At 46.2% G+C, this 72,089-nt stretch overlaps 2 protein-coding genes across 2 annotated transcripts in view; one reads left to right on the top strand and one right to left on the bottom strand.

Moving 5' to 3' along the window:
* Nucleotides 1-13,319, top strand: part of GAMT (guanidinoacetate N-methyltransferase) — a 16,764-nt gene extending 3,445 nt beyond the window's left edge. The window contains exons 2-6 of the mRNA XM_040323405.1: nt 893-1,038; nt 8,926-8,989; nt 11,053-11,120; nt 11,927-12,037; nt 12,900-13,319. Of these exons, the coding sequence (XP_040179339.1) occupies nt 893-1,038; nt 8,926-8,989; nt 11,053-11,120; nt 11,927-12,037; nt 12,900-13,040 (530 nt within the window). The 3' untranslated portion in view covers nt 13,041-13,319. The remainder of the gene's footprint in view (nt 1-892; nt 1,039-8,925; nt 8,990-11,052; nt 11,121-11,926; nt 12,038-12,899) is intronic.
* A 19,251-nt stretch (nt 13,320-32,570) lies between these two features.
* On the bottom strand, nt 32,571-44,090 carry NDUFS7 (NADH:ubiquinone oxidoreductase core subunit S7). The gene is made up of 8 exons (XM_040323392.1): nt 43,993-44,090; nt 43,793-43,829; nt 43,639-43,707; nt 41,717-41,834; nt 39,103-39,282; nt 37,184-37,230; nt 35,319-35,407; nt 32,571-32,841 (listed from the first exon to the last, which is right to left on the bottom strand). The coding sequence occupies exons 1-8, from the start codon at nt 44,006-44,008 to the stop codon at nt 32,744-32,746; spliced, it is 654 nt and encodes a 217-aa protein (XP_040179326.1). The 5' UTR covers nt 44,009-44,090; the 3' UTR covers nt 32,571-32,743.
* Nucleotides 44,091-72,089: the final 27,999 nt, after the last annotated feature.

Raw genomic sequence — 72,089 nt, 5'->3', positions numbered from 1 at the left:
CTGCCCCGCCCCCGACGCATTGCGTCACTGGATGGGATTGACGGCAGCGCAAGCCTAAGGCTGCGCTGTTTTCAATCCATCCAGTGTAGCCAATCGATGGCCAGGCTCAGAAACAAGGAGGATGACGGGGCGAGCGCGGGACTTTCGACGGGTCAAGTAAGTAAAACGGGGGGGGGGGGGGTGCGGGTGCGGTTATTGTCGGATGTTTTTTCACCTTAATACAAAGGATGCATTGAGGTGAAAAAACATTTACCTTTATAACCCCTTTAATTGCCAAAAGGGCGTTCATGTACGTCCTCCTGTGCATGCACTGCCTGAGTGCCCTGTGATCACCGAGTCAATGACAGCTGATCACATGATGCAAACCGAAGATTGGTAATCTTCTTCTTTTTTTTTTTTTTGCTAAAAATAAAAACCCAGCAGTGATTAAATGCCACAAAAAAAGGCTCTTATTTGTGTGAGAAAAAAAAAATGATAAAAATGTAATTTGGGTACAGTGTTGCATGACAATGCAATTTTCATTCAATTGAGTGACGGCGCTGAAAATTGGCCTGGGCAGGAAGGGGGTTTAAGTGGCCAGTAAAAAAGTTTGTTAAAGCAGCTGTGCCAAGTAAAGGAAAACATGGTCTGTTGGGGGTGGGTACTTGAGGTCGAGAACCACTGATGTAACAAGCCTGAGCGCTGAAGGGTGAAATGCCTCTCTTGCTCACAATGGCTTGTTTGTTGATTTCTCAAAGCTATTTTTTATTTTTTCCGTCTTCTTCTTTCAAATTCTTTATTTAGACAAAAGTATCCAACAAGATGTTTCCTCTGAAATAGATTACCTGCTTTGTAGTAAGTATTGTATTACTTTTGGTTGTAAATTGATTGCTTTATCCTGTCTCCAATTTAGGAGGACGAGTGCTAGAGATTGGCTTTGGCATGGCAATAGCAGCCACTAAGGTGGAAGAGTATAATATAGAAGAACACTGGATTATAGAATGCAATGATGGGGTATTTGAGCGGTTACAGGAATGGGCCAAACGCCAAAAACATAAGGTAAAGTCAAAGAAATATGACTTCTATGAGCAAGTAGGAATTGTGGCCACCTAATTCATATATAAGGTCCCATCTTTGTTCATCTAGTTAACATTTCTGTGCTTGGATAATGCTAAATTATTATAAAAATAAATTAATTGCGTACATTGGAAAATCCATTAATGGGATCTGCGTTCCAAAAGGCACACAGGCTCTTTGTAGTGTTGCTGTGCCATTCATTGTGAATAGAACCGCAACACATTGTATGCTAGAGTCCATCACGTTGCGTGTGTGTGTGTGTGTATGTGTGTGTGTGTGTATATATATATATATATATATATATATATATATATATATATATATATATATAAAAAATCCCCCAGTGTCCCATCCAGTTCTGGCGTCCCTGAATGTCCTCCCAAGAACATGCTTCCCGCATGCCCCCTGTGTTTGTAATCACCGTGGGACACAGCATATAACAGATCGGGGCAAATCACAGTGGCCCTTTACAATGTGATAAGCGGTGTCCAATCGCAGCTGGTCAAATGTAAACAGTGTTGTTGGCTCTTCTTTCCCCACATAGACAGCATGTAAGGAAAGGACAGTCATTTTACACAAAGGAAGCAATACAAAGAGAACAGGATACGTTCTCGTACAAGTACATAGTACAGCAGGCACATACCAGTAATATGAAGTGTTGGAGTAACAAACGCTTTAAGGAGACTGTCACTAGGGGAAAAGAGGGAAGTGTGTGTATAGTAACTCCCGAAACTTGTCACAGCTAAATGCCAGTGTTCTGACTAGGGGTGTAACGGATCGTCACCGATCCGTGATCCGAACGGGCCACCCCGTTCGGATCGGCACACCCCGCGATCCGCGGAGCGCTCCGGAGCCTAGGCCTAGGAAAGTCCCCGGCTTCGGCCTAGCTCCAGAGCGGCGGCCAGTCTGCTTGCCAGAGCCCAGCGTGACACGCCTCCCCGCCTCCCCGGGGAGGCGTGTCACGCTGTGCACTGGGCTCTAGCAAGCTGAATGGGAATGTTAGCAGTGAAGCACTGGTGTGAGAGGAGGGGGGGGAAAGGGGGGAAAAAAGAGCACAATAGCAATTCACAGGGGTGGATTAAAGAGGAAGCAGATGAGGCTGTTTGGGACTTAAAGTACAATCTTGATGTTTTTACAGCAAAAAAAAAATATATATATATTTATATATTTTTTTTTTGCTGTAAAAACATCAAAATTGTACTTTAAGTCCCAAACAGCCTCATCTGCTTCCTCTTTAATCCACCCCTGTGAATTGCTATTGTGCTCTTTTTTCGGATCTGCAAAAAAAAAAAAGTTCCTTTTTTTAATTGGTTATATATATATATATATTTTTTTTTTTTTTTTTTTTTTTTTTTTTTTTTTTTTTTTTTTTGCTGATCCGAAAATGATCCGATCCGTGACTCCTGATCCGAGGATCGATCCGTGAGTTTTTTGATCCGTTGCACCCCTAGTTCTGACCCTTCTGGGCAGTGACAGAGCTTGCCACTAAGTCCCGCTCCCACACATTCCTATAGGCTCATTGCTATGGCAGGTAGCCATACTGATTGGTAGAAATACACATGGGACTGTACAACCCCACAAACAACCACCCTGATTCCACCCCCTAACCATCTGACCAATAATGATGGCAAATAAAACCAGGAAACTGGAAACTTCTGTTCCAGGACCTGAAAAATAAACAAAGCCAGCAGAAGAAAAAAAATTCTGAATCAACTTTATTGATAAACGCCATCCCTTGTGATAGCATGGGTCATGATGGGCCCTGTTTATGAAGAGATCTAGGGTCTGAGACCCCAGATCTCTCCTGGCTTCCTAAGCATCTGATCAAACTGAGATCGGTTTGATCTGATGCTTTCACAAGCTGGTAACGGCTTGGGATTACCTTTAGTCCGAAACCAGAATTGACTAAATCCTCATCGCTTCTGGTTTCTGACATCCCACAGTAAATGGTGTAAAGTGCTAGGGTATATCAATATTACAAAGTGATGCCTGTGTCCCATTGAGTTATTGTAGAGAAAAGGGAGGCTTATGGTGGACTATAATGGCATCATATGTGCAACTGATGGACAGTCAATATTTATAATATAAAATCTATTTATTACAAAAATAGAAAAATGTCAACATTTACAGTGTATATAGACTCTACATGTCTCATGTTTTGCGGTTACTTGATGTCCGCTTCCTCAGGAGTCATACATAGGCATATAGGGCCAGATCCACAAAAGGGATATGCTGGCGTATCTACTGATACGCCGTCGTATCCCTGTTTCTATCTATGGAACTGATCCACAGAATCAGTTTCACATAGATAGGGAGAAGATCCGACATGTGTAAGGGACTTACACTGCCGGATCTTAGGATGCAGTACCTCGGCCGCCGCTGGAGGCATTTCTCGTCGTAATGTCGCTTCGGGTATGCAAATTAGCACTTACGGAGATCCACAAAGCTTTTACGCTTCGTTTTTTCTCCGTAAGTATTAGTTGGCAAACGCAAAATTAGGGCTGCTTTTACAAGGCCTAAACTGTTTAGGCCTTGTAAAAGTAGACCCTTCTATCCCGCGTCGCCGTGTTTTTATTTTTTTTTTTTTTTTTTTTTTTTTTTTTTTTTTTTTTTTCAAATGGTTTTTTTTTTTGGCCGCAACTCGTATTTTTTTTTTTTTTCGCCCGTCGCGATTCTCAAAACCCGGCGCAACGTAAAACTGCGCAAAGCACGTCGGGGAAAATGACGTCGTGAGTATGCGCAGTACGTCCGGCGCGGGAGCGCGCCTAATTTAAATGGGACTCGCCCCATTTGAATAGGAACGCCTTGCGCCGGCCGGATTTAAGTTGCACAGCCGAAAATTTCTAGGTAAGTGCTTTGTGGATCGGGCACTTGGGTAGAAATTTTGCGGCGGTGTAATTAAATGGGAATATTTTAAGTTACGGCGGCTGGCTGTGGATCTGGCACATAGTTTGTTGAAAGGTATGTACATGGAATATGTCACGAAACTAAAAATAAACAATGTTTTTGTATATACATTGTGAAAAATATATTATTGCAGTTCTGTAAATAAAAGTACATCCACTGTGGATGCTGTATCAAGTAGGTGGCCAGGAACCCGAACCAGAGAGGCAACCCACCCCGGAGGACACAGAAAATCCCAGGATAGCCCACATATATTGGTACAACCTAGGTAGAATATTTTAATTAGACATGTCAGTATATTCACATTCTCCTCTGGTCCACAGACGTGGCCATGTGGTAGTTCATATTAGAATATAAACATTATTACTCGTGTATATGTATACAAACCTATACCTGTTGTTATAAAGAGACGTCTGTTCTATCCCAATCAATGTCACTTTGGTATATTATATACGAGTAGCCCCTCTGGGTACAGGGAGGTCTGAAAATAACAATTAATTGTAATTATTTATACTGTTACTGATAAAACATTTTAATCAGTTAATCGACTAATTTCGATTAATTATAACGCACATACAGATCCAACGACTTTTAGCTGATCTCCTTGCATTGCTGCAACTCTGCATTAGTCAATGGTAAATGTGGTATACACTATATACAATCACCCGACACTAGTTAGTTTCCACAATCCATGACTTAACTTCACAGTTCACACAAATACATTTTAAATTCAAACTGTAGCACTGACGCAAGTCATTTTTTTCTTATTAAACTTTAAGAAAAACGTAGAAAGTCAGTTCAACTTTAATTATAAAAACGTATCTAGTATATTGACTGTCAGTCACTTTAGGCCGGAATCACACTAGTGCGTTGCTTTTTTGAGCTGCGTTGTCGTTGCAGATTTCTCTAGAGGGTGTTCTGCAGATCAACTGCGGTTTAGCTGCAGATCAGGTGCGAATTTGGAGACCTGGGAGAACTTCCGGGTGAGAGGAGAGTGGGGGAGAATTGTATTGAGCTGAATGAGAGAAACTCCTGCAGAGAACTGAACACATGTGCGAATTAGATGCGTACCCATAGAAGATAATGGGACTGAATTCGCACCGCAAGACATAAAAACCGCATGCGGTTTGGAGGCAATACGCAGTGCGAATGCATCGCACATATGTGAACCAGCCTCATTGAAAACAATGTATTTTGAAATGTCCTGCTAATTAGATGCGGTTTAAACCGCACTCAATTCGCATAGGTGTGAACCTAGCCTGATAGTAGGCAAGTAGGCATCACTTTAGCCAGTCATGCAGACATACCAGAGTGTTTACATTTTCTGTAAGCAGACATGATCGCATTTTATTGACAATATACCCTGAAGAACTGAACAGTCTTTCGCACGGAACAGATGTTGCCGATGCACAAAGAATTGTCTGCACAAAACTGCTTAGGACAGGAAAACGATGATTATTTTTGCCCCCTTCCCCTGATGGAGCCTGATGCATCCTCCTGCTCCACAGATGCAAATGTACCTCAATCCAATGGTTGCAGTTTGCTCTCATCCAGCAGGGTAAGTCTCACTGTCCAGGCTATCTGGTGACTTCAAGAATTTTGATTGATCAATAGAATTTTGATCGATCAAAAAAATTAATCGAGGAATTTAATCTTTACTTTCCCCAGCCCTAATTTTATATATATATATATATATATATATATATATATATATATATATATATATATATATATATATATATATATATATATATATATATATATATATATATATATATATATATATATATATATATATATATATATATATCTCTATCTATCTATCTATCTCTATCTCATTGGTAGTCTAACATCAATGATAAGTTGATTCATGGTTGATGGTTGTCATAACTAATATTTTACTGTAAATGTTATGACATTTTTCTATTTTTGTAATAAATAGATTTTATTATAAATATCGACTGTCCATCAGTTGCACATATGATGCCATTATAGTCCACCATAAACCTCCCTTTTCTCTACAATGACATCCCACAGTAGGAGGAACAAAATCTGTTCCTCTGGCTGCATCTGGTTCCTGGGATACAGTGATTCGCATCCTTACTGGGCTCCCTGACAGAGCCCGGTAAAGGCGCCTGTAGCAGTTATCCAGCAGCAATATAGTCCCTCGGATTACTTTTACTTTGTGGGGAATGGTCTCCTTAGAAAAACGATACAGGATGTGATTAAAGAAATGTAGGCAGAGACCGACTGGGCAGAATGGAGCCTTAGGCAAGGTAGCCGATTTGTGCCCCCACCCGTCAACCTATATTGCTGAGGCTTGCAGTAGGCCCCACTTGTCTGTACTCGCATGCTCCCTAAAAGTACCGGTACATTCTCCCTTGTGAAAGGACAGACAGCTTTGACTAATTGCCCTATCCCCTGATATACTGAAAAATGCAAAAGAACTGAAATAATTTTGCCATTGCTGTTTAACCATTTATGTCAGTTGAATTTTAATGTTGTACGAAGGCTACAAGTGGATATAAAAGAAGATATGACATCCATTGGCAGATGACTGTTCATTATTGCTGGGTATCTTATTAGAGCCAGAGAGAGAAAAAAAATGGAGGGTGTCTGGGGATAGTGGCTTCTGGTCTGTAGGTCCAGGCAACCCGCAGACATTAGCCAGAGGGTATCAGTTCATGTGAATAGTGGAATCGGGTAGAAGCCAGAGTCTACCATTGCAGTTTATCCACAGGGAACTATAGCGCGTGTGTGTGTGTGTGTGTGTGTGACTGGCCATCTGATCTGACACTTGAGGCTGTCAAATGGTATCCCCAATGAAGTGCATTAAAATGTATGCTCTGACTTCTGTGAGGCAAGTCATGTGATTAACCTTGGCAGGTATTGGTTCTACCAAAATGGGGGGAATATCTGCATGTCTGTGACTCTCCCCCATGAACACTGGGAGTTTAGCCCTGATGCACGAAGGTCCAGAATTTAGGTGCAGGTGTGAGGCATAGGCGAACCATCCATCAAGTTCTACCAACCTTTAGGGCAGTATGTGCCCAAGGATGAATGCCTGGAATTTAGACCTCTTGCATTGTGGCCATTTGTCTCACGTGGTGTGCCATTCAGCCTTGTCCTGCTGCAGCAGTTGTCAGCTAAACTCCACAATCTCGTGAGGTGCAAGCTAGCTATACATGCTTTGAATTTCCCTCAATCAGACTTGTGGGCATTTTATTCAATGCTGCAGAATACTTGAACAGTGTTATCTATCTGAAGTGGCTCCTTTGCTAAGTCATTTGAAAAATTTGACTTTTGTTGAGCAAGGGGGGGGGGGGGGGGGGGTGAATGACAGGGTCACCCACAGCTTGAATTCCTGCTGAATCAGCCAAAAATTTGAGCAGTCTATCGCAAGCTTTAAGCGCAGTGTGATTGTTAAAAGGACTGAAGATAAGCTTGGCAAGCTAGCGTGCACGTGGTAGGCTTACATGTTTATGGAGTGAGACTGTAGAAGGCCACAGTGTAGAAATAAGTAGAAACCTGGGTTCATGGATGCAGGTATAAATAGGAAATGCTAACAGGATCATGTTTGTATCTAGAGTCAACAGAATACGACCAAAGGGCAATAACAGTAGGTGTAAGGGAAGAGCAAGCTAAGCTGCTGAGTAGGAAATGCACTATCAGCAAAGAAAAAAATCTTGCATGCAGTAGAAAAGTAGAGCATTATTACAGGCTTAAAGTTGTTGGAAAGGTGTGTGTGTTTGTTTTTTTTTTTTGTTTTTTTATATATATGGCTCGGTTCTAATGGCTCCGTGAGCAAGAGCTGCTGTCAGGGGCTCCCAGCTCTGCTCCCCCACGCTATCTAAAGCGCTGGGCTGTGGAGGGGGCAGGAGCCACTGGCTCTGCGCCTCAGCGGCTTGCTAAGAGACTGTGCCGGTCCAGGGATCTTGGCGGATCCCGACTCTATGGTTGTGATGAATGTCAATTGCAGCCAGTGAGGGAGTGTGGTGTGGGGCTGAACTGCATCCTGTGTCAATGGACAAAAAGATGGCTTGGGAGCAAGCGTGCACGAATGCCACTATAACATGGTGGCTACTTGACAGGGAGGGGGGCAGTAGCATCGGCAGGGGACCCGAACGAATCGGGGGTACTCTGTTCAAAACCATTGCACAGAGCAGGTAAGTATGACATGTTTGTTACATTTTGGTTTAAAAAAAAAAATTATATATATATATATATATATATATATATATATATATATATATATATATATATATAATTTTATTTATTTTCAGAGAATAAGGAATGGTTAAAATGCATCAGTGTGGTGGTGGCTTTTTTTTGCCATGTGTATCATTGGAAAGGTTTCCCTATAGACACAACAGGGAGTGAGAGCCTCTAAAGTGAGATAAATCATAGATATTTGTCACCAGAACAAGTAATCTCCTCCCTTATTCCTGTTATGGTGAAAATTTTGGATTATCCCTCACTTTGAGACCTGATGACCACCAGCAGCAAGAAAAATAATTGGTAATATCTCTCTAGTAGGGATTGCAATATTAATCTGACGGGGGTTCTAACCCCCCTCGCCACTTTATCCAGAACTAAAAAAGTTCATATTTTTTTTCCCTTTTTAATGGATGTGCCCTCAAAATGGGCACATGTCAAGGATAATGTGTAAAATACATTTAGATGAACTTTGATTCTGCAACACAAGGCTATGCTGACTCTTCTGTACTGTGGTTAAGCAATGCACTTTGGTCACCGTTTTGAATAATAAAGGAGCAGCTGCAACCTAAAAAGCTGGGCCCCCTGCTCTCTCCACACCTGATTGGCTCTATCGTTCCTCCCCCCTCCAAGTCCTACTGTTTAGCAAAAATGCACAGCTAACCTTTTTAGGTCTTATATATATATATATATATATATATATATATATATATATATATATATATTATTTTTTTTTTTTTTTTTTTTTAGATTGTCCCACTGAAGGGTCTTTGGGAAGATGTAGTGTCAACATTACCAGATGGACACTTTGATGGTAAGTTACTTTGAAACCTTTTTTACTGGGCGGCATACAATATGTGTCAATGTTGACAGATGGACACATGCTTTTACCACTTGAAGACAAAGCTTGTTGAGAACCACTGCCCTAGGGAATAAAATGGCGATTGTCGCAATCTTTTTATGTTGCACAGTATTTTTGAGGAAAAATGCACTTTAATTAAAAAAAACACAATCTATCCCAATTATAATTTTGTGTAAAATATAAAAGATGTTACACCAAGTAAATTAAATGCTTAACATGTCATGCTTTTAAAATTGTGCATGCTCATGGAATAGTGCCTAACTATTAGGGGTGCAACGGATCACAGTTGATCCGAACGGGTCACCCCCTTCGGATCGGAACACAATGTGATCCGCGGATTGCCACGGCTCCGGAGCTAGGCCGAAGCCGCGGCCTTTCCTAATGTTACGGCCGCGGCTTCGGCCTACCTCCGGAGCTGTGACCATAACGCTAGGAAAGGCCGTGGCTTCGGCCTAGCTCCGGCGGCTCTCCTCTGTTTACACCCACAGAGGAGGAGCCCTCACTCGTGGGACACGCTGCTGGTCTGTCGGTACTAGCTGGGGGGGGGGTCTCTGTACTGAGAAGGGGTCAGGGGGTCTCTGTACTGAGAGGAGGGGGGGGGGTCTCTGTACTGAGAGGAGGGGGGGGTGTCTGCACCGAGGGGGTACTATAGTTGGTGGGGGGGGGGGGGAGGAGATGTGGATATTACAGTGGGGGAGATTTTTTTATTTATTTTTTTGCGCCGATCCGAAAAATGATCCGATCCGTGACTCCTGATCCGAGGAACGATCCGAACCGTGAGTTTTTTGATCCGTTGCACCCCTACAAACTATGGTACTTAAAAAAAAATCTCCATAGGCGGTGCTTTAAAGTGGATGTAAACCCACTCTCATCCTTTCTAAACTACTGCCATAGTGCTGATCTATAAGGATATGCATGCCTCCTGCATGTATCTTTACCTGTCAAATGTCTCCCCTCTGTCTGTTATAAGAACTGAAACTGCAGATTCTGTGGGCGGGTCTCTTGTCTGGAGCTCGGTGGGTGGAGTTGTGATGTCAGACTCCCCACCCACCTCTACACTCCTCTTGTTAACATGCATTTTGTCCTGTGTTTTTTACACTAAATTCTGCTATGATCACTAACATCCAGTCAAAATCCAGAAAAGTCACCACATGACTTCAGAAAAGGAGTGGGGGTGAGAATTTAAAAAATGCCTGTCTCAGGCTAGTGCATGAGATATGTAAAAAAAACCTGTCATTCACAGCAAGGGACAGAACGGACAAAAGTTTTCTCTTGTTTGTCCGTTCATCTCACTGAAAAAAAGAAGAGGATTGCTCAGAGCTGGATTAACTGTGTGGCAAGACTGGGAACAGATGATAGGAAATCTTTTTTTCGGGTTTACATCCACTTTAAATGTTATCTTATTTGTATTTATTTTTTACAAGTTACTTGCTTAGTGTTAGAGGAGGTCTAGTGCTAGAATTATTGCTCACGCTCTAATGTTCGTGGCCATACCTTACACGTGTGGTGCGATTACAGTTTACATATGTGTGCACGGCCTACGTATGAGTTATTTTCTGTATCCAAGCACGGAGGAATGGGTGTTCTTTACTTTTTTTTTTTTTTTTTTTTTTTTTTTTTAAATCTCTATTACAAGGAATGTAAATGTCCCTTGTAATCGAAATAAGGATGACAGGTCCTCTTTATGGATAGATCTGGGGTCAAAAAGACTATTTAAAAAAAAAAAAGTTTCTATCTACACACTCATGCAGTTATGTACTACAAATCCCATAGTCCCTTGTCTACCTCAGGTGTGAGCAAGAAAGGGGTGTCTTTGCTCCCACATACAATGGGACCATGGAGCATGAACATAGCCACCCTCTAATGGGAAGTTGGATAACGGCAGCAAAAAAAAAAAACTTTGGAGGAGGCTTCGAGCAATAGAAGGTTATGAGTTGGTAATACATACTTTGAATACTTGAATCAAATTATTAAATTTTTTATTGTCCCTTTATTAACTTTTTTTCTCTGTTTAGGAATTCTGTATGACACATACCCACTCTCTGAAGAGACCTGGCATACACATCAGTTCAACTTTATTAAGGTAATTTTATGTACAGTCTAAGGGTAAATGATATTTAATAAGCTACTGACATTTTTTAGATTTTTTTTTTTTTTTTTTATGTTTGAATACATTACACAGAAGATGTACAATGAGCGTAATGACTTGTATGGAAGTCCTTACAAGGTGAAATTTTTTAATTGTTTTCACCACTTCAGGCAAACACAGATGGACTTTCACTGAATCCCATTGTGTGTGTTGTGGGAAAATAAAAAAAAAGCAGCCCCAATCTTCCTTGGGTCCCTTGCCGGCACTCTGGGCTCCACCTCCCTGGTGAGGGCTCCCGCTGCTGTCAATCAATGCTCACAGCCAGTAAGGAAGGAGGGAGCAGAGCGGTGTGGAGGGCAGGGCTGAGGGCGTGGAGCCCAGAGTACTGACAAGGGATCCAAGGAGGATCGAGGCTGTTCTGTGCAAAAGCATTGCACAGAGCAGGTAAGTATGATATGTTTAACCACTTGCTTACTGGGCACATGCTCTACGTTGCTTTAACTGACAATTGTGCGGTCGTGCAACGTGTCCAAAAAAAGATAATAGCCTAGGCAGGAGTGCATACTTTGCTGAGGGAGCCCTCTAGATTAAAAACAAAAGCCCATAAAGACTCCGGAGATGTTTGAGAGTGTTTAGCTGAACTTTTATGTACAAGTGTTCTCATTCTGTTTGTAGATTTTCATACAGGTGGACACCTCCTTTGTTCAAGATGCTTATTTACAGTGCTGCTCTTAGAGCTTGGTTCTAGTCATTGCTTTGCTGTATACTTACTAGCTTGGCCTATTTATGAATTTCTGCAGGGTCATGCACATCGCCTTCTCAAGCCAGGAGGTGTCCTCACATACTGTAACCTGACGTCTTGGGGAGAGTTACTGAAGACCAAATACACAGACATTGAAAAAATGTTCCAGGTAAAGCAACACTATTATACTACTGTGTAACCTCAAATGCTGACATGTCTGGATTTAAAATGCATATAATATGGAGCCAGGTCACAATTGTGGGCTTTGCTTGGGGCAGTTGATAAGGCAGTGCAACCAATCCTGTTTTACTGGACCCAGACCCATCAGCTAAACGTAGTGCCCAGGGCAGCTTTATTCAATTAATTTTACTAGGCCACCCCACCCCCCACTCCTATTTGCTTACTAGAGCTAAAATTACATTTCTCTGGGCCCCATCAGGTCAACAGAGGGGCCCATGAGGTGGGAACAGAAGATGGGACTTTTTCTTTTTTGGGGTGTAGGCAGATACAATTGGTGCTGCTGTCCCACTGCACCCCTAGGGGGGATGGGGCCCCATTATTTCTAACAGCAGCCCTTCTTTTGTAAAAAAAAAAACTCAGCTTTGTTTGCTTTAGGCCCACAGAAGTCAATGATGACACATGAAAATGCATGTATGATGTGTAGAATGCCTAAAGAGTTTAAAGCCCCTGGGAATATGGCTATAAGCCTACTTTTTTTTTGTAGAATGGGGAAAAACGCATTAAATGCATTTGAAAAATGCACCTCAACACGCCCTGAAACGCGTTGGTGCATATAAACAGAAATGCAAATGTGTGAACCTAACCTAGTTCTGTTGCTCAAACTAGAGTTAAATACTTATGTGCATTGTCACTGTACTATAGATTTCCAATACATTTCTAATTCATGAGTCTTTTTTAATCCACATAAAATGTTTCTTTTTTACTTCTCTCATCATAACCCTCTGGTTTTACTAACCAATGCAGCTCTTTGACATGACTAGACTTACATTGCTGTCCTCTTATGGTTCTAGGAAACACAAATACCTCCGCTTCTGGAAGCTGGATTCAAGACTGAAAATATCAGCACCACAGTAATGGACCTAATCCCTCCTGAAGAATGTAGATACTATGCCTTCCCCAAGATGATCACACCCACTATTCTAAAGGCCTGAGAATACCTCCTCTCTACCCCACACTACCAGCCAGTTGCACTCACTGACAAACTAGGATTCAGCATTTTAGAATGGAAGTGTCCCCTTTTTAAACGCAGGGGACATTCCAGTAGTTGATAGTGAGTTAACAGCCCCTGGATTTACACCCAGTATTAAAAGACCTAAAATTACACTACAGTGCAGTTTACTGTTTGCAAGCAGACGTTTTGCACTCTAGCTATTTTATCATAATGTGAATTTTATGTGGCGTAAATGCACAATAAAGTTATTTGCTTTAAATTCTAGTTTGTCCTTTTTTGTTATGCAATTGTGTGTGTGTTTCAAAACTTCTTTGATGACCAAGACTTAAACAAGAATTTTGAAATGTTGGTACATTTTCAAATCGCATATTCACCACTTCCCCCGAAAGATCACCCAACACTTTTTGGCGTTTGATCTAGTGTCCCCATGCAGAGACTGGCCTAAAGCTCTAATATTGGCATGGTTTCAGGGAGGTCCTTTAAAAAAAAAAAAGATGTGGGGGTGGCAGTATCTCTGTAAGTACCAGTGTCTGTTTTCTCACCACCAGTGCTCGGAAGGAAGTATTGGAAAGCAGCAGAGGTTTATGTGCAAACAACCTCTAACCATTGACTCCTTCCCCAGGCCAATCCTTGTATCTCTCACATGTAAAAATCAGCTTTTATTTTTTATTTTTTGCTCAAACTATTTGGAAGCATTATTTAAAGTGAAACTTTAGTCAGAAAAAAATATATCATGTCAGGCTGCCCCCTTTTTTCAGGGTATAGCTATGTAAAACATTTAAAAAGTGCCTCTACTGCAGTAATACAATCACCCTGTTCTGCACATGCTCAGTTGCTCTCTATTTTTTTTTTTTTTCCATTGTGCTGATAATCGGCCACTAGAGACAGATTTGCTGATAACTTAGACTTGCAGCTGTTCTGGGCTTCAGTAAAATGTCAGCCTCCAGCTCGAAGGGACAGTGCTCGAGGCAATGTACAGCACACCCTAATTTTGGTAGCATAATTAACGTGGAATGTATGTGCTTTGCCAAAGAAAATAAATCAAGTTCTTAGGTGGTAAAGTTCTGCTTTAATTTTTCTGAAGCCCTGGAGAATAGAAGGGTTGTTGCAATATTTTTTTTTTTTCGCACAGTATTTGTGCAGTGGTCTATCAAATGCAAATTTCGAAAAATTTTAGTGCACAAAACCTCAACGGACTATTTTTTTGGGGGTTTTTTTTTTGTACTCACCGTAAAATCCTTTTCTCTGAGTCAGTGGACGGACACAGCTCCTTTAAATCTTGACAAGTGGGTTATGTTCCCTGTTTACAGGAGAGGACTAGGCAGAAACATGTTAGATAATTAAATACATGTTACATTAACAAAGTTGAACAGCCCTGCCCAGGGGGCGGTCCCTGCAGTATGCAGCCTCAGTTCGTAACAAGCAGTAAAAACCTAAAAGGAGGGGTGGGTGCTGTGTCCGTCCATGGACTCAGAAAAAAGGATTTTTTGTACTCACCGTAAAATCCTTTTTTCTCTTCTTGTCCATGGACGGGGACAGTTCCTCAAATCTTGACAAGTGGGACGTCCCTAAGCAGTGTAAAAAAAAAAAATGAGGGGTGGGAACAGCATCAGTAAAACCAATTGTAACTTCACCCCAAAACAAGCAGAGCTCCTCAGAAGAGGTGGGCCAAGAGGGGAAAGTATATGACACCCACTGCACAAAAAAAGGTACCCACCAGGGAACGGGCCACTGAAAACACAGCCAAGGCTGAAATCTGCCCCCAAACGGTGCTTTAAGCAATGTTTAGATCCACTCCAAGCTGTAAAAACAGCAGGACCCTGGACACCGAGTACGTCTGTGGGCGTCACTTCATCTTTTCGCACCAAGAGATGTAGGCCTTCCAGGTGCGACGGTAGATCCTCCGGAAGAAGGCTACCGTGTCCTCAGCAAGGATAAGATGACCGAGTCGGACAGACTCTGGTCTCTTAAAGTCTGGCTTCCAATAGCCATGTTGAGCAAGTCAGTGACTGTACAACAGGAGGAAGTATGGGACAGAAGGACCTCCCGCCCTGGCTACCGCCAGGGTACCTCTGCTACCAGGCGCCTGATATCAGCGTACCAAGGACGCCGAGGCCAATCTGGACCGATTAGAATCATCGGGATCCCCTCAGCCTCCACTCTGTGGAGCAGCTGAGGAAGCAACTACGATGGAGGAATGGCATAAAGTCGCTGATACAGACCCCACAGGGCTACCAGCGCGACTGACGCGTCTGTACAAGATCACTAGACCTGGCCACTAACTTTGACGTCCTTGCGGTGGAGACGAGCGGCCATGAGATCCATGCCCTGTGAGCCTCACCTCCTGCAAGGGAGCCGAAACACCCCCAAGCACAAAGACCAGTCGCCCTGGTCCAGCTTCCGGCGACTCCAGTAGTCCGTCTGCCGGTATACCTGATGGCAGGCTGAAGCCATGGCTGTGGCGTTGTCCGGCTGAATCCAGATCAGATGACCTTGCAACCTCCTCGACTACTAGTGGAAGCATAGCCTGATCGCCCAAAATAGTAGGACAATGAACGGTAGACAGGGTCCACAGCACCTGATATTCCCAGGCGGTCTGCTAACCAGGCCTGACTCTGGGTAGCTACCGAGATCAGACGAGAGCGGGCGCATTTAGGGAGGTGTGGCCGTAAGCCCACGCAAGTCCAACGACTCAGGGCCGACTGAACCCCCCCTAGGTGCCCCCACAACCCGTGAGGTTGGCGTCCGTCGTAAACACCGACCACTGGAAGCAAGAAACAACTTCCCGGACCGAACAGTCGGGGATCTCCGTCACTAACTCGGAGACTCTGACTAGTTGGCGCACCAGAATCTAATGATTTCAGAGACCAGAGATCTTTACCACCTGGACAGTATTTCCCCTGGAAAACCAGAGTGTGGAACTGGGCCTTCAGTACTGCCTCGAAGGAGGTTTACCCACAGGCCCCGGACCTGCGTGCACCCAGAGAGAAGACCGATTGCGTGATGCCAATACCTTCACCGAAGTCTGCAATTTCTCCAGAAGAAGAAGGACCTTCGCACCGAGGAGTCCGGATCAACCCTAGATACTCCAACGCTGAGTTGGAACCAGGACCCACTCCAAAAGTTTAACACCCACCCGAATCTTCGGAGGGTCTGAATGGCTATAAACACATCCACTAGGTCTGAGACAGAAGCTGCTCTCAGAAAAAAGTTGTCTAAGTAGCCCACGAGGCAAAGCCTCGCTGTCCCACAAAGTTAGGATAAGTGCAAGCTCCTAGGTGAAAACCCTTGGTGTTGATGCCAGATCAAAAGGGAGGGCCACAGACTGACAGAGGCCCTCCCCCATCACGAAGCACATAAACCTCTGTGACCTGTGCAAAACGTGATATGCATGTATGCATCCCTGATGTCCGAGGACGCCAGAACATCCCCCCGATAGAGCACAGCTATCACTAAATGAATGGATTCCATGCGTAACTACCCGATGTTCACAAAGGTATTCAGGGTCTGAGGCCCATAGAAAATCCCAAACCTCTTGTTCTGCAGGAAAGGTAAAATTACCCCGCAGCTCAGCAAGTCCCACACTGCCCAAGGCAGACCGACGGGCCGGGAGAGGAAGACACAAGGAAAGAACTTTGTTCTGTGGATAGGAGGAAACCCTATCTAGTACTCCGAATAATGGTGGGTTTGTCTGGCAGAATGCTTTTCAGATGTTTATCGCTTTTGAGAATATGCCAGTGTTTACGTATTCATTTTTCTACATCTTTATTTTGGGCATTGAAGTCCAGTATTAACGCTGGTGCTTCATGTTGGCGGGTTTGTTTTCACTTTCCTTGTAATATGGAGTTTCTATCCAATTCTGAGACAATTTTAATCTGTTGTTGGATAAAGCCTTCAGGATAACCTTTGGCTTTAAACCTACTCCCAATAAATTCAGCTTGGGTGAGGAAGTCAGTGTTGTTCGTACAGTTTAATTTAATACGGACCATTTGTCCCTTCGGGATATTGTATAGCCATGGCTTGTAGTGGCAACTGTTGAGAGACAGATAACTATTGGTGTCAATATTTTTGAAGTGTGTTTTGGTGGTACATGTTTGGTGTGATAGCGTGATTTCCAAGTCTAGGAAACTCACCTGCTTATCACTGATGTTATATATCAATTTAATGTTTTTATCATTGATATTAAGTTGGGTAAGGAATTCTTCAAGTGAATCCTTGGTACCATTCCATACTATTAACACATCGTCTATGTACCGTTTGTAGAAAGTGAGCGCAGCTGGGGTATGAGAATATATAGAACTCTCCTCCCACTGAGCCATAAAGGCATTTGCCACTGAGGGAGCAAATTTAGCCCCCATAGCTATGCCTGTACTCTGATTGTACCAGAAATAGTTTTTTTAGACAATACACTTGATCAGATATTTTCAATGTTTACATATCAATGTTGTATAGTTTCTCAATAGCCACTTTGTAGCACTGCACACTTGATGGTGTTGGACAATGGTGTAGAGGGATGATACATCTGCTGTTGCTATGTATGTTGTCCCTTCTGAAACTGGGACCTCCTCTAGTAGTTGTAGAACATGTTTCGTGTACTTCAGGTATGATTTGTTTTGTTGTATTGCTGGCTGCAGAAAAAAGTCCAAATACTGTCCCATTCTTGACGAGAGAGAATTGATCCCGTTTACAATGGGTCTCCCCGGGGGATTTTCTTTATCCTTGTGTAGCTTTGGGACAGTGTAAATAACTGGAATTCTTTTTGTTTACGATATCTTTCTTCACACCAAGATGAATTAGTTGTTTCAACTCTGTTTTGTGTTTTATGGTCGGGTTACCTAGTAGTGTTTTATGGTCGGGTTACCTAGTAGTGTATGTAGATGTATCTTCTAGTTGTTTAATTAGTTCTTGATGGTATTGCTCTTTGGACTGGATAACAATACCCCCCCCCCTTTATCTGCAGGGCATATTACGATGTCTTTAGGTTTTTTTAAACTCTGTATACCCTTCTTAATGTGTATGGGGTCTGATGTGTAGGGCGTCTAAATCTTGTAATACTAATTTCTTAAAGACGTCGATGTAGTGATTGTCACTAACTTGTGGGTTGAAAACAGAGTTGTTGCGTAGGTTGCTATGTTGTACTGGATTAGTCTCCACTAAGGTGGAATGCCCTGTTGAAAAAGTTCTTCCCAAAAAATATTTTTTAATATTTACTTTTCGGATGTATTTTTGTATGCCTATGTAGGTGTCAAACTTGTTTAAATTCTTTACCGGTGCATGTTTTAGGCCTCCATCTAGGACTGCTATCTCTTCTGGAGATAGAGTTTTGCCACTTATGTTGAAGATACCCTCCCCTTTTCTACTCGTTTTCTTTTGTTTTCGCGTTCCTGCTCGGCATCCCCCTTTCCTTCGGGTGATCTTGTTTCTCTTTCGTCTTGCGTTCTTTTTGGGGATCTTTGAAGTTGCTTGGGTCTCCTTACTGGTGAGTGGGGATCTTCCTGAGGGTATCTCCTTGGTGTCCGGTGTTCTTCCTGAGGGTATCTCCTTGGTGACCGATACTCTTCCTGAGGGTTTTCTCATTCCGCATCTTAGAAATTATCAAAGAAGGGCACAGAAGGAAAAAACCTACACAGAGCGGTCTGATTTGTGTGATCCAACAAAGACCGAGCCCTCGGCGGAAACCCAGCTGCACTATCCAGCTTAAGAGAGTGCCTTGCAGCAGTGAGAAGAGCACCCATAAATGCCTTATCTTGTTTTTTTTACTACCCAGGTACTTGGTCCATGGCTCTATAACAGAGCATTCCCCAGGGGATAACGGGGGAAGGGGGCACTCTTACCGCCCGTCCGCAGTCCACCCCCACCCTGGCACAAACGTGTCCAGGACTAACAATAAAACCTCTGTGGGAATGCCTGGTGCTAACACCTGCTGCCACCGCCAGCATGTTGGGGAAGGACCCAGATACTGACTCCAAATATTAATATTTACATAGTGTGTATGTATAATATGTAGGTGTATGCACACCTGTGCTTACAAATAAACAGAAGCTCCTAGAGCCCTATTCAGGGCATTTCACCCACTTGCTGCGCTGACCAGGGGTACCCAGGGGACTCACCTCAGGAGGAGACTGCTTACTATAAAGATGGAAGTAGAACTTCAGGATTTGCTGGTGTTTGTGTAAAAGCATCTTTAAAAATGCAAACTTTGAGCCTGGAGATGAGAGAATCCTGGACTTATGTGGATTGGAGCTCCCAAAACATCCCAAGTTTACTTTCAGTGAGAAGGTGAGAGATGTGATAAAGTCAGAATGGACTGTGACTTCAGCTCGTTTTTGCACAATATTCAAGATCTTGATGTTATTTACTCAAGAAAGAGCAAGCTTTGAAATAAGGCGTAACAGCCATACAGGCCACGGATGTTTACCCAAACTCTTTTACAGTCATGGTCCAAAGTTATATTATCTAATAACTGGTTCAAGGGGATATTTTAGAGGCTGGTGAAGAGAGATGTAACCAGTCTCAACTTCATATTTCATATGAGCCATTGTAAAGCATCCAGTACCTCAAACCATAATGATGTTTGTTGCTTGATTTATGAGCCAGTTCTAGTAGTTAGAACCGACTCAAGTGGGGGTATATGTTGTAACTTGTAATATTAATATATATATGTGTAGGTATTACATATATTGTGTTATATGTATGGCACAATATATATGTGTTACATACAGGCATTCAAGATTACACATCAAAGGGTGTTTGCTGACCAAAGGGGTTAGTGGCCAAACAAGATTTACTACACGTATCAAAAGGGCAGATAATGACTCTGATGTGCTCAGGTTTGAGCACCTTTGTTATCTGTAATCTAATTACACATATCAGAGGAAACTTGTTAGTATGCAAGAATGCAAATTAGGGCATGGCTGGGGTCATTATCCGTCACCCTGAAAGACAGGATGTAGATCAAAGACGGCCAATCAAATTGCTCAGCCATTCAGTGGATAGGCAATATAATTCTGGAGGTCAGTCTTGTCACTCAGAATATTCTCTGTATATTCTCTGAATATGGCACAGGTCTAGAACTGATTTAGTCAAATGGGACTTTGAATTACTCTGTTGGATTTGTATCATCTGTGGAATTTGGACTTTGTTCTGTATTGGAAGTCAAATAAAATGCACTCTCTCTGGAGAACCTGGGGTGTTGCTGCGGAACATAAATTATAGTCATCATACTAATACCTAATTATCTACTGGACACTTATACATGACTTCACTACACTGGAGCAGGGACAAACTATGAATACCCTTTTTAATATCTCTATAAGCAACGCTTTTACAGCAGGGGTGCCCAGCCTTTTTGAGGAGCGAGAGCCACTGTAGCGACTTGCCAACTGGTCGCAGACCATAATAAGCGGAACAGCGCATGACAGGTCAGTGTCCACTCTGCGTGTGCAGAGCAGACATGGACACAGCCCACTCTATAATGGGCCCTCCAATTCACTCTACCCAGACAGAAGGAGATGGATCCCAGACAGAAGGGGATTGGAGATGGGCAGGTGTAAAAGGACGCAAGTCCATTTACCTCTGCTGCTCTACAGAAGTGAATGGAGGGTCCTATTGTGTCCACCTGAAAAAACAGACAGGCGGACCAAGAGTGTGAAAGGGGCATAAGGCTGCTGTCACACTGATACTCTGTGGTTTACCTGCACCTCAAACTTCACTTTTCCCTCGGGATTCCTGCAGGTATCACTGGCTGGTACTGCTGACTGGTTCCCAATGCACCATCCCTTTTATCAGTGTGACAGGACCTGGTGGTGGAGGAAGCATTCAGCTACAGTAGAGCGCAGAGCCGATGCTTCCTGTATCGCTCCTGTTGGCGGCAGAGTACATTTGGTATCGCTTCATCTAATGACAGGAGCTGGTACTATACAGAAAGCGTTGGCTCTGCTTCCTCTAGTGACGGCTCCATTCTTCACACTAATCATGATGCTTTGGGATGGCGAGTCGGAAACCCGCGATCTGGGCTTGCCAACCCACCGTGCCAGAGTAGGTGGTGGTGGGCCATAGGTTAGGCACCTTTGACTTACATGTTACCATTGTAGAGGCTTAAAGGGGGTTTGTTTTTTATTTTCTAAATAGGTTCCTTAAAGCTAGTGCATTTTCCTTCTAAATGTTTTTTTTCTTTGTCTGAATTTCTCACTTCCTGTTTCTCCTCAGTAAGGTGTTCAGTAAGCTGTTCTAAATGACTTTCCACCGTTCGGATGATGGTGGAAAGCTTACTGAGGACAAACAGGAAGTGAGAAATTTAAACAAAGAAAAAAAAACATTTAGAAGGGAAATCGAAAGAAAAGGTTAGTGAACCAACAATGCACTAGCTCAGGGGTCTCCAAACTTTTTAAACAAAGGGCCAGTTTATTGTCCTTTAGACTTTAGGAGGGCCGGATTGTGACCAGCAGGGGCAAAAAATGTTGGCATCAGTGGGAATAAATATGGCCTCAGGATTGGTGGTCAATAGGAGGGGTAGTGCCCCTATTAGTAGGAGGAATAGTATCCCATCATTGGTATCAGTGGAAGAAACAGTGCCCCATTGTTGGTCTCAATGGGAGTAATAGTGCCTCATATCAGTGGAAGGAATAGTGCCCCAAGGGCCGGATAGAAGCTGGCAAAGGGCCACATCTGGCCCTCTGGCCGCAGTTTGGAGACCCCTGCACTAGCTTAAAGGAACCTATTTAGAAAATAAAAGACGAACCGTTACAACCCCTTTAAGTTTGATCAGATGCTTTACAAGCCGGAAGATCCAAGTTTCTGAAGACAGAAAGGGGGGATGGAATTTCTGTTCCTTCCACTTTACTCGGTGCACCTGATGCTGGCAGGCGTATCAGTCCTGGGCACCCTGGTGGGGTGGGCAGACCCCCTTCTGCTACCTGTAAGGCCCCTTTCACACTGGGGTGTTTTCATGCGCTTTGGCGTTAAAAAAAAGTCTGTAATGCACCTGAAAGAAGCCTCATCTGCAATCCCAATGTGAAAGCCCGAGTGCTTTCAGAGCCCTTTCACACTGCCAGCGCCCGAAAAACGCTGGTAAAGCACCGCTAAGACCCTAATGTTTAAGGGTGTTGTTTTTGCAGTGCCTCAGTGTGAAAGGGCAAGGCGTTTTTGGAGCGTTTTTTTCAGCGCCCAAAAGCTGCTCCAAAGATGCTGCTTGCAGGACTTTTCTCAACGCCCCGCCAGTGTAACGCCTCAGTGTGACAGGGCAAGGCGTTTTTACAGCGCTTTCAATTCATTTCAATGGAGAGGGGCGTTTTTTTTCAGCACCCAAAAGCTGCTCCAAAGATGCTGCTTGCAGGACTCAGTGTGAAAGGGTCCATTGAGATGCGCGGAGAGCGTTTTAATATCGCTATTTTTAACATAAAAACGCTTGTGTGAAAGGGGTCTAAAAGTGATCGAGTAGTTGTTTAGCTGCTCAGATCACTTTTACAAGATAGGGAATTTCCAGCATAACAAACTAGTACTGGGATCATATCTGTAGCCTCAACCATTCCCCCGGTATCAATACAGGGCCATGTAAAAAAAAAATATATATATCTATCTATATATAAAAAATATGGGGGCGGGGCTGGTGTGTGTGTGTGTGTGAGAGAGAGAGAGTAACCTGTCTGGGTTTACTGATCCGCCATTCTAGAGCATCAAATAGAGTGCAATGCAGAGGGACAACTTGTAAAGTTGGAACTGTAGTAAGGAGCAAGAGCCACATAGGCCAATGCCTCCTCTGTAATGCTCCTGTCCCATGCAGAGGGATACTATCTGCACTCCACCTCTTATCTTAGCTAGCAGCCTTGAGTGGTGCCAGCAGCAGGAAAGAAGAGATCTTCAGGTCAGTGTGAAGCAATACACTGGGCATAATAGTATAGGGCTGTTTTCACGCTGAGGTGTACCTGCGGGTTTGCTGTGTTTAGCCATATGTCTTCTCCGCATTTGGAACGCAGCACACGGCACGTTACTTCCTGTATGTCGTGAGGTCACGCCCTGATGTTTCGTCCTTTCGACTTCCTCGAAGGGCTTCGAAAGGATGAAACGTCAGGGCATGACCTCACGACATACAGGAAGGAACGTGCCGTGCGCTGCGCTCCACTGTGCAAAAGTAGCGTTGTGTCTATCTACGGTGGACGGGACTGACACACGCAGGCTACCCCACTGAGAGCTAGGAAACAGCCCGGTGACTATATCGTTGTTTAACGATCTTTTAACGAAAGCTGCTAATAATATTGAAGAGCCAATCGATGTAGTTTGTGGAATAAAGGACTTTTAAACAGTATCACACCATCTCCAGTTCTTTCTTTTGCACTTATAACCAGAGGTTATCGGGAGCAGAGTGTGCAGATCGATTACAGGCTTTGGAATTGGAGGAAGTTTGGACGGTGCAGTGGTTCAAGGCCTGGTTAACTCAACCTTTCGTGAGTAGATACCCATGAGGGGAGATTGACACGGGAGAAGCTTGAGAGGTGGAGTGTGCAAATTTGATGTCACCTGCAGCGGAGAGCTCAACATTCTTCACAAAGCATTCCTTTACTGGACTCTGACACATGTTCCTTTTCCCTAATACTATTACCTTCTATGCACTGTCATAGGAAAGAGGGGTCATGTTTTAAAGTGATAAGATCTTATCTTATATTTACTTTAAATTTTAGATGAACAAGGTACCACAGCCTTCTTTGCACAAACTGTAACTCGTGTCCAACACAGATGTCTGTGTGCTGTCATTGTGTAAAATCCTGGTATGTGTGTCAGCACTAATTGCCAGGATTTTCAGTGGCACACTTGTTCTCAAGCACTACCAATGGTTAAGGCGAGATAGGCTATTAGCATGGCAAGGGGCCACATTCCTACATGGCATGGACAGCAGGCTGTATAGAAGTCCAGCAGCACCAGGCTTTTACAACTCTAGATTTTAGCAAAGGAAGCTTGTCCTATGTCTATGATGGCTCAATTTGCTTTACTATAAAAATGCCTAGCTCAGAGAGCCCAGGGAGGAAAGGAAGGATGGGACCCCCTACTCAACCTCCTCGGTAATGTCCAGCTATGCCCTCCTGCCGAAGCAGGGGATTACCACTTACCCTTCCTGCGTGGATTCTGCTGGAAGCATCCCAGACAGACCAACTTCTGCATGGTTACAGCGGTGACTGTCGGCCCGGTCGCTGCGCCTCAGCCCTGTAGACTGGTCATATGCGTGCCCTGGAGCATGTAGCTCACCGACCACCCGTAGATCAACGGGCATGGACGACCCAGCACATAGCTACGGTCGGCACACGCTCGATGGCCGAAACTGGGGAGACTACAAGGATCTGGGATCCAGGCGGCGGTTAATCGTAGATCATAGGGAAAAAAAATAAAAAATCTATTTGGAATAGTTGGCTCTGCACTGAGAACGGAGTGATCAAACACCGCTGATATCTTCGCACTCTGAGCAGAGAGCCAGGGACTGTCAGTCTCCGACTCTCTGCTTGCCAGTTCTGGGTGGATTGCGACCATATAGTCGGGATCTTTTCAGAGCCTGGACCAGCTCAGTCGTTTTCAGCTGATGTCACAAACAGGAGTGCAGAACTAAATGCACGCCTGTGATCCATAGAAGTACAACCAAAATAGCTTTGACTATACTCCTTTAAATAGGCAAAGTGGCACTGTGTGTTTAACAACTGTGATAGCTTGACTGACAAATACTTAGTCACTGTACTCAATTTTAAATGTTAGTAAAGACTTCAAAGTAACCTCATTAACCATATTTTTTTGGAAATGAAACACACTGATAATTAAGGGGTTTAAAACTACTACTATATGGGTCACTCATCACAGTGTTCAGATGTTGAAGATCCAGTCCACACAGCCCTGTGCCATTAGCCAATACTCTCCACTTTTTTTTTTTTTTTTTTTTTAAAAGGTATTTAAAACTGTAAAAATGAAATACATACAAAAGAGAAAAGAAAAAAAAATACTGGAACATGAGAGAATACACATTCAGGTATCGACTGATTCTCAAACATTTATTAAAACGGATATCCCGAAGGGATTGTCGAAGGCCGGAATATGGAGAATACATTGTGCCAGAAAACCCCAACCAACATACACATTCATACCAGCACCACATACGATCCCCATATCAGTGCCACATGTCAAGAGGCCCCCTACTTGGTGGGGAATTCCGCATGAAACAGTACCTGGCCAATTAACTCCCGTCTGTCAGACCAGTATTCCTAAAATTATAGTAGTGGGGGGGAAAGAAAAAAATAAAAAACTTGGGAGTAAGCTGTGTTGATAGGACATACCCCAGAAGGCCTCAGAGACATCCAACAATGGCTGCCATATTTTGGTAAATTTCTTAGGGAATGCTCTACTTTTATATATCAACTTACATTTGAGTAGAACGCCATGAACAATACGAAAGCATGAGCCAAAAGGGGGCCAGCATCCTTCGAATGCAAAAAAATAACAGAATCCTAGCATGTGTACAAAAAAAGCAAATAAATCCTTCCAGAAGGAAAGAGTGCAGGACAGTTCCAAAACATATGAAAAAAAAACATTTGCAGCAATCAAGTCACATCTAGAAAAAGCAATATCTGAACCAAATCCCATAAGAACCAGCTTGGCTGGGGCATAGTGTAACTGATGTACAAACTTAAACTAAATCAACTGATCAGCAGTACTAATTATATCCTGAAAGTATACCTCAGTAGCCTCTTCCCAGTCCTCCTTAGAAAGCTCAGGCAATAGCCATTTGCAATGAGAGTTCTGTAAAGGATTAGCCCCCCATCAACTGGAGGCGACCATAAAAATAGGATTTTTGTACTCACCGTAAAATCCATTTCTCCGAGTTCATGGATGGACACAGCAGCAATTGACCTTAGGGTTATATCCGCTTCCTTCAGGAGAGTTTAGGCAGAAACAAAGCACTTTAAGTGTTAACACTTTCCTCCGTGCAGCTCCTCCCAGGGGGCATGGTTCCCCGAGTATAACCCACACCCTGCTCTAGCAGCTTCCAGTTCGTAACAAGCAGTACAAACAAAGGAGGGGAGGGTGCTGTGTCCGTCCATGAACTCAGAGAAATGGATTTTACGGTGAGTACAAAAATCCGATTTTCTCTTGACCTTAGGGACGTCCCCAAGCAGTGTCAAAAAAATTCAAGGGGTAGGAAAAAAAACACAGCAAATTAAGCTTCACCCCAAACAAACCAGAGTGCCTCAATGGAGGAACTTCAACCTTAAACAGCCGCCTGCAAAAACTTGCGGCCAAAGGAGGCATCCGAAGATGCACTCACATCCACCTTGCAAAACTTGAAAAGGTGTAGGTTGACGACCAGATCGCTGTCTTAAACACCTGTAAAACAGACGCTTTATGGCGGAAAGTCCAAGAGGGATCAATCGCCCTGGTCGAATGCGCCGTAACCAGAAAGGGAGGCACCCGCCCCTTTTAGGGCATAGGCCTGGAGCACAACCTGTCTGCTCCACCTGAAAAATGGAGGCCGACGACCGCCAGACCTTTTTTTAGGACCAGTCACTGACACGAACAGTGAGTCCGATCTCCGGAACGGAGCCGTAGCAGACAAGTACGCCCGTAGGGCTCGCATCACGTCCAAGGAAAGTAACGTGGCCTCCTTAGAGTTCTCCGGCTGAGGACATAAGGACAGTAAAACCAATGTCCTCATTAATGTGAAAAGCCGAAACAACCTTCGAAAGGAACGATGGCTGCGGCCGCAGCACCACCTTATCCTTGTGGATGACCAAGTAAAAGAGCCTTGCAAGACAAGGCCGCCAGATCCCAAACTCGTCTGACCGAAGGAATGGCTGCAAGGAAGACCACCTTCTGGGACAGAGTCAACAGAGGAATCTCCCAAATGTCCTCAATCGGAGCCCTTTGAGGCACCGAGAGGGCCGAATTCAAGTCCCGTGGAGGACGCACAGGAGGGGCCACATGCCTGACCCCCTGTACAAACGTACGCACCAGGGAGTGCGTCGCCAACGGCCGCTGAAAATAAACCGCCAAGGCCGAAATCTGACCCATAACCGTACTTAAGGCGAGAGCCTGATCCACTCCACGCTGTAAGAACAGCAGAATCCGGGACAGCACGTATGTGCGGGGGTGCCATTTCATCTCTGCACACGTAGAGATGTAGGCCTTCCACGTACGATGGCAAACCCTACGTGAAGTAGACTTCCGTGCAAGTAGCATGGTAGAGATCTCTGGAGTCCGACGGACCTCGGTCCTTCAGCACCTGGCTCCCAACAGCCATGCCGTTAAAGCCAGCGACCGTAAAGCAGGGTGAGAAAAATCAGACCCTGCGACAGAAGATCTACTCCCAGGGGTAGAAGCCAAGGGACGTCTGCCACCAGACGCACCAGGTCCGCGTACCAGGAACGGCGCGGCCAATCCGGAGCGACCAGGATTGTTGGTAACCTCTCCGCTTCCACTCTGCACAACAGGCGAGGGAGAAGCTCCAGAGGAGGGAAGGCGTAGACTAGGCGATAGTGGCCCCACGGTGCCACCAACGCGTCTGACGCATACGCCGAAGGGTCTCTTGACCTGGCCACAAAACGTGACATCTTCCGATTGAGACGGGACGCCAGAAGGTCCACGCCTGGAGTGCCCCATTTTTGGCACAACTCTGAAACTTTTCCGGGTGCAACGACCATTTTCCCTGGTCCAGTGTTTGGCGACTTAGGTAGTCGGCTTGTCAATTCTGCATCCCCAGAATGCACACGGCCGACAGAGCCGGAACATACCTTGTGGCTCACCAGAGAATGTGTGCAACCTCCGCCGCCGCGGCAGTGCTCTGCGTGCCCCCTTGATGGCAGACATACGCCACGGCCGAGGCGTTGTCGGACTGGATCCTGACCCAACGGTCCTGCAGACCCAGTGACCACTTGGAGAGCCGCAGCCCGATTGCCAATCAATGTCCTGGAGCTCTGGGCCGACGGGAATCTACCGCCCCTGGGCTGACTGGACACTCCAGAACGCCCCCAGCCGGAGAGGCTGGCATCCATCGTGATCACTGTCCGATAGCACGGCAGGAATAATTTCCTGGTCCGAAGTACCGGAGATGTCAGCCACCACACTAGGGATGACCTGACCAGGCGACTCACCCAAATCTGGTAATCCAGAGACGAAGGGAGCTTTTCCCAACGTGACAGAATCTCTTTCTGCAACACTCGGGTGTGGAATTGGGCATACGGAAACGCCTCGAAAGAGGCTACCATGGGACCCAGAATTCTCTTGCAAAAGCGAAGCGAGGACCACATCTGGGTCGCTAACCGCTGCACCGCAGATTGCAGTGTCTGGAGTTCTTCCGTCGGGAGAAAAACTTGCTTATGAGGAATCGAGGACCAACCCCAGGTATTCCAGTCGCTGAGATGGTACCAACATTGACTTCTGGACATTCAGTAGCCACCTGAATCTTTTGGAGGGGCTGGCAGGTGATGGACCATCCTCTCCTAAGACTGAGCTTAAAGAAGCTCTCAAGAGAAGGTCGTCCAGGTATCCCACAAAAGCGATTCTGCGCTGCCTTAGCAGGGCCAGAATCGGAGCGATCACCATTGTGAAAACTCGTGGTGCCGAAGCCAGGCCAAAGGGGAGGGCCACAAACTGAAAATGGTCCTCTTCAACCGCAAAACGCAGAAACCTCTGGCGTTTTGCGCGTATGGGAATATGCAGGTACGCGTCCTGAGTACCCAAGGACGCCCCAAAGTCCCCCTGATGGAGAGCCGCCACTACAGAGCGAACAATTCCACCCTGAACCTTTGCACTTTGACAAAGGAGTTAAGGGCCTTAAGGTCCAGGATTGGACGGACCCCTTCCTTTTTTGGGGACTACAAACAGATTGGAGAAAAAAAAACCTGAAACCGTTCCCTTGAAGGAACCGGTATAATCACTCTCCTGACCAGCCCCTGACAGGGCCACCCGGCGTACCGGAGGAAGCTGGTAGGAAAAATCTGTTTGGTGGACAAGAGAGAAACTATCTTGTACCCCAAGGAAATTACCTCGCAAACCCAGCAGTCAGAAAGAGGGATCTCCACCGAGCCGCACATCCGCAAAGTCGGCCCCCCACCCGAGTGACTGGAGGGGGCAGACCTACATGCAGAAGCAGGCTTGTCCGCAGGCTTGTTGGGCTTGCGGTACCAGGTGCGCTTTTGAGCTACAGCAGGTGCCTTAGCACCCTGGAGAACGTTTTCCTGCCGCACCTGGGGGGCGAAAACAACAACACTTGGGGGAGGTAAAGGAGGGACCCTGCTTATGACGAGGCTCCTTACCCTTCCCAGATTGTGGGAGCAGAGTGCTCTTACCCCCTGTAGCATCTATAATGATGTCATCCAGGGACAACCCAAAAAGCTGTGCACCCTTCAAGGGTAAGTCCCCTAAGGACCTTTTAGAGGTTTGGTCCACAGACCAACACTTTAGCCACCCAAGGTGGCATAGTACCGCCGCGGAGGCCCTGGAGAGCCAGGGCCAATTCACAGACAAACTGCAGGCCCTGCACTAACTGGTCAGCCAGGCCCACACAGAGCTCAGGAGCATTATGCGCATCCAGGTCCTGCAGCAGGGACTTTGCCTGCTCGGTAATTGTCTGTGACACTAGAGCTCCGGCCAAAACCGGTCTCACTGCCGACACCACTACTGTAAACATGGAGCGGGCCTCAGCTCTCCTATCTGCGGGGTCCATAAAGGCGAGAGCCCCTTCCACAGGTAACGTGGAAGACTTGTTCAGCCTGGACACAGGGGGGTCCGCTGACAGAGGACTTTTTTTTTTAAGAAGTCTTCCTCAAGAGGATAACGGACCGCAAAGTATTTTGGTACATCAAAAACTTTCTGCGGCCGATCCCATTCCTTGTATAATATTTTGTCCAGGTAAGGAACACAAGGAAACACTTTTGCGGTGCGGGGCAGCGTGTGGAACCCAAAAGGGACCGGCGTCTCTGATGTCTCCACAATCCTCAAGTTTTTGAGTATCCCGCACCGCAGTGATAAAAGCTCCAACAAAACGCCTTATCAAGCGCTGACCCTGAAGCAGAGTCATCCTCACTGACCGTGTGGGCTAAGCCTGCAACATCTGACATGACAGAACCAGAACAAGCAGCAGGATCTGGTTCCGTGTCAGAGCCTTCCCCAGAAGCAGGCGCAGGGAGGGGGTTTATACCCCCCTTCTGGCCGCTTGTCACTTCAATCCTGGCGATAAAACGCCTAAGGGACTGCCGTATGGGCTCTACAGAGACCGCAGGGGCACTAAGGGTTAACTCATGCATGGTTGGGGTAGAAGCCTCTGTTCAGACTCCACGTTGACCCACCGCTATGCCGCCCTAGTACTGCAAGGCAGAGACCCACAGGTCACCCTCCCGGCTGCAAAACAGAGCAGGGGATCCCCAGGTAACTCACCACCCGGCCAGGCTGTAGTGCTGCTGAAGCGCTGTCCGCTCTGCGCCGTCCCTCAGGAAGCAATTCGCGGGCTGCAAAATGGCAGCCATACACGTGTTTAAAGCAACAGTGACACAGCAGAAAACACAGCCCAGCACACACAGCAACTCCTGTACAACAAATTAATAAGAAGGGAGAAGCTGCTGCTCCAGGTGAGCACACCTGAGCAATCAATGTCCTCTCAGAAACAGGTGGGTGCCTGCAATGCATGAGGCAAAAACTTGAAGGCAGGGTATGGACAGCCGCACACCAATGAATCTTAAAAAAGTAAGCCTTTAATGGTGAAAAAGGAAAAGGCACTACAAAAAATTAATAGCACCACACAGCAGCACAGCCCCCGTAGTGACAGAGCCCCAGGCGGACCGCCCCCCCCCCCCCCCTTACAGCCGCCACCCAGCATGGGGAAGGAGGGAGAGAGGAAAGCAGGGCGGACCTTCATTCGAGCTCCCCAGGAAAGCACCAGCCATACCACCTTGCCAGGGCAAGGGGCCACTACTTACCCGTCCTGCGACCACCGGCTGGAGGCATTCCGGACAGAACCAACATCCGCTAAACGGCATGGCTGTCGGCCAGACACACTGTGACAAAGCCATAGAGACCGGTCCATATGTATGCCCTGGAACATGTAGTTCCCCGGCCACCCCTGGAGCAACGGGGCATGTCGTGGACGACCCAGAGCTGAGCGCCGGCACACACTCGATGGCTTGAGCATGGAGGGGGGGGGGGGGGGGGGGGGGAGCACAAGGATCGAGGATCCAGCCTGTCACCCAGTCGGCAGTTGATAGATAGATCTCCTGTAGTTTGCCATAAAAAAAAAAAAAAAGAGAAGACAACCAACACAGTGTCAAAAGCTTTAAAAACATCTAAAGAGAACTAACCCGCTAAGTTTTGTGAGTGATGCAGGAACATAGGCTGTGTGCACACACCAAGCTTGTACACAGTGGTAAACAAAGATGTATAAATACATCCGCCCACCCGAGGAAGGGCACCATCCACCTGTTGAGTTACAGCAGACAGACGTAAAGTAATCACATTATTATTTTTTTTACCCAAATTCACTAAGGCCCCTTTCACCAGATTGGATCCTCCTGTCCATTTTTTAGGCAGATCGGAGCAGGCCACCCATTGACTTCTATATTTCTATGGGTAGGCGGATGTGTCTGCTGACACTCACCTGCCATCTGATTCGACAAATCTGCTCAAAACAGACGGAGGGTGATACGTTTGGTTTCATTCGATCCGCTAGACGTATGGCGGACAGGCTGTCAGTTTTCATCCGATCTTCCCATAGAGAACAGTGGGGCTCCTACAGGTCCGTCCCTGCACAGTGAGCTGACCTGTCATCTGCCTGCTCAGCAGGGGGATCAACGGAGCGATCCTCCCATGTGAAAGGGGGCTAAGCTGTACGAATTACTTTGTCATATTGTTGGAACTTCCCTCTTGGCAATCCTATTGCATACTTGGAGTGTTGTCACCCCGCTGGTCTGTGGTTTTTATGGTCAGACCCTAAGGCACTTATGCCGTGCAGTGACTAGGCCATTGGACGGGTATGTATAAACCTGCCCCTTGAGCCTCCGACAGGGTCATTTTAAAGCCAGTAAGGATCTAGCAATTAATAAAAAAAAAAAAAAAAAAAAAGGGAGGTGAAGTGAAAACTGAACTAACTACAATGTTCTACTACAGTTACAGCTGTTAAAATCCCATCGATATGAACACTTTTGTTCTACAGTTTAGAACAACTTGTTCCCTCTAGTATTTTAACTCCTCGGGCAATGTTCCACCCACACTACATGTACTACCAGTGCCATGCATTCCAAACTTTGGAAAATACTGCTCCTTAACATATGGTAAAGAAGAACAGCAGATGAGAAAAATAAAAAAAAAATAAACAATGCTTGGGGGCATAAAGCACTTGCAGAATGGTTATACTAGTGACACAGAAACAGGTGTTTCAAGTTTTTTTTTTTTTTACCTGTGATGCTTCTTGTTCTTATTATGGCATGTGAATCGGTGCAGGTGTACAAATATGCTGCAAGGAATGTGAGCCATGAAAGAAATGGAAAAACACTACAGTGTATAACCGCTTTAATGCATGTTATATATACACAAGCCAGTGATTTAGGTTCCATCATAATGTAGATTATTCAGAGCAAACGTTGCTTTGTGGCAGAAGTAAGAGCGCAATTACACCACTGCATCAAGGATGTACAAACCCATTTTAAATAAGCTTAAAAAACACATTTATTTTCGATACCAGAGCCGAATTTTCTTTTCTCTTTTAATCTTCTTTTGGAGTTGCAGGATACCATACAGTAAAGCCTCAGCGGTGGGTGGGCAGCCTAGAGGGAAAACACATGAAGGTGGGTAAGCACAGTCACAAGAGTTAGGCCGGCCATACATGATTCGAACTGTTAATGGGCAGGCTAAATGTAACATGTTGATCGATAAACTTGGGTACAACCAGCCTGCTGAATGCTCTTGTGATGATAATCACTCTTCTCCACCCCCCGCCGCAGACTATTGCTTGGCACTAGGGATTCTCATCACCACTGTGCGTTGATGAGGGAATCATCCACATTTCTTTCCTGCAACCTTCGGTTGCAGGAAAGAAATTTGCGCCGTTTATGGTCTTATAGGATCTTGTACGAATCATGTTTACCAAAGAAAGAGGGAAGCTGGGGGTAATGTGCTAAGCTTTTTGTGAACACGGTGTATCTTTCACAGTAGAGATAAAAATGCTACCCTACAGATGTTCAATAAAAGTACAGCGATACTGATTTTGTATATTCGCCAACTGACAAAAATGATCAGTCTATAATTTTAGAAATAAAGGTTTAACAGTGAGACAGAACAAAAAAAAAAAAAAAAAATACAGAAAAATGCATTTAAAAGTTATAAATTGATTTGCATTTTAAATAATTAAATAAGTATTTGACCCCTTCATAAAACATGACTTGGTGGCAATCACAGAGGTCAGACATTTCTTGTAGTTGGCCACCAGGTTTGCACACATCTCAGGAGGGATTTTGTCCTACCGTTCTTTGCAGATCCTCTCCAAGTCATTAAGGTTTCAAGGGTGACGTTTGCCAACTGGAAAATTCAGCTCCCTCCACATATTTCTATGGGATTAAGGTCTGGAGACTGGCTAGGCCACTCTAGGGCCTTAAAGAGGGGGTTCACCCTAATAAAACAATTTTTTTTTTCTAGCATTAAATTAGGCATAGTAGCGCGAGCTACTGTATGCCTGTATTTATTTTTTTAGCCCCGTACTCACTGTGCAATCGTATAGAGAAGATTCCGACTCCCCGCGGGGAATGGGCGTTCCTATCCAGAGGGAGCATGATAGACGGCCGGCTATGGCGTGTCACGCTTCTCCGGAAATAGCCGAAATAGGACTTGGCGCTTCACGGCGCCTGCGCATAGTCTGTGCGCAGGCGCCGTGAAGAGCCGAGACCTACTCCGGCTATCTTCGGGGAGCGTGACGTGCCATAGCCGGCCATCAATCATCCTCCCTCTGAATAGGAACGCCCATTCCCCGCGGGGAGTCGGAATCTTCTCTATACGATTGCACAGTGAGTACGGGGCTAAAAAAATAAATACAGGCATACTGTAGCTCGCGCTACTATGCCTAATTTAATGCTAAAATGTTGGTAATGAGGGTGAACCACCGCTTTAATGTACTTCTTCTTGACCCATTTCCAATGCCCTGACTGAGGGAAGGAGGTCCCCACCCATGATTTGATGGTATATGTCCCAGTGCATCATCCCTTTGATAATGTGAAGTTGTCCTGTCCCCTGAGGCTACGATTACTTTTTAAAAGTAACCCCCAAAAAAATAATGGAAACATGTTCCCCTATAGCAGATTATCTGCCCCTTTCTAAGCTGTAAAAAAACCTGGCTGATCCTGCCACTTCCTGTGTGACCCCCCCTGTGTCATGACCACGATTAATCATGGCTGCTGAGTGCCGACTACCGTGGTAAGTTTATGTCCATCTGTCATCCGCAGCTCTCCTGTCCCCCTCACCCCCTGCGAGTCAGATCCATGTCTCCAAATGCGCCCCCCCCCATAAAATATTTCAAATTGACCCTGTCAGCCCCTCTATTATATAGTGTGGTATGCTTAGATACAAGCGTTTTAATAAAACAAAGCATGTAAATACCTTTTACAGCAATTTTCAGGCCGGTCACGTGACTCCCAGCCCAACTCCTACTCCGCCCCAGGGCTACAGCGGGATGGGCTGAGCAACCATGTGACCACCCCAGCTGACAGGGACATTTTGGCACCTCCCCCTGTAGCCCTGGATCGGAGTAGGAGACAGGCTGGGAGTTCCGTGACTGGCCTAAAGATGGTTTCTAAATGGTATTTACATGCTTTGTTTTATTAAAACACTTATACAGTGTGGTATGCCTAGATATAATATAGAGGCTGGCAGTGAATTCCATTGTTGTGGTAACAACCACTTTAAGGATAAAAAGGTACCTTTCTAATACTACCAAGTGGAAATCTTCAAGGGTTGTGCCTCAAAATGAAAATCCCTGTGCTAAAAACAGAAAATTCTGGATGAACTTGGCTGAAAACCGAAATGGACAGTTTAAAGTTTTTTTTTTTTTATTAATGTGGCTAGCGTTTTGCCATTGAGGGCAATGGGACGCAGCTTGCCATTATGGTCGGCACCAGGACGCAGCTTGCCGTTATTTGCACTGGTATTATAAAATCCTCTATGTAGGTCAAAGAACATCCTAGCAAAAAGTTTCTCAAAAATATTGTACAAATGTGTAAGTGTCCTGAGAAAAAAATAAAAATGATGTAGTCACCTGGAACATAGATATCGACAGGAACAATTCTGTCACAGCCTCTGACCACTGAATACGAATAATGATAGTAGCCTCCTCCATTGGCACAGCTGTGGGAGACACACAGTGATGCAATTATATCTTATACACAGTTTACCTACCACCCTGAATTTCAGATCACCAAATATTCACCATATAATAACCGAAGTTCCTATTACACTTAAATTCCCATTACAAAACAAGCAAACTTCTACAAAAAAACAAAAAAAAGTTAACTTCTTGGTCACCCCTATATCCAAAACCATCTGAGAAGTGGAAATCACAGTTGATACAAGGAGATCTAAAAAAGCAGACAGTCTGCGTTAATGGTTGTGTGAACAAGAGCCAACTCAGCATCCATTCAGTTGAATATGTTCATGTCTGCAGAAGAAGATGTGAGCAGCAACAACTAGAGGATGTTTTCCCTCGATCACACAGTGATTTAGCAAAACAAGGCAATAAGAATAAGACAGAGCATCACGAATTTTAATCAAAGCAGTAGCGATCAACTTAAATTTGTATTTAGAGACGCATTTATATCAACCCATTTACAATTTTAGATTCTAAAATATTAGGTGCCAGACAAATATAGTAATAAAACTAGTAAAGACATGCATACCACAGGAATAGCCCTCCTTGTAGGAAGCTCCTTCCTCAGGGGCCCTTCCACTCACCCGTGTACTACCACTGTATCCTCCCTCTCATACCAGCCTGTATAAAAAGGAATGTAATTCCAGCATACAATAGATCACTAGATCAATTTGCTGTGCTGCAGTTTGAGTGAATTCCCTTATACTGCAACAGCATTCACCATGCTCACTATGATGCATGCGTTCCAGTAACCTATTGTAAAACATGTTTTTCACAATGCTGCAATTAATAAAACGGAAATGGTCCATTACATTAAAGTGTATATAAACCCCAATGCACCCCCCCCCCCAATATTTGCTTCCTTTTGCAATGTATATAAAACCCAAGTAATTTTTATTTCATTTTTTTATTGCTTCCTTTTGCTCCGTTAAATACACCATTATAGGCATTTTGTTACGTTTGTTCGATATGTGGAAACAAAATATCTGCTAATCGGTGTCAAAAGTTTGGACTTGCCTTGTCACCCGTGTTCTCTCAAGTAATCAAAATTAACCTCCCCAACTCTTATTGCGAGACTACAAAACAATTAGCTGTTAGTGTCAAAAGAGAACTGGCCAGGGCCGACACCATTAATGCCAGCCATAGATGGTTCCTGCCGATTTGGACTGTGTATGGGTAGGCCGAATGTACCAAGATTGATCAACTTGGGCAACAACCAGACTGTCAGATTTTACTTAATCGCAATCACTGTCTTTTCCCAGCAGGGACAACTTCCCTCCCCCAGGAAAATACACGGGGGTTCATTTACTAAAACGGAGTGTGCAAAATCTGGTACAGCTCTGAATAGAAACCAATCAGCTTCCAGGTTTTATTGTCAAAGCTTAATTGAACAAGCTGAAGTTAGAAGCTGATTTGCTGCCATGCACAACTATACATGATTCTGCACTATCCAGTTTTAGTAAATTGGCCCCAATGCCTCAGCAGGAAGAATTCCCGCCAGCGTCTGTGTTGATGGGGGAATTGTGTGAATTTCTTTCCTGCAACTAATAAGCGTGAAGAGCTGAGCTACTGTTAACAAATGACAGCACAAAAAAGCAGATTCTGCAGAGACAGTCAGAAACATGAGATAGTGGCAGAGTACAGGAGCTGAAAGCAATCAGCATCATCTGCCAAGCCCATTGTAAAAGGGAAGAGTAGAGGTCCCAGAACATCAGTACAGTAAAATACATAGAGAAAGGGTAGTGAGGGAAATATACCTGCCCATGGATACTACATAACGTGGCTCAGGCATCTGATCATAAACCTGTGGACAGTAGAAGACATACATATTACAATCTGAAAACCAACTTTGTCAATGTATACAAAGATAACAGATATACACTTAATATAATGAGGAACTTGTATTAGAACCAATTATCCATAATGCCTCATTTGCTCTAAATTTTATTCATAAGTAAAATTATGGCAAACAGGAGCACTGCAAGAGTAAATATATGACTTAGAATACATATTCACCTACACACCGAACAACTTCAGTCAGGCTCAAGCTTAGGTACTTTCAATCAGATGTTACCCTTTATAGTGCTGCCTTACAAATACAATTTGATACAAAAATTCTTATATCCTAATCATAAAAGAGTAATAGTTCTAGGCTACCCATTCCAAAGACAGCAAGAATGACTTAGTTTTAGCCGATGGCCATATTCGGGAAACTACCAGAACAGCATAGCAGGATTAGTCCAATAAATAGTGGTATAAGTCACTTACATGGAGAAACTGCCCTGAGAACCCAAGTCAGCCAACCATATAACCAAGGGTCTCATTTTTTGACACTTGATCTCAACTTAAAAGGGAAATCAGATTTGAGGCCGGGTTCACATGGGCAAGCCATGACTGATGTGGGATTCGAGAGCATTTTTTTTTGTTTGTTACCATTTTAGAATTTAAAAAGGGGCAGGATACGCATTGTGGCAGGTAGGTAGGTTCTTTTTTTATATAACCACTTTAGGAACAAGTTTGTGTAAGACACTAAAACCAACGCCATTCTACAAAGTCATCAGGTAAGACCATCTCCCTCCATCAATAATAGTGTCATTGGCTACATTTTATCAAGTGGAGTATGAATACAAATGAATTGGGGGAAAAAAACAAAAAAAAACAAACAAACACACACACGAAAAAACTGGCATTAACAAATCTGCAATTTCTTCTTTACAGGACTACATAGGTTAGTTTTAGATTGGTGATGGCAGTAGATTTAGAGATTTTAGTATTAGTGTGTACTTCTACTTCAATGATAATATCTCCAATCCTTAATTATCCAATGCTCAATGTCCAGATTCAATCAGTGAAGTGCTCTCCCAGTGTTCCACACCATGCATGCACTCACCAGAGCTCCATGACCCATGTATCTCCTAGGCCCCTTTCACACTGACAGACCAACTGGGTCTGCCCGTCGGTTTTTAGGCAAACCCGATTGGACCATCCATTGCGCTCTACGGAATGGCGGATGTCAGTGGAAATGTATCCACTGACACCCACCAGCATCCAATCTGACCCGCTAAAAACAGACGGATGGGGATGGGTTCCCCAGCCAGCAGATCAGATGACAGTCTGTGGTGACGCCAACACCTCCAAATTCTCCAGATCTCAATACAATCAAGCATCTGTGGGATGTGCAGGAAGTCCAAGCCATGGAGGCCCCAACTTGCAACTTAAAATGACTTAAAAGGATCTGCTACAGATTGCTTGGTGTCAGATACAGCAGCATACCTTCAGAGGTCTAGTGACTTCCATACCTTGACGGGTCAGGTCTGTTTTGGTAGAAAAAGGGGAACTATTAAATATTAGGTGGGTAGTCAATGTTATGGCTGATCGGGCTATACCATGAATAAAATTTTTAGTTGGACTCTGCAATGAGTAAGGAATAACTCTGAACGTCCATCTACAGAAAACCCATATACTGTCCCACATACCTTAGACATGACAGCGTACATCCTAGTTACATAAAAGAATAGGTCATCTATAGCCAAGCTATTTAGCCATTATCCAGTAGAATCTAAAAACTCAATATTCACAGCATACACCAACATTTTCAACTGTTAACCAGTGTAACTTGCTTTTCAGAAATATGCATACTTGAAAACACTGCTTGGTCTACAGACGGTATTATCACCTTTCTTAATGCAGGAGCCATTTTATTTGTAAGTGTTCCAGCTACAATCATAACATCCGCTTGCCTTGGACTAGCACGAAAAACCACTCCAAACCTGTCCATGTCATAACGTGGAGCAGCCATGTGCATCATTTCTACAGCACAGCATGCCAACCCAAAGGTCATGGGCCATAGAGAACTCTATGGGGAGGAAAAAAAAGGGAAGCATTTACATTAGATGTTCAGCCACATCACTTCTCACAATTATATCAGCTACACAGTTCGTAAAGCAGTGCAACAGGTGTATATTTGTAAAATGACAAATTCTTTCTGCCTACCCTATTTCTCCCCAAACGCCGATCAGTACCTTGGTTTCTCCCACCTTTCAGGACATTGAGCATGCAGAAAGTAGACCTCCAAGGTTGACCAAATGCAGCTTTTACTTAAAGCAGGGGTTCCACGGGAATCTTTTTTTTTTTTATATGCATCTGCCGCTCTTACAAAACGTAATCGTGTACTCACGTGTCCTATTTAAACAGCCATCCGCATTGTCATTCTGCGGTAAAAGATAATTTATAGAAATATTTCCTGAAAGCTCCCATCTTGCTTGTGGGCACTCTGAAGCCCACAAGCAAATCCTTCCGGGATACCGTGAATGCTGATGTCCCAGCATTCACCGATCTATCCCGCGCATGTGCAGTGTTGACGACGAGCGGCGCCGTCAACACTACACGGTTGCCAGCGTCCTGAAAAGGTCACGCCCCGTTGTGACGACATTCACGTGTCAAATCACGCGAAAGTGCTTCTGGTGGGCTAGAGAATCGTCTCCTGGGCAGCGTCACGCTGTGCTCCCAGGAGACACTGGGGCGATCGCAGCTAAAGCGACACGCCCACTTCAGCGGGAGCAAAACCAGGACGTGCCTGGTTCATTTAACAAAAACAAGGTATGTGTTTTATTTTTTGGACAGCAAACTTTCTATAATAGACACTAAGCCCGTGTGATTAACCTTGACTTTAAAATCCGGGTGAACCTCCGCTTTAATGCAGGCAGCCAGTCTTAAAATACGTTTCCTATTTTAATAACTTTAAAATGTAACTCCAACTAAAACTTTAGTTTTCTGTGGTTTTCAAGTCATGCAAGAAAGTCTTCATTACTTGACAGTTGTCTTTTGTACAGATATTTATTTGCAATTTCTTTCCCAACAGAGGCATACTGTAAATACATTTTTTCTTAATGGTGATGGGTTAGAACTGTTTTAATATTGTCCGTGACACCTTTCCCAATCCTCAAAATCCCTGTCCAAGTGGCAGTGGTCACCGGCACAGCAAGCAAAGCAACATCTCTAGGTTACAGACAGCAATGATATTTCAACCAGGAATTTGCCCCTCAGCATTAGCCAAAACAAAACAGTTTTACAGTTCAATTATAGTGCATCCAATGAACATTTGTAAAAAACAATCTTACATTCATATACCCTCCCGGTCTGAATACCCAGTAAATTTCACTACAAACACACAACATGGAAAACCTATGGTTTTACCACTTAAAAGAGTAGACAGATAGAAAAACTTTATATATACACCCGACTCCTGTAAGGCCTCGTACACATGATAGGTTAACCAGTGGACAACGGACTGAAGGACCGTTTTCATCGGTCCGAACCGATCGTGTGTGGGCCCATAGGTTATTTAACCTTAGGTTAAAAAAAAAGGCAACTTGCTTTAAAACTTAACTGATCGTTCGTATGCAAAACCATTGGTTAAAAACCCGCGCATGCTCAGAATCAAGTCGACGCATGCTTGGAAGCATTAAACGTCGTTTTTTTTCAGCACGTCGTTGTGTTTTACGTCACCGCGTTCTGACACGATCGGTTTTTTAACTGATGGTGTTTACGCACGACGGACCATCAGTCAGCTTCATAGGTTAACCTAGGACAATGGTCCTTCAGACCATTGTCCTCTGGTTAACCTATCATGTGTACGAGGCCTAACAGTCTGTATATCAGCATTTACAGCGGAAAAGGGAAAGTGCAGAACATTAAGCCATTCAGGCTTTGCTGCATTGCACAGTGTTGTAAATGGATAACGCTGACTGGAGAGGAGAGCAGAGAGATAAACTTATTGGTGAACTGCCGCTCTTTATCACAGCCTCTCTCAAACATATTACTTTGGCAGCAGTGGAGAAACGATAGTTGTCAGTAACTAGGACTATGGTGACATATAAAATATAAGAAGAAAAAAAAAAAAAAAAAAAAAAAAAGGCGCCCTAATACAAGTACAGTTTTTTGTTTGCTAGAGTTCACGTAGTGTAAAAAAAAAAAAAAAAAAAAAAAAAGTGTGTTTTTCTGTCTGTCTACACTTATACTTTAAAGCAAGCCAGTGCTTTGACGATATAAAGAAAAGAAAACAGGCTTGGTCCAATGTCCCCTCCCCAGCTGCACATACTCCCCTCTTCACTTTCCTGCTGCTCCTTTGAGCCTCAAAGAGCTGTCACATGATAAAGCATAAAGCTTTCAACCATCCTATTCCAAAGTGTTAAGCAGAAAGCGCATTTTAAAAAATAAATATGCCTGTATGTGCAATGCAAGAGAATATATATAACAAAAACACACACAAACACCACACACAATACTACCCTTCGAGCCCAGTTCACCAGATCATCAAGTTTGGTTACTATAAATTCCCCTTTGCCACTTGGTACTGACGATTTTGTTGCAGGGACAGCGCTACTTTTCTGTCTCACCAGTGAAGTGCTGTAACAGATAAGAACATAAGCGTATTATGAAAAAAAAAAAAAAAATCTTTCAATTGTCATGTTAATAATGAACACATAGGAAATGGTTGGCTGATAAAAGTTAAACAAAAATAAAACCGATACCCAAAACAATCAGACTTCATGCTTTATTCCCTCTTTTGCATACACTAGACCCGTACGTCGGCAACCTGTCGATCATGAGCTACCTGAAACTGGGGGAGGTTTCTAAAGAGGGGGGGCTTGGTACAGGGGACATTACTATAGGGTGCAGGGGACACTACTATATACTATAGGGGTGCAGGTCAGAAGATACTACCGTGTGTGGGGAGGGCATACTACGGGGGGGGGGGGGGGGGGGGTGTATGTGAAAGGAGGCGGAGGATACTGCTGTGGAGAAGGGGATGGCAGAAGATACTACTGTGGTGGGGGTGAGTGATTTGAAGTGGGGCAGAACACACTACTGTGACACACTATGGCTTGGTTCACGCAGCGCGAACCCTACGAATCCCACAGGTGGTTTACACTGCCCTATGCGAACCATGACACCCCCAGATCGGTTTGAATATTGCAGTGCGAACTGTCAATTCAGACAGCAATCATATCGCATGGGTGTGAACACCTATGCGATCCAATTCTGGTGCGGACCAAAAAAAATAAAAAAAGGGTCCTGCACAGGTTTGGTTCAATTCCAACGTGCATGCGAGGGGGTGACTTAATCGTGGCCGGAGCGCGATAACCCGGAAAAAAAACAGAGGGAAGATGTCAGCCCTCTCAGTGGTGACATTACAGCAATGGAGGGCTTTGTTACAAGGGGAGTATTTCATCATGTGCTAGTATGCAATGCACACTAGCATATTAAGTTATTGCCTTGTAGGTTTTTGTTTTTGCAACTTTCACGGTTTATAACTGCCTTAATGACTACAGTGGCAGAAGACTGGTGCAGCGGGGAGTATCTTGTGTCACTGGAAGGAGCATTTAAAAAAAAAAGGAACATATGCTTTATTAGGCCTTGTTCATTACATCTGTCCTGTGCATGCAGCCCAATTCATATGTATTGGGACACTGGAGCAGCATGGATACAGCTGCTGTGTTCCAATATGACATTCGTGTGGGTACACGGTCCCATGCACCCAGGGTGAGTTCAGGGCCATGCATCCACGCGGATATCATTTTGGGACACAGCAGCTGTATGCATGTAGTCACTATGTCCCAATAGAAATAAATAAGACTGTCTGCAGAGGGATGCATGCAACACTAGTGGCGGCTGGTGCTCAAAAATTGGGGGGGGGGGGCAAAAAAAAAAAGCGCCGCCACTGTCCCCTATCAATTGCCGCCACTGGCAATTACCTGTCCTGCAGAGGGTCACGGTGGCATCCTCCACATCCACACTCCTTGATGTCTTCTCCCATGGCGCCGGCTGTTCACCAATTTGGACGCCTTTTAGAGCCTACAGCTCTAATCAGGCACTTCCGAAAAATACCCTGCCACTGTAATTCAGGTGCTCGGCACCTGACAAGGAGCCGTACACCTGAATTGGGGGTGGCAGCGGCGACCATAGATAGATTCATGCATTGCATGAATATCTATGGTGAGAGAGAGGTGGCAGGAGAGAGTGCCCTTTATGGACGCACCACCTCCCTGTGACTAACACATGGGCATGAATGTAATCACCCCATGTGAATGCAGCTTTAAAAGGTAACATATGTCTGTTGCTGTGTGCCCAAAAATAATTGTATATATATATATATATATATATATATATATATAAAAAAGAAAAAAGAAAAAAGATATACAGTAGTCACCTGATGCTATTTTCATTGTCTGCTGCTGGTTGCCAGACCCGAGTATGAAGAGCTGCCAGGCAGGCCGGTCTGTATGATGTAGATAGAGAAGTATAACGTTAGTGTGTACAGTTCCATAGATCATAAGTGAGAAATATCCGAGCATAATACTCACCGAAAAGCCTGGGAGAAGAGCAGAGACAGCCGGGGAGCTGGAACACATGAAACCATTGTCACCTCTATACTCTTTCATAGCACTAGACAAGCGAAAAATAACGAGACGCCGAACAACACTCAATCATCGTACTGCCCACCAATACACACTGCACTGCTGTCCTTCGTAACCCAAACACAACAATCACATAACCTTCTTACCTGTCAGCGCCGCCATCTTAGGACAGGACGTCCCCTAAGCGCTTCCGGAAACTGTGCGCCAACTAAATATTCCGCCGGAAAAGAGCTGCCAAACCTGGGTTCCGCATACTGAATGTCACTTTCCCTCATCAGCTATTTCCGGGGGCGAGTTGTACTACCAGTACTAGCCTCAGCCTGGTGCTTACGCTGCAACTGAGGACCCATACAAGTGACAGCTTAGTTAGTTGCCAATATTCTGTATATATTTCAGGAGAAATCTGATGTTTTAGTTGTATAGTGTGTGTATAACCTAAATCCATAACTTCCAACTGCCCCTCTTTTACAACCAAACTTCTCTGGCACTCTTTTCTCTGCCCCTCTTTTACAACCAAACTTTTTTGGCTCGCTTTTCTCTGTTCCTCTCTTACTATACTGAAGTATAGTAAGACTAATATAAACATTAACTACTGGCCCTATAGAAGGTTTTACCCCCTCATGACCAGACCATTTTTTGCTATTCAGAACTGTGCTACTTTCAAGCAGAGCGCCATGCAAAAGGGGAAGTTTCGCTTTGACCACATGACCTCCGGAAGATTCCCCCCCCCCCCCCCCCCCCATGGCCAGACCATTTTTTGTTATTCAGCACTACACTACTTTTAAGCAGAGCGCCACCCAAAAGGGGAAGTTTCGCTTTGACCACATGACCTCCGGAAGATTTATATTCGTATATTGATTGGTTTAAGCAAAGGTTATAGCGTCTTCAAACTATGGGATATTTTTGTATATGTTTAATATATTTGTTTTACTAGTAATGGCAGCAATCAGCGACTTATAGCAGGACTGCAATATTGGGGAGGACATTCTGACACTTTTTGGGGACCAGTGACACTAATACAGTGCTAAATAAATATGCACTGTCGCTGTACTAATGACACTGGCTGGGAAGGGGTTGTAAAGGTAAAACATTTTTTTCCCTAAATAGCTTCCTTTACCTTAGTGCAGTCCTCCTTCACTTACCTCATCCTTAGATTTTACTTTTAAATGTCCTTATTTCTTCTGAGAAATCCTCACTTTCTGTTCTTCTGTCTGTAACTACATACCGTAATGCAAGGCTTTCTCCCTGGTGTGGAGAAAGCCTCTTGAGGGGGGAAGGGGCGAGTAGGAGTGTCAGGACACTCTCTACTTTGCAGATAGAGAAAAGAGCTGTGTGTTAGTGGGCGTCCTGACACTCCTGCTCGCCCCCTCCCCCCTCAAGAGGCTTTCTTCACACCAGGGAGAAAGCCTCGCATTACGGTGTGTAGTTACAGACAGAAGAACAGGAAGTGAGGATTTCTCAGAAGAAATAAGGACATTTAAAAGCAAAATGGAAGGATGAGGTAAGTGAAGAAGGACTGCACTAAGGTAAAGGAAGCTATTTAGGGAAAAAAAAAATTACCTTTACAACCCCTTTAATGCATAGGATGCATTAAGGTGAAAAAACACAAAGCTTTACAACCCCATTAACATCAGGGGCGAACAAAGGGCTAACTGTGTGCCTAGCCAGTGTTTTACTACACTGTGGGAGGTGCTTTTAAGAGATGGAATGTATTCCCTGCTTTGCAGGAACACAAATTCGATCCCTCCCCTCCTGTCAGATCAGGAATCTGCCTTGTTTACAGTTCTGGCTCTCAGCCCAGCGATCGGGAGATGCCAGAGACCATAGGGTACCACGCACCCACAATCGGCTTCTACTGTGTGTAATCACAGTGAAAGTGAGCTGCCAGCGGTGTGCATGAGAGAACCCCCACCCGGAAGAGTTGGATCATGTATATATACGTGATCTGGTGCACAGGTGCCACTGTAGCCGTAAAACTGCTATAGGGTAGACCATGGGTCTTCAAACTATGGCCCTCCAGTTGTTCAGGGACTACAATTCCCATCATGCCTAGTCATGTCTGTGAATGTCAGAGTTTTACAATGCCTCATGGGATGTGTAGTTCCGCAACAGCTGGAGGGCCGTAGTTTGAGGATCCCTGGGGTAGACCTTAAGTGGTTAAGTACTCCTACCCTGCCACATTTGGCATGTCAATATCTTTTTGGGGAAAATGGTACCTAGTTTTGATAGGTACCTGCTCCCACTTCTGCTCAGATCGCCTAGGCCCTTCTCCCCTCCCCCTTCCTGCAGTGTTCTAGGACAGGTCACAGGTCCTAGAAGACTACTGTACCATTCAAGAGGCATAGCGCGACTTGCTGATGGTAAACTGATGTCAACATGCATAACACAGTAGTGAAGTGAGGGTTGGCAGGGGACACATTATCTACAGTATTTTATTTATTTCCACATCTGAAAGTGTCAGATAGGGCCAGCGTCTAAACCCCTGCAAGGGAGAGAAGATTTAATACTCTTGCCCTTGTGGGCTCCCCGCACTTCTAGGGTTAAATGCTCTTTATGTCTAGGGGTGAAGGGAAAAGGAGTAATATCTTATTCTGTGCTAGAGTATGCTCCCTCCAGCAGTGCAGCTGGTCCCCCGTAGCCTCCTTTCTAAGCCACTCGCTGCTGTGGTCACACACTCGAACTCGAACCTTCAACATACAATGCAGGATTATTAACCTTTCTTTGTATGTGATTACACCAAAGGACCGCTCACAGACCAGAGCTTTAGGGGGAAGGGGGCCAGGTCAGAGCAGGGGTTAGGGTAAGTAATAAGTAAATACCTGTTTCTGAGCTCCCTAGACACAATGAGCATTAAACCCTTGCAATGCCGTAGGACCCCACTGCAAGGGTAGATTTATTTCTGTGTCCCAATGTTAGACAAGCACCAGCAAGAGGAATACAGAGGGGAGGTGAGGCTGAAGTCTGACACTTTCTGGTGCTTGCCTTGGGCAAATACTGGGAGCCAGAGGAAAGTGTTCACTACCGAAGAATAGACATGGGTCGAACAACCCCCAGTTCGGTTCGCGGCAGAACTTTGAAACATGGCAAAAGTTCGGAACCGAATAATGAACCCTATTGAAAAAGTGGCAATTTTAAAGGCTTATATGCAAGTAATTGGCCATACAAAGGGTATGGGGGTCCGGGTACTGCCCTGGGGGACATGTATCACTGAACACAAAGGCCCAGATTCTCAATGGCGTTACGACGGCGCAACACCATTTGCGCCGTCGTAAGTCCTAATCTGGCCCCGGGTATCTATGCGACTGATTCTTAGAATCAGTTACGCATAGATACCCATTAGATCTGACAGGCGTAAGGCTCTTACGCTGTCAGATCTTAGATGCAATTTTTTTTCCCGGCGCTAGGTGTCGCATCGTCGTTTTCCCCGTCGTCTATGCAAATTAGGTAATTATGCGAGATTCCCGAACATACGCGCGGTCGACGCTGAGAATTTACAACGTTTCCGTAGCTTAAGCGACGCGTAAAGTTGCCCCTGCTTTTATGAGGGGCAACCAATGTTAAGTATAGCCGTCGTTCCCGCGTCTAAATTTAAAAAAATTACGTTGTTTGCGTAAGACGTCCGTGAATGGCGCTGGACGCCATTTACGTTAACGTCTAAGCAAATGACGTTGGGGCTACGTCATTTAACGCAATGCACGTCGGGTAATTTACCCGACGGAGAATGCGCAGTACGCTTGGCGCGGGAGCACGCCTAATTTAAATGGTGCCTTTTAAGCGCTTTTACGATACACTGCCGCAAGTTTACAGGTAAGTGTTCTGAGAATCAGGCACTAACGCTGTAAACCTGCGGCGGTGTAACGTAAATCACATATGTTACGCTGCCCAGGAGCAACGAAATTGTATGAGAATCTGGGCCAAAGTTTTTAAAAAACATACATTTTAAATGAGCAGTGATTTACTGGTGCTTAAAGTGATGCCATAAAAAATGAGAAATGACAATAAAGATGAAAAATTATTTTAAATATAGTGCCTGGGGGGGTCCCCTTAGTCTGCCTGTAAAGTGGCACATCTGTACCATGTATAGAACTTGCTGCAGCAATAATGACATTTATAAAGTCAAACAATTATATTTTCCCTGCAAACTTTTTTTATTTTGTAAACAATGGCTTGGGGAGCCAGTCTGTATGAGGCCACAATTTAGTGTACTTGGAACAAGTTTAGAGATTTTTTAGATTAATGATGGTGTCTCTTTCCCAGACTTTGGATATATATAACAGGTGTGGAAAAATTGGTCCTTGGGTGTTAATTTTGCCAATGAAACCTACACCAAAACATGTCTTCCAGGTGAAAGCAATAAAGCTAGGCAGCCAAGACAGTCTTTCAGAGATTCCAAATCCAGAAAGCACTTAATCAGCAAAATCTGCATCAAGCGCATCGGCATCGGCTGCTGTTAATCCAGGTCTGATTCATTTTGATAAATGTCAGCCGGACCACCGAGTCATTCGACAGACGCGATCTCTTATCTGTCACAAAACCTCTGGCAGCACTGAATGCCCATTCAGAAAGCACACTGGATGTAGGGCAGCTCAGCAGCTCATTTGCATCCTGGGCAAGTTCTGGTTAGTGGTCTATTCTCATGACCCAGTGACCCAGTGGATCGTCAACTGGAAAGCTCCCCATGTCTGTTTTCGCCCCTAGATATTCTCCCACCATATGATGCAGATGCTGTCGATGGGGTGTGGAAGCTGACAGCCCTGTGCACCGAGGACTAAAATGTTTTCAAAAGCTTCACTGAGGCGGTCCCCTTCTCCATTGCTTGTCTCTTGACCAACAGGAGCCTCAAAATGATGTTTTCCACAAGACTGTAACCTCCGAGAGTCTGGAAAGGCGTTGCATAAACTCCTCTTTAAGATGTCCTCAAGAGAATTCATCTTCTGCTAGCTCTTTGGGGACAGAATGAGTTCTGAGGCTTTCCCCTTGTAACGATGGTCATGGAGGGTTGCCAACCAATAGTGATCCTTTTCCTTGATGCCGGGTATCCTTGGGACTTTTTGCAGGCTTTAAAGAATGAGGGAGCCCATGCACTGCAAGTATGCAGAGGCATGGGAAGAAGACTCCTCTGGGTCACTGAGGATTACAGTATCTGGAACTGCCTCCTCCCAGCAAAATACTACTCCCAAGGTTTCTGGGGATGGAAAACCATCTGTTAAGGGTTGACCAGTGGCGGAATTATAGGGGTCGCTGAGGTCGACATGGCGACCGGGCCCCTTGCTGCAGGGGGCCCTCGAGGGCCCCCTGTATACAGTGCTTTGGAGGAGCGGAGATGAGCTTCCCGATCCCAAGCCGAACTATAATCGGCCCTGTGCGGGGAGCTCATCACATTCATTACAAAGCGAAAGTGTGTGCTGTTTGTCTCCCCCTACAGTGCAGTACCCGGCAGGAAGAGCTGCCAGTGCTAAGGTAAAAGACTGCCGTTTTTTATCTACTGTGTGTGTGTTTGCATGTGTATGTGTTCATGTGTGTGTGTTCATGTGTATGTGTTCATGTGTGTGTGTTCATGTGTGTGTGTTCATGTGTGTGTGTTTGCATGTGTATGTGTTCATGTGTGTGTGTGTTCATGTGTGTGTGTGCTCATGTGTGTGTGCTCATGTGTGTGTGTGTTCATGTGTGTGTTCATGTGTGTGTGTGTTCGTGTGTGTGTGTTCATGTGTGTGTGTGTGTTCATGTGTGTGTGTGTGTGTTCATGTGTGTGTTCATGTGTGTGTGTGCTCATGTGTGTGTGCTCATGTGTGTGTGTGTTCATGTGTGTGTGTGCTCATGTGTGTGTGTTCATGTGTGTGTGCTCATGTGCCTGTGCATATGTGTGTAAGTGAGTGTGCATGCCATGTGTGTATGAATGTGTGTGCATGTAAATATGTATGTATGTGAGTGTGCATGTATGTGTTAGTAGCGGTGCGCCCCCCTCTCTCCAGCCACCCCCTGGCTGCGTTTGATGGCACAGTCACTGTGGCGGAATTATCAGGGTCGCGACAGTCGCAGTTGCGACTGTGCCCTGTAATTCCGCCAAGTCTGGGGGGCCCGCCACCCGTCCGTGTGAGACGTCTGCCTGACTGTCAGTGTGTTCTGTTGGCTTATACATAGAGAGAATGCAGAGGCGCTGAGATAGCACACAGAGATGTAGGGAGGCGAGGCGGGGCGGACCCTGACAATAAATGAGAGATGGCGGGGGAGGAGCTTTCCCCTCTGCGGCTTCGTGTACCTACCCGGCTCCCATGTGAGGCAAGGCATCCTGGCGGGAGAAGAAGTCATGGTGAAGGTCAGACCCGTGACAGAACAGAAATCAATAGGAATTCCCGGGGAATCGATTGATTCATTGACTGACGGTAAGTCAATTAAGTGACAGAGGCAGAGCTCAGCAATCGATGCCAACCTTCACCACCTGTGCCTCCTTACTGATCCCATCCCCCCACCACTGATCTCATCCCTATCCCCCCATTACTTCTACAACAGAGGTGATGGGGGGTATAGGGATGAGATCAGTGGTGGGGGCATGCCTGGGATCAGTAAGAGGCACAGGTGGTGGTGGGAGAGGATGGCACCGCCACCGCAGCAACCCCGCCTCAAATAGCACCGCAGCAACTCCCCCCCCTCAAGTAGCACCGCAGCCACCCCCCTCAAGTAGCACTGCAGCCACCCCCCCTCAAGTACCACTGCTGCCACCCCCCTCAAGTACCACAGCTGCACCCCCCTCAAGTACCACCGCTGCCACACCCCTCAAGTACCGCCGCTACCACCCCCCTCAAGTACCACCACTGGTACTTGAGGGGGGTGGCTGCAGTGGTACTTGAGGGGGTGGTAGCGGTGATACGTGGTAGCAGTGATACTTGAGGGAGTTGGCAGTGGTGGTACTTGAGGGGGGTTGGCAGTGGTGGTGCCATCCTCTCCCACCACCACCTGTGCCTCTAACTGATCCCATCCCCCCACCACTGATCTTATCCCTATCCCCCTATTACTTCTACAACAGAGGTAATAGGGGCGATAGGAATGAGATCAGTGGTGGGGGGATGGGATCCCTAAAAGGCACGGGTGGTGGTGGGAGAGGATGGCACCAACACTGCCGCCGCAGCCAAGTACCGCTGGTACTTGAGGGGGGGTGGAAGCGGTGATACATGAGGGAGGTGGCAGCGGTGGTACTTGAGGAGGGGTGGCAGTGGTGGTTCCATCCTCTCCCACCACCACCCGTGCCTATTACTGATCTCATTCCACCACTGATCTCATCCCTATCCCCCTATTACTTCTACAACAGAGGTAGGGATGAGATCAGTGGTGGGGGGATGGGATCAATAAGAGGCACAGGTGGTGGTGGGAGAGGATGGCACCATCACTGTCGCCGCAGACACCCCCCCCCCCTCAAGTGAAATCAGAAACAGAGTTGTTTACTTTGTTGTACAGTGTGAAAAAATTAAGGTATCAAAATCAGGCTTTTCGGGGGGGGGGGGGGGTACTTCATGATTTCTTGCACCGGGGCCCTGAAGTCTCTAGTTACGCCACTGGGGTTGACGTATGTCTTCCCCTGCTTCAAAGCCTCCAAAACTGCCAGAATCCTCCCCCTTCTCCCTCTCCTCCTGTGAGTTGTATGGCATTGCAAGAATGGTGTCTGCATAAAGCAGAAGTCCTCTTCCTCCCGCTGCTCTGCCTCGCGTGCCCTGTTTATAATGCCACACAGAGTCTGCTCCAGCAGGAACACAACAGGAAAAGTGTCACTGATGCATGCATTGTCACGGCTCACTATCCTTGTGGCCTCGTCAAATGGTGACAGTAGGGATGAGCTTCGTGTTCGAGTCGAACTCACGTTCGAGTCGAACATCATATGTCGAAATGCGAACGTTACGGGCCGTTCATGCCAAATTCGAGTGGCGTGTCACGGCCCATAATTCACTGCGGCATCGCAGTGCATTGATGGCTGATGATTGGCCAAGCATGCACTATTACCTGCATGCTTGGCCAATCACAGCTTGAAAAAAATGGAGAGCCATAATTGGCCAAAGCCAGGGTGGCTTTGGCCAATTATTGCTCAGGGGGTTTAGTACACGCCCCACACTATATAAGGCCGCCTGGAAGTCGGCCTTGTGTAGTGTGTTGCAGTGGTTTACAGAGAGAGAGTGTATTTTTTTGCAGTAAGATAGAGCAGGCAGGCAGGCAGGATAGTCAGTTAGAGTTACAGTGTGTAGAGGATATATATGCATCCCAGGTGTTGTATATATATTTATACACTGTATTGAGTTTAGCTAGATCCGCTCTTCCTAATATACTGACAGGCAGGCAGGTGATTGTGCTAGCTGCAGTATTTTCACGTGGTGTACTGTGTCCTCTGTACAGTGTGCACCTAAAGCTACGTGGTGTGTGTACTGTCTGTGTCCTCTGCACAGTGTGCACCTAAAGCTACGTGGTGTGTGTACTGTCTGTGTCCTCTGCACAGTGTGCACCTAAAGCTACGTAAAGCTGGTGTTTCTCATATTTATTCCTAGAGGCAGGGATCTGCTCATATTAATAACACAGGCAGGGGATCATTCTGCAAGTACTTTCACGTGGTGTACTGTCTGTGTCCTCTGCAGTGTGCATCTAAAGCTACGTGGTGTGTGTACTGTCTGTGTCCTCTGCACAGTGTGCACCTAAAGCAACGTAAAGCTGGTGTTTCAGGGGATCATTCTGCAAGTACTTTCACGTTGTGTACTGTCTGTGTCCTCTGTACAGTGTGCACCTAAAGCTACGTGGTGTGTGTACTGTCTGTGTCCTCTGCACAGTGTGCACCTAAAGCTACGTGGTGTGTGTACTGTCTGTGTCCTCTGCACAGTGTGCACCTAAAGCTACGTGGTGTGTGTACTGTCTGTGTCCTCTGCACAGTATGCACCTAAAGCTACGTAAACCCAACAGTGCTGGCCGTGGGACACGCTCGTCCTTTTTTCCGGCAGCTGGCCGTGTTGAGCTGCAACATGCCGAAGACTTGGTAGAGTGGCTGACCAAGCTGTCCTCATCCACTCTCACCCAGGCTCAGGGTACTTTGTCTGGCAAAGCAGCTTCCAACACGGCCTCTTCCCTCTGCTCAATGGAATCAGTCACTCCTTCCCTAGCCCCATCATGTCCTCCTGAGGAGTCCCCCCAACTGTTTGACTACAGTGTTGGGTACATGCTGCAGGAGAATGCGCAGCGTTTTGAAGGCTCCGATGATGGTACACAGCTAGAGGAAGGCAGTAACGTGAGCCCAGAGAGAGGGGGTGCCCAAGAAGTTCTCTCCCAGCCATCCACATGCCCAGCGGTTTAATGCTAGCTTAGCCAAATTGCTAGCACTTCAACTGCTGCCTTTTCAGTTGGTAGAGTCTGCCCCCTTCCGTGAGTTTGTGGAATGTGCGGTACCTCAGTGGCGAGTTTCCAAACGCCACTTTTTCTCATGGAAGGCGATTCCGGCTCTCTACCGGCATGTGGAAGGCAATGTCCATGCCTCGCTGGACAGGGCGGTCAGTGGTAAGGTGCATATTACCACTGACTCATGGTCCAGCAGGCATGGACATGGACGTTACCTATATTTCACGGCTCATTGGGTGACTCTGCTGGCAGCTGGGAAGGATGCAGGACAAGGTACAGTAGTGTTGGAGGTTGTTCCGCCACCATGCCTCCAAAATGCTACTACTGGTTGTGACACACCTCTCTCCTCCACCCCCTCCTCTTCTTCCTCTGTGGCCTCTTCCTGTGCTGATGTGTCCTCTGAACCAGTGGTGCTCCGTAGGCGTTCAAGGGGCTACGCAGGTACGGAGGCAAAGAGATGCCATGCGGTGCTTGAGCTGGTGTACTTGGGGGACAGGAGCCACACTGGGCCAGAGGTTCTGTCAGCTCTGCAGGGGCAGGCTCAGAGGTGGTTGACGCTACGCCAGCTTAAGCCAGGAATGGTGGTTTGCGACAATGGCACCAACCTCCTCTCCGCCCTGCGACAGGGACAACTGACCCATGTGCCCTGTTTTGCTCATGTCCTTAACTTGGTGGTGCAGCGGTTCTTGGGCAGGTACCCGGGCTTACAGCACGTCCTGAAGCAGGCCAGGAAACTCTGTGTGCATTTCCGACGGTCATATAATGTCAGTGCTCGGCTGGCAGACCTTCAAAAGGAATACAACCTGCCCAAGAACTGCCTAATCTGTGACATGCCCACTATGTTGACCATGCTGCAGCGGCTGCACATGCACCAGAGGGCCATCAATGAGTATTTGTGCCAATATGGCAGCAGGACAGGGTCAGGGGAGCTTGGTTTTTCCCCCCACGCTAGTGGGCCATGATCAGGGATGCATGTCCTGTCCTGTCACCATTTGAGGAGGCCACGAGGATGGTGAGCAGTGACAGTGCATGCATCAGTAACACTGTCCCTCTTATCCACCTGTTGGAGCACACACTGCATGGAATAATGGACAGGGCCCTTGAGGCAGAACAGAGGGAGGAAGAGGAGGATTTCCTTACCTCTCAAGGCCCCCTTTATCCAGACAGTGTTCCTACTTGCCCGCCTATCACACAGGAAGAGGAGGAGGAGGATTGTGTCAGCATTGAGGTGGAGCCTAGCACTCAGCAGCAGTCTTCAAGGGATCAATTACAGTCCCAAGAAACCCATGGACTTGTACGTGGCTGGGATGAGGTGGCTGCGGATCCTGTCGTCCTCAGTGACCCAGAGGACTCTGCACCGAATGCCTCAGCAAACCTACGCTGTATGGCCTCCCTGATCCTGCAAAGCCTGCGGAAGGATCCTCGTATTCGTGCTATCAAGGAGAGGGATCATTACTGGCTGGCAACCCTCCTTGATCCACGTTACAAGAGTAAGGTTGCGGACCTTATCTTGCCGGCACAGAGGTTGAAAGTGTTGCTGAGGCTTCGGTGGAGAAGGTGGCCGTCTGACCGATGCATTCAGACAATTTTTTAGTCCGCAGCCCCAAGGTATGACCGGTTCCAGCAACCATCGCCAGCGTCTGTTTTACATGGTGCAGGAATACCTAGGGGCAAGATCAGACTTGGACACCTTTCCCACCGAAAATCCTCTGGCTTACTGGGTCTTGAGGAGTAATCACTGGCCAGAGATTGCACAGTATGCAATTGAGCTACTGGCCTGTCCTGCATCCAGCGTTCTTTTGGAACGCACATTCAGTGTTGCTGGAGGCTTTGTAACCAATCACAGGGTGTGCCTCTCTACCGACTTGGTCGATCGACTGATCTTCATAAAAATGAATCAGGCTTGGATCACCACCAGCTACCAAGCACCTGATGCTAATGTAACTAAATATTTTTTTTTTTAAATGTCAGATCCCTTCAAGACTGCCTATGCTGATGCTGAGTGACTATCCTGTTATGCTAAGTGACTATCCTATTCCTCCTCAATGATCATGCTGATAGCTTGTAAGAACATTTTTGATTCTGAGCACCGCCACCAGTGCTTAAGGCCCAATTTTTCTGCCCCTGTTTAAGGGGCGTGTAATTACAATTTTGATGCAGTACTTTGCAGCGGGCTCATTCCTGCGCTCCAGCCAGAGTATCTGTGAAGGGTTGCAATGTTGTGGCACCAGCACCAGTGCTTAAGGCCCAATTTTTCTACCCCTGTTTAACAGGGGCGTGTAATTACAATTTTTGATGCAATTATTTGCAGCGGGCTCATTCCTGCGCTCCAACTAGAGTATCTGTGAGGGGTTGCAGTGTTGTGGCACCAGCACCAGTGCCTAAGGCCCAATTTTTCTGCCCCTGTTTAACAGGGGCGTGTAATTACAATTTTTGATGCAATACTTTGCAGCAGGGCTTATTACTGCACTCCAACTAGAGTATCTGTGAGGGGTTGCAGTGTTGTGGCACCAGCACCAGTGCCTAAGGCCCACATTTTCTGCCCCTGTTCAACAGGGTTATGTAATTACAATTCTTGATCTAAAATTTCACAGCAGGGCCCATTCCTGCGCCCACCAAGAGTAACTGTGAGGGCTTACAGTGTTGTGGCACCAGCATCACCACCACCAACAAAGGTCCAATTTTTCTGCCCCTGTTAAACAGGGGCATGTAATTACAATTCTTGATATAATAGTTCACAGCAGGGCCCATTCCTGCGCCCACCAAGAGTAACTGTGAGGACTTACAGTGTTGTGGCACCAGCGCCACCAACAAAGGCCCAATTTTTCTACCACTGTTCAACAATGGCTTGTAATTACAATTCTTGATATAATAGTTCACAGCAGGGCATTCCAGCGCCCACCAAGACTAACTGTGAGGGCTTACAGTGTTGTGGCAACACCAACACCTAGGGCCCAAATTTCTGCAGAGTATATACAGCAGGCCCCTACTTTCAAACATCCAACTTACAAACGACTCCTACTTGCAAACGGAAGGAGACAACAGGAAGTGAGAGGAAATCTACCCCTAAGAAGGGAAATTGTCATCTGTAAGGCCGCGTACAGACGAGCATACATGTACGATGAAACCGGTCCGCCAGACCGTTTTCACCGTACATGTCTGCCCCGGGGATTTCTGTATGGTGGCTGTACTCACCATCATACAGAAATCCGCGTGTAAACAATACGCGGGGCGTGTCCGCGCCGTCGCCGCGACAATGACGCGGCGACGTGGGCGGCCCTGCCAGTTCAATGCTTCCACGCATGCGTCAAAGTCATTCGACGCATGCGAAGGATGGCGGGCGCTCGGACATGTACGGTAGGTCTGTACAGACGACCGAACATGTCCGAGCGGGCAGGATTTCAGCGGGCTGTTTTAAAACAAGTCCAGAAATATTTGCCCGCTGGAAAAAGGCGGGCAAATGTATGCTGGAATCCTGTCCGCTCGGGCCTACACACGACCGAACATGTCTGCTGAAACTGGTCCGCGGACCAGTTTCAGCAGACATGTTCGGTCGTGTGTACGGCCCATAAGAGGTGTCTCCTGTCCACTGATGCTTTATCACCAATCCTTGTTTCACTAAAAAAAAATAAAAAAATAAAAAAAAATATTTGTCATTGGGACAGAAAGTGAGGTGCAATCTAGTGAACAGACAGCAAAACAAATATTACAGGGGTGATAACCCTTCTCTATGTTTTCCGAAAAGCTTAAAAATAGATTTTTTGGCTGGAGCTATACTTTAAAAAAGTACCAGTTCAAAATTACAAACAGATTCTACTTAACAACAAACCTACAGTCCCTGTCTTGTTTGCACCGCCTGTATACTGCTGTTCAAAGTATATAGGGCCAAAGGGGCTGGTAATGACCTGGGGGGAGGGGGGGAAACCCATGCTATTTTTCTCAATGATTTTCATCCATATTGCAGGGACCAGACATTACATTAAAGCCACAAGCAGTTTTAAATTACTTTTTTCTTATAGTAATGTCATTTTGTGCAGGGACAGTTCTAAACACGTGCCACTTCACAGGCATACTATAGACACCCAGCAGGTACGATATTTAAGGACATTTTTTATTTATTTTTTCACTTTAAGCATCATTAAAATCACTGCTCCATAAAAACGACCGTTTTTAAAAAGTTTTTTTCCATTGATACATGTTCCACGGGGCAAGACCCGGGTCCTCAAACCCGTTTTACGATAATAACTTGCATATTGCCTTTAAAATTAGCACTTTTGAATTTGAACATTCATGTCCCATAGACTTCAATGGTGTTCTAAAGTTTGCGCAAACGTTCGGTCCGTTCGAAGGTTCTGGTGCAAACCGAACGGGGGGTTGTTAGGCTCATCCCTAGGTGACAGTACAGTGCATACATCCTTTATCAGTAGCCATTAGCGTGGGGAAAAAAAAGAGTCTGTTGTTGTGCAATACTCACACAGGTACTCGTTGATGGCCCTCTGCTGCATGTGCAGTCACTGCAGCATTGCCGAAGTCGAGTTCCAATTTGTGGGCATGTCACAAATCAGGTGGTTTACAGGCAGGTTGACTTGCACAAGTGTGAAATGCGTCAGATCGTTAGTCCCATTTTCTGCTGTGGCTTGCATTTTAGATTTTTTACAATAAAGGCTCATTTCCGGAGTGCGGCTGTTCAGAACCTTCCTTGCCTCATTTGCTATTTGCTTAGCCTGCACCTGGTGCTTCTATTCTGTGGAGAGTCTTACTTCCATATATCCACCTGGAGCAGTGATCCCTTTTCCCCTTCTGTTCCTGGATTGTGCATATCCTGCTCACCAGCTCGGAGGATTTTTCAACTATTCCACTTTTGACCTTGTGGAAGCTAGCCTAACATGGACGCTATTACATCTACTCCAGCCGCAGCAGAATCTGGGTTTAGCAGAACCCTCACAGCACCATTGGACAATCCCTTCAGACTGAACTCACAGACATACACTCTTCAATCTACAGACGATAATGAAGTTTCATTAATACGTCTGTTCAGGAGATTGGAACATCTGATGGCTAAAGAAATTAGTAGCTAGATTCAGAAAGAGTTAGGCCGGCGTATCAGTAGTTACGCCGACCTAACTCGGAATCTGCGCCGTCCTAAGTTTAAGTGTATTCTCAAACAGAGATACACTTAAACCTATCTAAGATACGACGGCTTGCGCCGTCGTATCTTAGGGTGCAATACTTAGGCTGGCCGCTAGGCGGCGCTTCTGTTTGAGTTTGGCGTAGAATATGTAAATGCATAGATACGCCTATTCACAAACGTAAGTGCGCCCATCGCAGTAAAGATACGCCGTTTACGTAAGGCATTTTCAGGTGTAAAGTTATTCCATCAAATAGCTGGACTAGTAATGTTAAGTATGGCCGTCGTTCCCGCGTCGAAATTTTAAAATTTTACGTCGTTTGCGTAAGTCGTCCGTGAATAGAGCTGGACGTAATTTACGTCCACGTCGAAACCAATACGTCCTTGCGGCGTACTTTGCCGCAATGCACACTGGGATATGTACGCAGACAGCGCATGCACCGTTCGTAAAAAACGTCAATCACGTCAGGTCACCCCCCATTAACATAAAACACGCCCCCTCAGCCTAATTTGAATTAGGCGCGCTTACGCCGGCCCCATTTACGCTACGCCGCGGGAACTTAGCAGGCAAGTACTTTGTGAATACAGTACTTGCCTAGCTAACTTACGGCGGCGTAGTGTAAATACGATACGCTACGCCACCGCAAAGATGGGGCAATGTACCTGAATCCAGCTATAGGTCTTTTTGGGACGTCAGCTTTTTAACAGAGTATGTTTCACACAGATTCCACGTGGTTTGAGGATTAAAAAATTCCCCACATGGGAACTGTTTGATGCGAACGTGAAAAAGGAGTGGACTGACACATTAACAACCTGCTCACTCAACTTCATGGATATTATAGTAACATCCAAAAGAAAGGAATTAGAAACTCTACAAACTGAAATGTCCACAATACAGAAAGAACTCACTACCTTACAAAACCACGCTGGCTTCATATAGTTGGATGGACATCTTAATAAAAAACTGGATAAAATGGAAAAATTTGTTATTGACAGTAGGGATGAACTTCGTGTTCGAGTCAAACCCATGTTCGACTCGAACATCGTATGTTCGACCGTTCGTCGAAATACGTACGTTACGGGCCGTTCGCGCCAAATTCGAGTGGCGCGTCACGGCATCACAGTGCATTGCTGGCTGATGATTGGCCAAGCATGCACTATGACCCGCATGCTTGGCCAATCACAGCGCACAAAAAACAGAGAGCCATAATTGGCCAAAGCCAGGGTGGCTTTGGCCAATTATGGCTCAGGGGGTTTAGTACATGCCCCACACTATAAAAGGCCACCTGCAGGTCGGCCTTGTGCAGTGTGTTGCGGCGGTTGTTAAAGACAGAGGTGTAGATTCACGTAGCTGCGCTTTAAGTTACGGTGGCGCAGCGTAGTGTATTTACGCTACGCTTCCGCAACTTACAGGAGCAAGTGCAGTATTCACAAAGCACCTGCTCCGTAAGTTGCGGTGGCGTAGCGTAAATGGGGCCGGCGTAAGCGCGCGTAATTCAAATGGGGAAGGGTGGCGTGTTTAATGCTAATATGTGATGACCTGACGTGATTTACGAACGGTGCATGCGCCGTCCGTGTACATATCCCAGTGTGCATTGCTTCCAAGTACGGCGCAACAACGTATTGGTTTCAACGTGAACGTAAATTACGTCCAGCCCTACTCGCGAACGACTTACGCAAACAATTCAAATTTCGAAGCGGGAACGACGTCCATACTTAACATTGGCTGCGCCACCTAATAGCAGGAGCAACGTTACGACGAAAACGACTTACGCAAACGACGTAAAAAACTACCGCAGGGCGCACGTACGTTTGTGAATCGGCGTAAATAGTTAATTTGCATACTCTACGCTGAAAACGACGGGAGCGCCACCTAGCGGCCAGCGTGAGAATGCACCCTAAGATACGACGGCGTAAGAGACTTATTCCAGTCGTATCTTAGGCTAATGTCGGCGTATCGTGCTTTCTGAATACAGAAAGAAGATACGCCGGCGCAGATTTGAATTTACGCGGCGTATCTATGGATACGCCGGCGTAAATTCTCTCTGAATCTACCCCACTGAGAGAAAGACCGTGTAATTTTTTCTAGGTAGATAGAGCAGACAGGCTAGTCAGTTAAAGTTACAGGGGCAGATTCAGATAGGTGAGCGGATCTTTAGATCCGCGTAACCTATCTGATTTACGTTATGCTGCCGCAAGTTTTTCAGGCAAGTGCTTTATTCAGAAAGCACTTGCCTATAAAGTTGCGGCGGCGTATAGTAAATCCGCCGGCCGAATTAAAATTCGGCGGGTAGGGGGCGTGTAAAATTTAAATCAGGCGCGTCCCCACGCCAAACGAACGGCGCATGCGCCGTCCTTAAAATTTCTCAGCATGGGGGGCGTGGCTTGCGCGTGCACGCGAATGGACGCTTGAGATGTGAGCTCCGCTACCCAGACCGGACACCAAGCGACTACCGGGCGAATCCACCGCTGATACCGGCACCACGGACACGGATTCATCTCCCCCGAGTCCCGCCGACACGATGACCCGCAAGCGGTCGCAAGAACGCGGCCCACGGAAGCTGGAATCCTTCTCCTTCCAGCCCCGCCGGAAGAACCAAGATGGCGCCAACGGAGGTACAGCACGGCAGATGCTAGCCTACACTGATCTCCCTGCAGCCCATCCGCAGGATCTGAACCACATACAGCAGCACTCCTTTCCCCCTGACTCCTCGCCTGCCACGCCGGGGACGCAAAGCCCAGCTAAGTCGAAGATGCGGATGGATCATTCCTCCCAGGCCGCGGTCACAGTGAGTACAGGCCTACACAATGACTCAGCCATATCCTCTCTGCAGTCCTCCATTGCCCAGTTCCCAACTACAGGACAACCGGTGCTAGACACCACTATGAAGGACATGCTCATGACACTGCAGTCCTCCCTCATGACTAACTTATCGTCGCTGATTAACACGTTTTCCCTAGAAATGAAGCACATGGATAACAGGATGCAATTCATGGAAAACAAAATGGTGGACTGTACTGAAACGGTCAATGAACTAGTAGACGCATATTCGGAGCAAAAAGATGACAATCTATGGATCAAAGCGAAGCTCGCGGACCTCGAGGACCGCTCTAGACGTAATAACCTTAAAATACGCGGGGTCCCTGAGTCCGTCCAGCCCAAAGAGCTGCATACCTATGCCAGCACTATGTTCTCTAGCATGCTCCCTGAGCTCACCCCTATTGAACTCACTATAGACCGTATCCACAGGCTCCCTAAGCCCCGCCATCTTGAAGCAGATGTGCCCCGGGACGTTCTTTTAAGAGTCCACTTCTTTCAAGCTAAAGAACAAATTCTTATGAAGGCGAGAGAACTTTCCCCACTCCCAGTGCCGTACTCAGATATTCAGCTGTATGCAGACCTGTCCCAGTACACGCTCCAGATGAGGAGACAGCTTAAAACCGTCACGAAGGCCTTGCACAACCACAAGATTATATACAAGTGGCGACACCCGGCGACCATATTGGTTACACATAACGGCATACCCCATACCATCTCTACCCTGGAAGGAGGCATGAAGCTTCCGCACGCCTGGGGAATCCTGCCGGAACCCTCCCACAACGTACCAGAGCACAACGGGGTCCCCAATCCGTTTACCTTTGGAATTGACAAGGGGAAATTCAAACTGCATAACCCGAGACCGCCACGCTGAGCAACATTCCTGTCCGGTCTGGACATGCGACTTACCAACTGCTCACTAAACTTTCCCCTGCATTTAGTCAGCTGCTCGATAAGAGCTGTCTGTTGCTGACCTACCTGTTGAACCCTCCCGGAGGGTGTTAATTGTTCTCTCTTTTTCTACGGTTTTTATCTCCATTTTTATTTCTTGTTTTCATTTTTATTTTTTCTAGCTCATACAACTGTGCATAGCTCACCCACCACTGAGGCTTGTGAGCCTCTCGTCTGCACAAGAGGCACAGACTGCTTATATTGACTCGCTGTGGGTATTCACCTTTGCCTTTGTCTCCTACCTTCTAGCACCTCGTCACTGCCCTGGTACCTGACCTGCTCGAGCACTATCCTCTCCGTCCTCACCGCCCACTTTCCTCGGATCTGAGCTGACCCCATCCGCAACTGTAAGTACTTTTCCTTATATACACTCTCTCACCACGAGAAATAGGGGTCAAAATTCTTTCCCTGAATGCCAAGGGTCTGAATCACCCTGCGAAAAGGGCATCTTTGTGGAAATCAGCACTTGCCCACAACTGTGACATTCTGTGCGTCCAGGAGACCCACTTTGCCCTACATGCTTCTCCTAAGTGTACTCACAAACAGTTCCCACATGTGTTTCACGCCCACTTCTCCAAGAAGCAACGGGGAGTGATGATCGCCATCAGAGACTCTGTCCATTTCCAATTGCAGCAATGTGCCACTGACCCGGACGGTCGGTATATTTTTTTTGAACTGTGAAATCAACAAAGTGCCCTACACCCTGGTATCCCTATATGTACCAAATCAGGGTCAAATGACCTTTCTTAGGAAAACGTGGAAGGCAGTCCGTAAATTCCAGACAGGACACCTGCTTGTCTGTGGGGATTTCAATAAGGTCCCTAATAATGCAATGGACTCCACTGCCGGACCCCGGAGGCGTGCTTCCACTCTGGATTCCTTTATTTCTTCTCATGATATGTATGACGTGTGGAGGTGTTGTCATGCGAGCGAGAGGGACTTTACATTCCTGTCGCCCCGTCACAACACCTACTTGCGAATTGACCTGTTTTTAGCTGATCACTGGTTGTTGCAAAGAATTTTAGGCTCTGACATCCACACCACCACCTGGTCAGACCATGCCCCCATTAGCCTTACCATCTCTGACAATTCCTCCCATCCCGCTCCCTACATTTGGAGAGTCAACAATTACCTCCTCAATACCCCTTGCTACTCCAACCCCATCAAGCAACGCCTAGAAGAGTACTTCTCACTCAACCAATCCTCTGTATCTGATCCGCTGGTGGTGTGGAATGCCCACAAGGCTGTGATAAGGGGGGTTTTCCTCCAAATGGGTGCTAGAGCAAAAAGACACAGGACTCGACAGATAGATGAACTTACCACCGCCCTGACCGCCGCAGAGGCCCTTAACAAGACTAACCCCTCCCCGCCCCTACAGTCAAAAATATTTACCCTAGGACATGACCTACGAGCCATCCTTCTCGAGAAACATGAGAAATCATACAGGTTGCTCAAAGCCACTTCCTATTCCACAGGGAACAAGGCTAGTAAAGCAATGTCCCTCCGAGTCAAAGGTCATAGGACCAAAACGAAAATCCCTTACTTGCTTCACCCCCATTCCAATGAAAAACTCCTTAAGCCCCAATCAATAGCGAATGCCTTTAGTACATACTACGAGGACCTGTATAATCTCAAAAATGACCCCTCCACTACTCAACCCTCTCCTGCCACGATCCAAACGTTCCTGGACAGTGTTAACCTCCCGTCTGTTACGCCCGCGCAACTATCTACATTGAACGACCCCTTCACAACGGCTGAAATACTCAAAGTGATCAACAACCTCCCCTCCTTCAAATCCCCAGGCCCAGATGGTTTCACTGGGGAATACTATCGACAATTTCAACATATCTTAGCCCCCACTATGCGTCACTCCTTCAATCTGGCTGCTAGCGCAGCCTCCTTCCCTGCTGAAATGCTTGCTGCCATGGTGGTGACTCTACCCAAGCCAGGCAAAGACCCCATCTCCCCGAAAAACTTCCGCCCTATCTCCCTATTAAATGTGGACCTAAAAATTTATGCCAAACTTATAGCCAATAGGCTGGAAAACATTCTCCCCTCTCTTATTTCCCCTGACCAATCAGGTTTTAACAAGGGTGCCAGGCCTCAGATGCCACTCAAAGGATGATTAATGTCATACACCACGTTGGAGTCTCCAAAACGCCTTCTCTGCTTCTATCCTTGGACGCAGAGAAGGCGTTTGATAGGGTCCACTGGGGTTACATGTCGGCAGTATTGACCAAGTTTGGTCTCATCGGTGGCATTCATGATGCCATTATGGCTCTGTATTCCAACCCCTCGGCTCGGGTGTTCTCGGCGGATGCCCTCTCCACACCCTTCCAGATCACGAACGGAACGAGACAGGGTTGTCCTCTGTCACCTTTAATATTTAACCTTGTGATGGAACCCCTAGCAGAAACTATAAGATCTAACAAAAACATCTCCGGTGTACGTATTGCAGAAGAGGAACACAAAATCAGCTTGTTTGTGGATGATGTGATCCTCATGGTCACCGACCCTGATCGTTCCCTGCCCGAGATCCAGAAGACGCTTGCCTGGTTCAGTAATGTCTCTTTCTACAAAGCAAACGAGGCAAAATCATACATCCTCAACCTGGGTCTGGACGATGCCACTAAAAATCGGATTAAAATCAACTTCCCCTACGTCTGGGCAGAAAATAGCATAACTTATCTAGGGATCCAGCTCACTCCCTCTACTAAAGCACTGTTTGCCTCTAACTATCTACCGATTCGCTCTAAATTGCAGGCGGATCTCACCAGGTTGGCATCCTTTGAGTTCTCGTGGTTGGGACGTCTGGCGGCGTTTAAAATGTTCCACCTCCCCCAAATACTATATCTATTTCGGACAATTCCCATCCCTATCCCCCTTAGGTACTTTGCATCACTGCAATCGATACTATCACGATATGTTTGGAAGGGTGGGAAAGCCAGGTGCAGTCACACCCGACTAGTGAAAAATCGTTCGGCAGGGGGGGGGGTGGGGTATGTCAACTTCCGGGAATACTACATGGCCTCTATTCTAACGCAAACAAAGGAATGGCTCTCATCCTGCCCTCCTCTCACGCTATGGGGTAGAATAGAAAAATCCTCGGTCCCACATCATAACCTATCCGCATGGCTCTTCGCCACTGCGATGGGGGCAAAGGCTCCTTCCCATCTGTCCCCGACCATACTCGCGACTCTTAAGGTTTGGGCCCGATTTGCACAGCTGCCCGTGACTCACGATATACGCTCTACACTGCCTATTAGGGATGAGCCGAACATACCCGGGTTCGGTTCGCATCAGAACGTTCGAACAGACCGCGGGTTCGCGCGAACATTTAGAACCCCATTGAAGTCTATGGGACTCGAACGTTCGAATTCAAAAACGATCATTTTAAAGACCAATATTCAATTTAATGTTGGTAAACGTCTTTCAGAACCCGGGTCTTGCCCCAGGGAACATGTATCAATCGAAAAAAATATTTTAAAAACGGAAGTTTTTGCGGAGCAGCGATTTTAATGATGTTTAAAGTGAAAAAAAAAATTGAAAAATTCCTTCAAATATCACACCTGCTGTGTGTCTCTAGTAGTGGCACGTGTTTAGAAATGTCCCTGCACAACATTAAATTATTATAAGAACAAAGTAATTTAATACTGGTTGCGCACGTGCTGTGTGGGAACAATATCTCGATTATTTTAGGGGTGGTGGGGGGGTGGCATTATCTTTTTGGGAAAGCAAAATTGTAGAAAAAAGGGCACCCCTCAAACATACTGTAATTGTAGCGCAACAAAGAGCCACGTGCAAAGTATTGCATCAAAAATTGTTATTAGGCGCCCTTGTTACACAGGGTCATAAAAATGTGTCCGTAGGCGCAACATAACACTGAAACCCCTCCCAATATCTGTAATTGGAGCGCAACAAGGAGCCACGTGCAAAGTATTGCATCAAAAATTGTTATTAGGCGCCCCTGTTAGACAGGGGCACAAAAATTGTGCCTTAGGCCACGTGCAAAGTATTGCATCAAAAATTTTTATTAGACGCCCCTGTTACACAGGGGCACAAAAATTGTGCCTTAGGCCACATGCAAAGTATTGCATCAAAAATTGTTATTAGACGCCCCTGTTACACAGGGGCAGAAAAATTATGCCTTAGGCCACGTGCAAAGTATTGCATCAAAAATTGTTATTAGACGCCCCTGTTACACAGGGGCACAAAAATTGTGCCTTAGGCCACATGCAAAGTATTGCATCAAAAATTGTTATTAGACGCCCCTGTTACACAGGGGCAGAAAAATTATGCCTTAGGCCACGTGCAAAGTATTGCATCAAAAATTGTTATTAGGCGCCCCTGTTAAACAGGGGCAGAAAAATTAGGCCTTAGGCACTGGTGGCGGAGCACAGAAAAACAAAATTTATTACTAGCTAACAGCATGAAAAGTGAGGAGGAGAAGGATATTCCATCAGCAGCACAACAGGACAGTCACTCAGCATCAGCAGTCTCAAAGGGATCTGATATTTCAACACAAAATTCTTATTCAGTAACATCAGCATCAGGTGCTTGGTAGCCGGTGTTGATCCAAGCCTGATTCATTTTGATGAAGGTCAGGTCGATCAACAGAGTCGGTGGAGAGGCGTACCCTGTGATCGGTCACAAAGCCTCCAGCAGCACTGAATGTGCGTTCTGAAAGAACACTGGATGCAGGGCAAGCCAGTAGCTCAATTGCGTACTGTGCAAGCTCTGGCCAGTGATCCATCCTCAAGACCCAGTAAGCCAGAGGATTTTTCGTGGGGAAGGTGTCCAAGTCGGATCTTGCCGCTAGGTATTCCCGGACCATGTAAACCAGACGCTGGCGATGGTTGCTGGAACCGGTCAGACCTTGGGGCTGCGGACTAAAAAATTGTCTGAACGCATCGGTCAGACGGCCACCTTCTCCACCGCTCCTTCTCTGACTCACCGAAGCCTCAGCAAGACGTTGTCCAGGGCCAGGTTTTGGTAATCCCCCCGGTTCTGGGAACGCATTGCACAGACCCTTCTGCAAGGCCTCCCACAGAAATTTCATCTTCTGCTCCCTCTGCGATGGCAACATAAGATCCGTTACCTTACTCTTGTAACAAGGATCAAGGAGAGTTGCCAGCCAGTAATGATCCCTCTCCTTGATAGCACGTACACGAGGATCCTTACGCAGGCTTTGCAGGATCAGGGAGGCCATGCAGCGTAGGTTTGCAGAGGCATTCGGGGCACAGTCCTCTGGGTCACTGAGGACGACAGGATCCTCAGCCACCTCATCCCAGCCACGTAAAAGTCCACGTGTTCCTTGGGACTGTAAATGATCCCTTGAAGACTGCTGCTGTTGATGCTGAGTGCTAGGCTCCACCTCCATGCTGCTGATACAATCCTCCTCCTCCTCCTCTTCCTCATCCTCCTCCTCCTCTTCCTGTGTTCCAGGTGGGCAAGCAGGAACAGTGTCTGGATAAAGGGGGCCTTGAGAGGTAAGGAAGTCCTCCTCTTCCTCCCTCTGTTCTGCCTCAAGGGCCCTGTCCATTATTCCATGTAGGGTGTGCTCCAACATGTGAATAAGCGGGACAGTCTCACTGATGCATGCACTGTCACTGCTCACCATCCTCGTGGCCTCCTCAAATGGTGACAGGACAGTGCATGCATCCCTGATCAAGGCCCACTGGCGTGGTGAAAAAAACCCAAGCTCCCCTGAGCCAGTTCTGCTGCCATATTGGCACAGGTACTCATTGATGGCCCTCTGCTGCGTGTGCAGCCGCTGCAGCATGGCCAACGTAGAGTTCCATCTGGTGGGCATGTCACAGATTAGGCGGTTCTTGGGCAGGTTGTATTCCCTCTGGAGGTCTGTCAGCCGAGCAGTGGCATTATATGACCTCCGGAAATGCACACAGACTTTCCTGGCCTGCCTCAGGACATCCTGTAAGCCAGGGTACCTGCCCAAGAACCGCTGCACCACCAAATTGAGAACATGCGCAAAACAGGGCACATGGGTGAGTTTTCCACGTCGCAGGGCAGAGAGGAGGTTGGTGCCATTATCGCTGACCACCATTCCAGGCTTCAGCTGGCGTGGCGTCAACCACCTCTGAGCCTGCCCCTGCAGAGCTGAAAGAACCTCTTCCCCAGTGTGGCTCCTGTCTCCCAAGCACACCAGCTCTAGGACTGCATGGCATCTCTTGGCCTGCATTCCTGCGTAGCCCGTCGTACGCCTACGGAGCACGGCTGGTTCTGAGCCAACATCACCACAGGAAGAGGCCACAGAGGAAGAAGAAGAGGAGGGGGTGGAGGAGAGAGGTGTGTCACAAGCAGTTGTAGTGTTTTGGAGGCGTGGTGGTGGAACAACCTCCAAAACTACTGTACCTTGACCTGCGTCCTTCCCAGCTGCCAGCAGAGTCACCCAATGGGCCGTAAAAGACAGGTAACGTCCCTGTCCATGCCTGCTGGACCATGAGTCAGCGGTAAGATGCACCTTACCACTGACCGCCCTGTCCAGCGAGGTATGGACATTGCCTTCCACATGCCGGTAGAGAGCCGGAATCGCCTTCCGTGAAAAAAAGTGGCGTTTGGGTATTTGCCACTGAGGTACTGCACATTCCACAAACTCACGGAAGGGGGCAGAATCTACCAACTGAAAAGGTAGCAGTTGAAGTGCTAGCAATTTTGCTAAGCTAGCATTCAACCGCTGGGCATGTGGATGGCTGGGAGTGTACTTCTTTCGGCGCTGCAGCAGCTGGGGCAGGGAAATTTGTCTGGTAATATCAGTAGATTGGCCGGATGTACTACCACTACTACGTTGCGACACACCTATTTCTACACCTTCGGTGCAGGCTGCAGAGAGGACTGGGGGTCTAGTGGGGTTTGAGGTCACAGAAGGGCAAGGGGAGGACCGCTTTGGTCTTTGGTGTGGGTCTTTCTGGTATGCCTGCCAATGAGCTGCATGGCAGGTCGACATATGTCTGGACAAGCATGTGGTGCCCAAGCGGGTGATGTTTTGGCCACGCGAGATACGCTTGAGACATATGTTGCAAACAGCAAAGGTAGGATCTGATGGACAGGTTTTTAAAAAAGGCCCACACCAAAAAACTTTTGCTCTACCGTTGAGACACAGCAGCGCCACGTAATGCAGTTGGTGTACTGCCCTTAAGCTGACCCCTGGAGGGCTTCCTGCCTCTTTGAAGATGTGCCTGTGCCTCGTCCTCTTCCTCCTCCTCCTCCTCTCTCCTACCAGGCACCCAGGTAGAGTCAATGACCTCATCATCCCCTCCCTCCTCATCATCACTGGCGACAACCTGGCAGTATGCTCCAGCTGGGGGAACATCACTCCCAGATTGTTGTCCCTCTCGGCCACCCCCTCTCCCTGGGCTCACATCAATGCTTTCCTCTATCAGTGTTCCGTCATCGGAGTCTTCAAAACGCTGCGCATCTTCAGCTAGCATGTACCCAACACTGTGTTGAAACAGTTCGGGGGACTCCTCAGGAGGACACAGTGGGACTAGGGAAGGATTGTGTGATCCCATTGTGCAGAGGGTAGAGGACGCCTTGGCAGCTGCTTTGCCAGACAAACTATAATCAGTCTGTGTGAGAGAGGATGAGGAGGATGAGGACGGCTTGGTCATCCACTCAACTAATTTCTCAGCATGTTGAGGCTCAACACGGCCAGCTCCCGAAAAGAAGGACGAGCGGCCACGGCCACGTGCTGAAGAGGATGCACCACATCCATCACCAGCGTTACCTCTAGATGCAGAGCCTGCTTGCCCTCGTGACTCTCTGCCTCTCTTTGTCCTTCCAGCCATAGTTATGCGTTCAGGTGTTATGTAACAAAATAGTCGCTGTCACACCAACTGCGTTCAGATGGTATTAAACAGCAACCACACAGTAAGAGCGACTTGGCTCAAGTGTAAAGTAACAAAATAGTCGCAGTCACACCAACTGCGTTCAGATGGTATTAAACAGCAACCACACAGTAAGAGCGACTTGGCTCAAGTGTAAAGTAACAAAATAGAATGAAATAAGAAATAAAGGAACACCAACCATAGGATGGACTATGGGTGTCCTGAGGTATTGCGGTGCCACGTCCTAGCATAAGTAGAGATATTTAATTTTGAAGGAATAATGGACTTTATAGGCACCAATGGTCAACATAGGATATAAAAAAGTTTTTTATTGATACAAGCCCAGAGAACTGGGTAATTGAATCAACAATTACAATATAGAAAAACAATATAAAAAAAACATATAATTGGCTATATTAAAAACATTAGTAAGCATAGAATATCTCTAAAATGCTAATAACCCATAGGGGTTGTACAAAAACCACAGATAGTCCACAAGGGACAACAACAACAGTTGGTGAACAGACGTAGGCTTCAATTTGTGTATTTTTATACATAGGCTCTACATGTTTCGCATGTTACTGCTTCTTCAGGAGCTTAAAAAGAATACTTTCTGGAAGGAAAAACATAGACTATTATTGGTTTCAGATTTAAATTAACATTGTATATTTTGTGAATCGAAATAGATAGTGTTTCTTGTGCATGAAAGCACCATAAAGAATGACTCAGGTTGCCACAGACCACCAAACCACCGGTGCAAAAAGGGGATCAAGGTGAGGGAAGTGTAGGGACATGCCACATACCCATATAGTTAGTCAAAGGTGTTGAGAAGTGGCACCGTCCTCGCCAAAATAGAAAAAATGGCGAGTAATGACGGGTATGCCTAGATAGTGCGGCAGGGAAGAAAAAAGAGTATATATATATATCTCAATTGTCGGTGATAATAGAGTCAGGGAAAGGTAATAGCAAAGCTCCACACATCACCAGTAAGGAAGTGAAAATGAACCATTTTGTGTATATAAAGAGGCGAGATTATATAATAATATAAAAAGTATAATAAACCTACCATCAGCAATGATAGGTAAGGAATAAATATATATATGTGAGAATTCCAAAGGTAATTCTGGATCACTGTGGTAACAAGTTCCAGATAACGAAATGGATAAAGGTGTAAATTTTCGGACAAATTTGGACTGAAGTGTAAGTCTGGTAAAATAAGAGATTGAGGGCCAGATCCACAAAAACCTGACGTAACTTAAAAAATCCAATTTAAGTTACACTGCCTTAAAGTTTCTACCTAAGTGCCTGATCCACAAAGCACTTATCTAGAAATTTCAGGCTGTGTAACTAAAATTCCGCCGGCGCAAGGCGTTCCTATTCAAATGGGGCGAGTCCCATTTAAATGAGGCGCGCTCCCGCGCCGGCCGTACTGCGCATGCGCGAAGTTACGTTACGCCGAGTTTTGAGGATCGCGACGGCTTAAAGTTGCGTCGGGGAAAAAAAAAAATGACAGCGGCATGCATTCCTGAGGGAGAACTCCATGCCAATTTTCAAAGAAAAAACCGGCATGGGTTCCCCCCCCAGGAGCATACCAGGCCCTTAGGTCTGGCATGGGTTGTAAGGAGACCCCCCCACGCCGAAAAATTGACGTAGGGGGTCCCCCTACAATCCATACCAGACCCGTATCCAAAGCACGCTACCCGGCCGGCCAGGAATGGGAGTGGGGACGAGCGAGCGCCCCCCCCTCCTGAGCCGTGCCAGGCCGCGTGCCCTCAACATGGGGGGGTTGGGTGCTCTGGGGCAGGGGGGCGCACTGCGGGCCCCCCCACCCCAGAGCACCCTGTCCCCATGTTGATGAGGACAGGACCTCTTCCCGACAACCCTTGCCATTGGTTGTCGGGGTCTGCGGGCGGAGGCTTATCGGAATCTGGGAGTCCCCTTTAATAAGGGGGCCCCCAGATACCGGCCCCCCACCCTAAGTGAATGGATATGGGGTACATCGTACCCCTATCCATTCACCTGGAGGCAAAAAGTAAAAGTTAATAAACACACAACACAAGGCTTTTTAAAATATTTTATTATTCTGCTCCGGATGCCCCCCCTGTCTTCGTTATTAGCTCTTTTACCAGGGGGGGCTTC

The sequence above is a fragment of the Rana temporaria genome, chromosome 1, assembly GCF_905171775.1.
Source record: "Rana temporaria chromosome 1, aRanTem1.1, whole genome shotgun sequence".
In the NCBI taxonomy this organism is placed as follows: Eukaryota; Metazoa; Chordata; class Amphibia; order Anura; family Ranidae; genus Rana; species Rana temporaria.
Note: the sequence above shows the minus strand (reverse complement) of the source record. Positions and strands in the feature narration are given on the sequence as shown.

Bases quoted from the DNA above. Each gene is read 5' to 3' on its own strand.
- NDUFS7 (XM_040323392.1), bottom strand. The intron at 43,708-43,792 runs GTGAGTATTATG...TACATCATACAG, and splicing joins CTCTTCTCCCAGGCTTTTCG to ACCGGCCTGCCTGGCAGCTC. The intron at 35,408-37,183 runs GTATATTTCCCT...TGTCTCCCACAG, and splicing joins TATGTAGTATCCATGGGCAG to CTGTGCCAATGGAGGAGGCT.